The following is a 60,069-nucleotide window of genomic DNA, read 5'->3' as shown; positions in this document are numbered from 1 at the left end:
ATTGAAAATCCTCCTTTGATGATTGGTTTTGAGAGAGAGAGAGAGAGAGAGAGAGTGAGAGAAACATCACAACCTACAACCGTGGTGAGGTTATTTTTTGTAATAATATTCTGATTCATTATTTGTATAATATTGTTGCGACCCAGCTCCGTAGAACGAGTATATGTCTGTTTACTTAAATTATTGGTTTACTTTTACAAAGAATTTAATTTTATACTCGATCTTTATTTTAGCCGAAAGTAACTTCGAGGGACGTCTAGATCCTGGAAAAACGCCAAGAATGAATTGCTTCAAAAGTAAAACTGTGCATGTTTAGCAATTAACTTCGCGGTAAAGAACATATATACCTTTGATCAATATAACATCTTTTTCCTTGGTTTTCGCCAATATTTTATGTTGATAAGTATTCTCTCTTAATTTCTCCTCTCCAATTCTCCAAATGGAAATTGCAAATTCAATTTTTTACAATATATTCAAGTTTGTACGAATTTTTAAATTGTGCATCATTAACATACTACACTAGTACTATAGTACACCTAACATCCTATTTTTCTTTCTTGAACAACCTAGTCATTAATATTTAATTCATTTTACTTACCAAATATACACCCATAGAAAGTATAACGTAAATAGTGGATTAGTGTCAAACACGGGAGTTTTGATAGAACTCCTACTTGCATAATTCCCACACCAAAAGACTAACACAAAATAAAATAAAATAAATACAAGTAAACAAATTGTTCTTGTAATCATTCTCTAAATATTTGCATGTCAAATCAACAAAAAAAATCTCAATTGTTTCGAACTAATTCTTTTCGGAATGTAATTTTCAAGGAATCTCTATGAAATTAATCAAAACTTAATCCATAAGATTCGCCTTTCATTTGTTTTGAAAAATCTATCGATCGTTTACAAAGAAAAAGAAAGACCCGAAATTAGCTTTTCTATTGATTCTTTTATATTGAGAATAGGATAGGCTCTTCTAATGATTCTCTTTTCGGAATGGAATTTTAAGTAATCTCTATGAATAGGACCAAAACTTATTCCATAACAATTTTCATTTGTTTTGAAAAATCTATTGATTCATTCCGAAGAAAATAAATACTCAAAAATATCATTTTTTTATTGATGCTAGTATGTCCGAGATGTATGGATCCATGGGTCTATATAGATCTTGTTCATAGATTAACGAATATGTACATAAGCTCTATTTGCCTCTTCCAACAATGACGAGTGCGATGACGAGGGAGACGAGTTTCATGTCTTCACAGCGTTCAAGACCAGAAAGTCTTTCCTCGCGACTCATGGATTGGTCTTTCGAATGAAGAAGGGGACTAAGTACTTGTCACTAAAGAATATGCAGACGGCTCCTACAAGTTGCCGCAGAGGAATCGAAATTTGAGTCTTTTCTCGATTTGGCTTGCCTCTTTCAACGACAAACTTATGGTTTTCTCTCACGAGTAGCGACATAGTAAGAGGAACCCATGGCTTTTCTCGACCTAGGCTTGGCTCCTTCTGATGCGATGGCTTGCTCTTGTATGGATGGTGGTCGAGGAAAAGGAAATCAAGAGACTTTCCCAAGAAAATAGATAAGAAACGAGAATGAAAGATACCATAAAGTTAGAAGGTGTTAAGGTTAATATCAGGGACATTAAATGTATTTAACTACCACATTTTCATAATTTTGGTGAAAAAAGAAATATCTAATATAATAATTGATAATTCCCCAATATTAATGCCGCTCGTATGTGCAATTCATTAGGCCAGCATTGTTCGATAGTCTTTGGCAGCCCTATACGGTGTGCAAAGTGGGTAATGGTCCATTTTTCAAAAGGAGATAATTACTCCAAAGTCCTACTCCTAAAATGTATCAACTGTATTTGAAGATGTACACCAAGAATTAATTGTATCGCTTAAAAAACATTACTTGGTGTATGAACTTGGTTTAAAAAAAATGGCTTTCGTATATTTGCAACACTTACTTGAAACAATGGGAAAAATGGTAAAAAAAATCTTAGATGAATTCCAAGCATACTTGAAACCCTCAAAAAATTTAAAGTATCAAATTCCATAAAATTCAGGCAGCATTGCTCTTGATCATTTCCGGCTTAAAAGTCGTTGACGAACTCAACCGAATGCCGACATAAAATCGCAGAGGAAGCTATGAGGACAGATGAAACAAGAGCGTTGAAGATTACAGAAGAAAGTTAACGAATTAGTCGGCTCATAACAATGTTAAATGAGTATCTGTATACCGTAAAATAGATAAACTTGGAATAGAAGTGATTATAACAGTACTCCTAGGATTTAAGTTGAAACTTCGGTACTGGATAATTTCATCTCATCCTTTATCACCCTCAGACCTCAAACTCATAAAAAAATCCCATAAACGACTTAGAGGAATCGAATAAAACTACTTCTTTCTTTGCCTTCTATTCTTTCAATTGAGCCAGGTAATTATTTCTAAGCTGGCAGTTCAACAAGTCAAAAATACAGGTAAAGAGGAGAGGCAAGAGCTATCTCACGGCATCGATAGAGCCAAACATTACGAGTGAGTACACCACACAGACATACCAAAGCATAAGCTACAAACAAATACTCGTTAATCACATGATTACCTTTCGCCCAAGAAAAAGTTGGAGTTGGAGGCAAAAATACATCAACTCAATAACTCACTAATCGTCTCCATGAGACTTGGTAAAAAAAACAAGGGGAAGAAGATAAAAAAAAACCATAAGTTATTGGATAACAATGTTGCGTCCCTCTGAAGCTCATTTAAAAAGATGAAAGCACAGGAAAGACACAACCCAGCCTCCGCTCATGTAGAGAGGGAAAACTAAAAAACGAAAATCAAGAAGATAAAAAAATTTAGAACATAAAAAAAAAAAATAAAAAAAAAAAAAAAAAACAAGTTAAGCCATTGCAACAGAAATATAAGACTGTCATACCTCCCCAGACATATTAATAAGCGTCTAGCGAAAATGAGCAGAAACAACAGGAGTTTCAAAGGTTTTATAAAAATATTAATAAAAAAGAAAAGAAAGAAAAAAACTACCCTGTACATACACTCTCACTATCACCCTATGCTTCCAAAGTTTCGGGCAGAGTTTTAACTCAGAGCACCAAAATAAAGCTCCCCAGAAGAGCCCAAACTTCCAGTCTCAAACTCACCACATCAGCTGTTTTCAATCATATCATATTACATATTCTTTTCTTTTACGCATCGTCCTGATTATATCGAGAATTACAGTTCCTCTTTCTAGAGGTAGGAAAAAAAAAAAGACAAGGTTAACATTTAACGGGATAACTTTGAGCCCTTGAACGAAGAGACTCTCTTTTCGACATTTAGAGAGAGAGAGAGAGAGCGGGGGAGAGAGAGAGAGAGAGAGAGAGAGATGGATATAACCTTTGTCGGAGATGTTTATGGCGGAAAATGTCTTTCATCTGTTTAACCCCTCACTGACTCGGAGTTGAGTTGGCCACTGCTGCTACTGCGAGTGGTGAACCCAGAAGTGGGCATCGAACGCTGAGTAAAATCCGATAATAGCTTACGCTGGCGTTCGTCTGTGTGAGGAAGACTTGCTCGAAGAAGCTCGACGGGCATTTCACGGTGGATTGCTTTCGCTGCCTCTGGACCGATCCCTTCTGTGCTCGGCTGGGCGTTCTGTGCATATATCGACTGCACTATAGTCTCGTACTTGCTCAGGCAGTACTTGGTGAGAAGGCCAAAAAACTCGCTGAACGAAGCTTGCCAGAGATGCCGGTTGGGCATTGTACAGTTACCCGAAACATGTGGGTCGGTCAGAAGTTCGGTCGCTCTCTCGAGAACGGACTTCAGAATTACAGTGGCACCATCCCCCGCGGAGCTTCCCATGGGACGGAGCGGTGGTTGCTCCGTGGAGCATACGACCGCCACAAGACAAGCGCTCAAGGCACGGAGATCCATTCCGTTCACACACGCCGAGACTGTTTTCGCGAGATTGGTACTCGTCTCGGCCGCTCCGGAATCCGATGGGAGGCCGCCGAATAGAAACCTCAGGTGGCGGAATATGGCCATACACACGATCCGGGCGAGCTCGCTTCCAGGGAAAATGAGCTGGAGAAACCTCGAAAGGAACTTTCGGCCTTTCGGGAGAGAGACTAGACGGAGAAACACGAGATCGTCCTTCGGAGTCAGCCCGACCGAGTGGCTGGTTTTGCCGAGCGGGTCGACGAGCTGAATAGACGCCGCCATTCCTTCCAGAAGCATTTGTCTCCTTCGCCGGAGCTGGACGCCCCCGTCTTGGGACTGACCGAACTGAAGAAGCCGGTCGATGTCGTCGATGTCAAGAAGAAGACAGAGACCATCTTCAATCGTCACTCTAGCGGCGAGCATCGGTTCCTGCTCTAGAGGCTTCTCCGAAACCTGATCGGAGACGTCCCCGGAACCGGTCAACGGCGGGTCAACCTCGAGGAGAGGGCGGGGCCTACGGATGGACGAGAGTGGCAGTCTTCCGAGACCATCGCCGCCGGAGTGATGATGAGAGTGCTGATCGCCGCTGTTACGGGACGATGACGATCTAGATGGGAGCTCTCTCAGGTGAGACGGGCAAAAACTGTTCTTCGACCTCGACCCAGAGGCTTTCTTGGCAAGGCTTGCCTGGTGGTAATAGTCGTCGATGTAAGGATCGTTGCTGTGAGTGGCAGCGTGTTGCATCTTGAGAATGCTCTCGATCTCCTCGGAGGTCATGTGCTTCGACCTGAATTGCAATCTACCGCTCTCGCTCTTCTGGCTACTAGTGTCGGAGCCCTGAGAGAAACGCAAGTTTTTGCTGCCTCTGTGCTTGTGGTGCCTGTGCTCTCTAGGCTCAGGCAAACCGAGCATCGCTCTGTGGGAAGGAGACGGGTGAGTGTTGTACATCTGGGACTGCATAGCCGCGAAATGGGCCAAGGACGGTTGGACCGAGTGGTGTATCCTCTGCTGCTGAGGCGGCAAAAGCTGCGGGGACAACATCCCGTTTTGGTGGGACAGCAATATGTTGTTTAAGAGACTCGACTGATCGCCGTGGAGTATTCCGGCATGGCTCACCCACTGATTCTGAGACCTGGCGTTGTAAGGAAGACCGGGGTTGGTGAACTGAGATCCGTAGTGCAAGCCGTGAGGCAAACCGGCCAAGTGAAGGTTATGGCTTGATAGATGGGACATGTTCGGAGCAGAGAAGGGCGACGGAGATCCTCCGGCTGCGATCGCCTGATTCTTATGGTGCGGTGAAGGCTGATCCAACCTGTTTCCGGGAGGAGGGAAAGATGTGTATGCTGATTTCGGTACTGTGAGTGGTTCGCTTGAGAAGTGCTGTTGAACTGGCTGCTGCGGGGTCGATGATGTTCTGTACAAAGAAGAAGATTTCGGGTCTCCGAATTGAGCCGAAGAAGAAAGTGGCTGCGACGACCATCTCTTCAGCTCTTGGCTATCATCGCCCAACATATGTTGTTCCAACCAATTTCCGAGGTCCGCATCTTGCGCCCAATCAGTTGCTGATGAACCTGAAAAGCATGAAGATAAAATATCTTAATGGTGAATTTTTCTGGCCCAAAAAATTACACTGCAACTTCTGATATATTGGACAGTGATGAAATAAAGTAGACGATAAATATGAAATAAAAAAATAAGGAACGGCACATCAAGTAGAAAACGTGAAATATTTTAAAGCAGACAGAGAATATTATTGGAATCAGGAATTCTCTTAATTATAATCACGGTTTGACACCCAACATATGTACTCCGGTACTTGTAACCCAAAAAGCAACAAGACCTAATCCTACTACTAAATAAAGATTAGACAGCTCCTAGTAAAATGTGATCCTCAGAGTACCCAAACACTCCAGCATGTTCTACCTCAGATACTTACAAAAATTTTAAGCTATGAAATATTAATCTGAACTGAACATGGTGCTTACTAAAAACAATTACAATAACTTTGAACCAAGGTCTAATCTGTATTTTTCTTATGAAAAAAGTTAAAAATAAATATATAAAACACGTAATAGTCGAAATATTGATAATCATTAACGCACAGGAACTCTACATAAGCAATTGCATTGAAAATTAAAATTTTCTGTTAGATTCACATAAAAAAAAGCTACAAATTAGATTTAATTTTCTCTCAACTCGAATCTGGAACATACATACTGCAGCAAACAGCTTCTAAAACATTAAAATCTGTGGTTTACTTACCAATAAACTGAGCAAATGCCCATTGTAGATTTTAAAATTTCATGCACACATCGTGGGTCTAAAAGCTTTAAATGGACTATAAAATTGACCAGAAGAAGAAAACTACAGACAAAAAACAGGACAAAAGATAATAAGGGAACCATATATCTATATAAGTCAAACAAATCACTTACTTTCACGTGAGAAAGATCCAGAACCCCTATCACCAATAACGCCAGGATGTCTCGGTCCTGTTACAACTTTGTTCAACTGTACGACATACAAACAGTCGCAATATTAAGAAGGTGAAACACAGCTGAAGAAAGTACAACTATATATAATACAACGTTCGTTAATTTTTTCTTATCAAAGTCAAGGAAGCTGACCTTTGCAAAAGTACTGGCCAGATCATCCACATCAGACAAAGATCCCAAACCTGCACTCTGGAAACAGAGTCACCATAACAAAAACTTAGTACACAATTATACCACAAACATAAAACAAGAAAATAAGGCATGATCACCTACACCCAAAAAGAGAGAAACATCACAGTTCTCTTGTGTATGTTCTGTCAACAAAAGAACTACACTGACCTCTCTTCAATGATTCCGATATTTTGTATTGAATAATAACCTCTTTAAACTTGATTACAAAGAAATTTGATATGAGGTTGAAATGAAAATACCATGATATATTCAGTACAAGATTAAATACACAGTTACATTAGATAAAAGGTGCACACTTACCAGAAGTGATGGAATTATCACTAAATATATACTAAATTAAATGAAAAGCACTTCAGCAAAGAATAGTCTAAACATTAAACACGTAAACATTAAATCAAATAAAACAGTACAAGAAATGGATGAAGTGATATTTTAGTCAGAATACACTGATATAAGAGCATTCCTTGATGACAAATAGAAATATGTATTCATGATGGTTACTTTGAGTAAACTGGAATACCTGAATTCATGATAATGGTACTATTGAATATGTATTCATGCACCAATTGATCATAATTTTGTTAGGACTATTGAATATGATCAAATTCAAGTACAATTATAACTTAAAAATTGGATCACATTATAAACACGGGAGACAGGACTAGATAAAGTAGTGTAAACTATAACTTATCAGATACACATTGAATATATCGACACAGTGGTAAGATTAAAGACTAGCTATATACCCCCTCTCTCTCAAACAAATGGTACTCGCTATCAGCAGCAGATCCAAATATGTTCCTTTCATCCACTTCTTCTTCCAATCCTCCAATCTCAGCTTCATCCGCAACATTTTGACCAAAAAACTCATATTGGGACGCATCAAAGAGAGCGCTATCTGTACATTTACAAAGAAATTTAGAAAAAGATAACCAAACTTAATTGTATATACTTGGAACCAAATACAGGGACCAGAGGTAGCCAATTTTCTCAATGCAATGGAAATATAATAATCTAATAGCAAACAATACTCATTACCTCAACAGAAGTTTAATAGGAAATGTAAACGGAATCAAATTAATGAAATAGTCGACGTTAAATATTCAGAGAAATCTACAATCAGAATCAAGGTGAAGCACAAAAAAATTGAGCTAAACAAGGTTGAGCTAAAATAACTCAGAAATCCACACCCCGAAGAAATATGAATCTCAGACTTGCTAAGTCTCTAAATTCTTTTTTAAATACAAACACAGATTCACAAGCCCTGTGAATTTCTTCTCTACGATGTCCTAAACGCCCCAAAAAACAATACTCAAAATTGAAATAACAAATTCTTCAAAGCTAGCAATACAAACCAAGTCAAAAGTTAACAAAGAAAAGAGCGGCCGATCTAAAAAAAATGTCTGTGAGATAGAGATAAAAAAAATAAAAAATAAAAAAGCTTACTGGAGGAATTCGAGAGGAAGCCCGTAAAATCCTTGGCTTCAGATCTCTCCATATTTACAAGCTCAACCTTTCAAAAACCCTAGAAATCCCCTCGGCTGAACCACGCCAATCGAACAGCGATCAAACGAAACACAAACCCTACCCTAACTCTGCAGATAAATACGATACTAATCGAAATACGCAAGCTATATCGGGACTCTTATAAGAGCTTTTTTTGTCCTCGGAGGATTTTCCACCGATAACCGAACGGGAAAAGTTGATAGTAATTTTGGTGAATATTTTTTTAAAAAAAAACGACGAAGAAAGTCACAAACTCTCTCGCTCCTCTCTCTCTCTCTCTCTCCTCTCTGGAGAGGAGATTAAGGCTGTGTTTGATTTTGGGTTTAGGTCATATCACACAAACCGAAGAGCAAAGGAGAGAGAGAGACGATGACTTTGGCATTTGGGCACGTGCTGGGTCAGAGAGAGAACGACGGAAAGGAGAAGCTTTTTTCTTTCCTTTTGTTTTGTTATTTTGGTTGTAATTGCTGTGTAATAGAAGGTACCGTGACGTGTCGTGCTACTATTGGTGCGTTACCAACCGTAGCTGGGATATTCCACGGCAGGAGACGGACCCGAGTCTTGACCTGAACCAATAGCGTTCTGCCACGACTTAGTGCTTAGAGTTTGAGGGAAAAGGCAAACAGAAAAAGATTAATAAAAGGAATAATAATTTGTTTTTATCTCGGAATTAGGAAGTCACCGACCGCAATAATCGGATTCTATGAGAGTAAACAAGGACATCGCAATAAATAATTAAATTCTTTTATTACCGCTTTAGGGGTTGAAAAAACCCAAGCCCGGAGTCTTTTGGCTTCAAATGAGAATAAATTATTTTAAAAACAAATTGGGAAGTAATGGTGAGGAATCTCATTTAATTATAATAAATGGAGAAAATAGTGATAAAAAGATTCAATGTTGGCATCGTTTGACATAATTTTATTTTTAAAAAGAGTGTTTTTAGATATAATTTTTGAAAAAAAAAACTGTTTTTTTTAAACTGATATGTGTTTGATAAACTATTTATAAAACAGTTGTTGCTAGTAACAAAAGCTGATTTAGCGTTTGGTAAAATAAATATATTATAGTTGTTAGAATGTGAACATAATATTGGGTAGTTATTATAGAATATTGGATAGTTATTAGAATAGAATATTATGTAATTATTGTAATTCATTTCTTTCCTTTACGTTTCTTGTCTAACTTGTATAAATACCCATTACGTGAATGAGAAATACACAACCTCTTCTCTCCAAAACCTCTCTGATTACATGGTATCAGAGCCATCCGAAAATTCCCAAAAATTCGAAATCAAACATCCCATTACCTGGGTTCGAGATTAATCTGCCCTAAACCACCAGATTAGGGTTTCAGATTTTTTTTTCAGAAAATCTTCTAAGCCTCCGAAATCTTTTCATCATTATCATCTAAATCCATCGATCCCTTACACTCACCACTTACCCAGACCATTCAGAAACTCAATTCCGATCAATTCTGTGCCAAAACCTGTTCATTCCGCCAATCCACGCGCCTCCACGCGCCGCCGCCGCCGCCGCCGCAAAAAAAAAAAAAAAAAAAAAAAAAAAAAAAAAAAAAAAATTCTCAGGTTCATCTCTTCGACGTTCCGTCTAGCTGCTCACTCTTTCTAAAACGACATGGCTGAGATAAAGGCTGTTGGTGTACCGGAAATCATGCCGATCCTCTCGAAGATCACCGACCACAAGTTGAGTGGTTCTAATTACCTCGATTGGAGCAAAACCATCCGGTTATTCCTTCGAAGTATCGACAAAGATGATCATCTAACCGATACAGCTCCAAGTGACGAGTCAAAGCAAGCATGGCTTCGGGAAGATGCTCGCCTTTTCCTCCAAATCCGTAACTCCATTGGTAGTGAGGTAATTGGTCTTGTTAATCACTGCGAGTTCGTCAAAGAATTAATGGACTATTTGGATTTCCTTTATTCTGGAAAAGGGAATCTCTCTCGCATGTTCGATGTATGCAAAGCCTTCTACAAGCCTTAGCCGATGGATCCCCTTCCAATGTTATTGGTTCTGGCACTATCACACCCACTTCTTCTTTGACGCTATCGCAAGTCTTGCACTTACCCAACCTATCATTTAATCTCTTGTCTGTTAGCCAACTCACAAAAACGTTAAATTGCTCAATCTCATTTTTCCCAAACTCGTGTGTTTTTCAGGATCTCATGACGAAACGGACTATTGGTAAAGGACATGAATCTGGAGGCCTCTACATTCTCGACACACCCAAATCCATTGCTTGTTCCAGCACCACGTCTGCCCTTGAAGAACATTGTCGTTTAGGTCACCCTTCCCTTCCTCTTCTCAAGCTTCTTTGTCCTCAATTTCGCTCAATTTCGACTTTAGATTGTGAGTCGTGTCAGTTTGCTAAACATCATCGCCTTAGTTCTAGCCCTAGGATCAATAAACGATCTAGCGCTCCGTTTGAATTAGTTCATTCAGATGTTTGGGGTCCATGTCCTATTACGTCCAAACCAGGTTTTCGATACTTCGTCACTTTTGTGGATGATTTTTCTCGTGTAACTTGGTTATTTTTAATGAAAACGCGTTCTGAATTATTCTCAATATTTTGCTCTTTTTGTACTGAGATTCGTACTCAATTCAATATCTCTATTCGCACCTTCCGTAGTGATAATGCCAAAGAGTACATGTCTAGTCAATTTCAAAATTACATGACCCAACATGGCATGCTTCATGAAACTTCATGTGTTGATACTCCGTCCCAAAATGGAGTTGCTGAACGCAAAAATCGACATCTTCTTGAAACTACACGAGCTTTGCTATTTCAAACAGGTGTTCCAAAGTGTTTTTGGGCTGATGCCATCTCTACTGCGTGTTTTCTTATCAACCGTATGCCATCATCTGTTCTTCAAGGTGCGATTCCTTACAAAACATTATTCCCTCAAAAGCCTTTGTTTCCCGTTAAACCAAAAATCTTCGGTAGTACATGTTTTGTTCGGGATGTTCGTCCAGGTCTTACAAAGTTAGATCCAAAATCCTTAAAATGTGTGTTTTTGGGATACTCTCGTCTTCAAAAAGGGTATCGATGTTACTGTCCTAGTCTTCAAAGGTATCTTGTGTCTATCGATGTCACCTTTCTAGAACACTTACCATACTTCACATCTGAGAAATCAACCTTGCCACCTCCCGAGGACGATGATCTTTTAGTCTATTCCATTACTTCACCAGACGTTCCATCTCCCTCACAAGTATCACCTCCTTTAGCACCCGACTCCACAGACACCATAGCACCTGACTCCACAGACACCATAGCACTTGACTCCACAGACACCATTGAACCTGCTCCTAGCGTTGCACCTCCTCCTCCTCCGATCAAGATCTACACTCGTCGTATCCGTCCGGTACCACACACGCTCATTGATCCTCCAGAGACATGTCCTACACCGGGTCCTTCGTCATCAGATCCACCTCCAATCGAAGATCTTCCCATTGCATTACGCAAAGGTAAACGACAGTGTACTTACCCCATCTCTTCATCTATCTCATATAATCTTTTGTCATCCTCCTCATATGCCTTTGTTTCATCCCTCGACTCTATCACCATTCCTAAAACTGTTCGTGAGGCATTAGATCATCCAGGTTGGCAGAAAGCAATGACAGAGGAAATGAATGCCTTAGATGACAATGGTACTTGGGAGTTGGTTACTCTTCCTTCAGGGAAACGGGCAATTGGATGTAAATGGGTCTTTACGGTCAAAATGAATCCAGATGGCACGATTGCTCGTTTGAAGGCCCGCTTAGTCGCTAAAGGCTTTGCCCAGACATACGGCGTTGACTATTCCGATACTTTCTCTCCTGTTGCCAAGTTGACATCCATCCGACTCTTCATCTCCTTGGCAGCAACTCATGACTGGCACCTTCACCAACTTGACATAAAAAATGCTTTTCTACACGGCGACCTACATGAAGAAGTGTATATGGAGCAACCTCCTGGTTTTGTTGCTCAGGGGGAGTGTGGCCGTGTCTGCCGTCTTCGAAAAGCGTTGTATGGGCTGAAACAAAGCCCTCGTGCTTGGTTCGGAAGGTTTAGCCATGCCCTTGAAGAGTTTGGGCTTCGAAAGAGCAAATCTGACCACTCTGTATTTTTCAGGAGCACAAGAGATGGTGTCATTCTCCTAGTTGTTTACGTTGACGACATAGTAATTACAGGGAGTGATACTACCGGCATTTCGTCTCTCAAAGCATTCCTCCACACTCAGTTCCAAACAAAAGACTTGGGCACGCTAAAATACTTCTTGGGTGTTGAAGTATCGAGAAGCAAAAAAGGTATATACTTATCGCAAAGGAAGTATGTACTTGATTTGCTTTCCGAAACAGGAAAATTAGGTGCCAGAACATGCAGTGCCCCAATGACTCCCAACATACAGCTTACTAAGGAGGGAGAACCAATGGATGATCCTGAAAGATATAGAAGATTGGTCGGCAAGTTGAACTACCTCACCGTTACTCGTCCAGACATTGCATACTCCGTCAGCATAGTAAGTCAATTCTTGGCATCTCCGACAGTTGATCATTGGGCAGCATTGGAACAGATCTTGTGTTACTTGAAAGGAGCACCAGGACGTGGAATCCTATACTCAAATCATGGTCACAATCGGATTGAATGCTTCACAGATGCAGACTATGGAGGGTCCAAGATAGACAGAAGATCAACTACTGGATATTGCGTATTTTTTGGAGGAAACTTGGTCTCATGGAAGAGCAAGAAGCAACATGTCGTATCAAGATCAAGTGCGGAGTCGGAATACAGAGCGATGGCCCAAGGAACATGCGAGATAATGTGGATACAACAGCTATTGACTGAATTAAGCTTCAACGTCACTTTGCCAGCAACATTATGGTGCGACAACCAAGCTGCCATCCATATCGCATCCAACCCAGTTTTCCACGAGAGAACAAAACATATTGAGATCGACTGTCACTTTATTCGCGAGAAGATTCAACAAGGCTTGATTTCCACCTCATATGTAAAGACAGGCGATCAAATAGGAGACATTTTCACGAAGGCTCTTAATGGGGTTCGGGTCGAATATTTTTGTAACAAGCTGGGCATGATTAACATATATGCTCCAGCTTGAGGGGGAGTGTTAGAATGTGAACATAATATTGGGTAGTTATTATAGAATATTGGATAGTTATTAGAATAGAATATTATGTAATTATTGTAATTCATTTCTTTCCTTTACGTTTCTTGTCTAACTTGTATAAATACCCATTACGTGAATGAGAAATACACAACCTCTTCTCTCCAAAACCTCTCTGATTACAATAGTAAAAAGACTAAAATAAACATGTTCTTAAAAAAAAACTCGCTTCTATCTCTTATACGAGGATATTACAGTAATTTGTATACTAAACTTAAAAAACACTTTTTCTAAAAGTTAGGAATCCTAGTTTTTCCAACTCATGTACAAAATCTAAAATCACTTTTGAAGTTTTTTTGCAAAAACAGTTTTACCAAACACCAGATAAACAGTTTAGTTTATTCTAAAAACAAAAACAATGCTTTTTAATCTCAACCAAACGCAACCGTTAACGGATTGTAATACCTAAGTATCCATTCTTTAAAAGTTATAGAAAAAATACTCAAAGTCGAGCATTTGTTCCTCAGTTAGTACCCGAACCGTTAAATCGGATGGATTGACACGTATCACCATCTCAAAATTAAAAAAACTTAAAAAAAAATAAAAAATAATTTTAATTATGTTTAAATTAAAAAATATACAACCCGTAAATATATCAATCTAGCATCATGTAAAAACAAAAACAAAAACAAAAAAATCTTATTTTGTCATTACTCATGTTTCACTGTCATTAATTCTTCAAATTCTTAAATGTTTATTATATTAGACGTTAATAGTTGTTGCTGCAGCTTTATTATAATATCTATGATAAAGTCTCGCTATAAATAAAGAGAGAGCAATTTTTTTTAATTAAAACATAATTAAAATTATTATTATTATTATTTAAATTGTGAGATGGTGACACATGTCATTTCATCTAATTTAACGGCTCGAGTACTAACGGATGAACAAATTCTTGATTTTGCGTATTTTTCCTGTAACTTTTAAAAAATGAATACTTAAGTGTTACAACCCGTGAACATTGAGTTATCTTGCCGCTACTTCCTCTAATAAATATGATATGTGTCCTTTTTCAAAAATGTATATATATATATGACATATGTCGAAAGTGTACTGTATTTTTTGTGTAAGAATCTAATTGCTATAGTTGTATATTAAAAACTAGAGATTTGTAAGGAACTAGGCCACTTTAAACATGTGATTTTGGATCTGGCCTATGTTTGACAATTTTTAGGGATATAGCCAAATGGCTTATATGGCAATAATTAAGGTCTGATTTGCCCTTATTTATTAACAAATTCGTCACTTTCTCTCTCCTATTTTTTTTTCAAATAATTTTTATTGCATCAAAACTTCAAAAAATCGTATTTTTCTCATACGAACTCAAAAATTGAGTGATTTCAGATCCTACAAATTCGTGGCGTCGAGATCTTCAAAAATAGACCCATTGTGTTTGATGAAAAATTATGCATCATAGTTACGTTTCCATTTATTTTTTTGATAATTTCAAAAATTTACATTATTTCCATATTTAAGGTAGTAACATGATTTTTCTACATCTATGGTATTAAACATGATTTTTCATCAAACACAATAGATCTATTTTTGAAGATCTCGGCGTCACGAATCCGTAGGATTTGAAATCACTCAATTTCGAGTTCATATGAGATAGATATGGTTTTTTGAAGTTTTTATGTAAAAAAAATGTAGGAAAAAGTAGAAGAGAGAAAGTGACGAATTTGTTAATAAATAAGGGTAAATCAGACCTTAATTATTGCCACATAAGTCTGTTGGCTATTTCCCTAAAAGTTGTGAAACATATGCTAAAAAAATGAGATAGATATGGTAAAATATGAGATAGATATGGTTTTTTGAAGTTTTTATGTAAAAAAAAAATGTAGGAAAAAGTAGAAGAGAGAAAGTGACGAATTTGTTAATAAATAAGGGTAAATCATACCTTAATTATTGTCACCTAAGTCTGTTGGCTATTTCCCTAAAAGTTGTGAAACATATGCTAAAAACAAATTTCATAGTTTCATTTTGGCTATTTCGCTACATTGCCCTAAAAACTATTAGCTAATAGTTGTAAATAGTAATAAGTGAATTGATATATAGACGGACCCTAGTTTTTATATGGGGAAATGACGATAAAAATGCTCAAAGTTTGCTCTAATCGATAATTATATACTCATTCATTTTTAATTTGGGAAAAATATATCATGTTACAAATTTAGTTACGCATAAATACTTCCGCCGTTAAAATTTATGTTTGAACATAAATGTGTAAGTAGTTATAGCGCTACTAAATAGTAACATGTGATATTTTTGCCAAAGAAAAAAAATGAGAATATAAATAGTGTTTTATCTAAACATTGAGTATTTTTGTAACCATTTTCCCTTTTTATATTACAAATATATTTATATTAAGATGTTTGAATTAACAATTTAACCCATTAAGATGTTTGAATTAACAACATAACCCCTAAATAGTAGATTTATCCGATAGGAAAACCTCAATTGGTTTATTAACTTTTCTAGAATACTGAAATTATGACAGTGGAATCAACTTTAGTACTTTGAACATTTATAAATATCTATTTTAAATGCTTAAATGCATTGTATGGCATCATTAAGCTTACAGTGTACGTGTTTTTGGCTTAGGGATAGATTATGAGTGAAAACCAAGCACTAATTTAACTAGTTTATTATTACGTGTTTATATTACAGCTAGATCCCAACAAATTGAGGTTACCAAACTCTTTGCGTCCAAATATTGGAAAACCAAGTGTCTATTAGTTTATATTATTTCGTTTTTATATATAAAATTTTAATTTATTTTGATGAAAAAGGAAAGGATTGCAGCCCCACTATTTCAACCACATTGACTATTTCACATTAAAGAGATTGGAAATTTGTGTAACAGAAGAAAAAAAAATCATCTTAAGCCTAAAGTTAGTCTTTATACTAACACCAATATTAAAACAGGAGACTGGTATTTATGAAGGTTCAAAAAGCCGAGAAAACCAACTAAAAGCTGCCGGAATGCATTCTGCGGTCACCTTCCGGCTCCCAAAAGTATTATTTATTTTTTGTTATAATGTTTTATCAATTGTTTTTGTAATTTGGGAGAATTTTCAGTAAGAGATCTGAACATCTTGTCAGATTTAGCAAAATACTAGTATTTCTCCTTTTTTTTTTTTTACAATAGTATTTCTTCTTTTAACATCAAAATTTTACGAAAATAAAGAGAAGACTATTTAAATTTTCATAGGCTAATGTATTGTATAATAAATTGGAGACACTAATAGCTAGTATTTTTTTAACCTTTATAATTATATGAACTATGTAATAAATAACAATATACCAAAAGAGTAATAAATAACAAAAAATTAATAAAAGAGAAACTATTGTTTCCTAGTTTAGCAATTAGTCGTTATTATTTTTTAAATTAATTTTATTGACGCGTACAATTTATCATTTGATCATTAATTGAAAATCATACAATAGCAAATCTAAACATTACTTACAATATATCAAGTGCCAAAAAAAAAAAAGCTAAGAGATCACTACATGATATAATATTAATTAATGTATTACTTTGATGGCCATTCAACTTAATATGGATGTGCTTTATGAGGTGGGGTCCAGCGACCTAATTTTGCACTAAATGCTGCATTTGGTTCAATTGTTTAAATCACGACAAAGTGTCAAATTCTTCAGCTTCTGTGAGTTAATTTTTTGTATGACATAGACTAGCTTAAGTTTGTAAATCATGATATTTATAAATACGTTTAAGCGTATATTATATTATATTATATATATCATTAGAGGGTATATAAAATCATTAATACAGTTTCCTTTTAAGAAGCAGAATTAAAGAATTGTTAATGTCGATTCTCATATTAACACTTAAGGCACATCTGGTAAACCCAAAAGGTCACAATTTTTGGAAATAAGGTTTACAAAAAGAAAACGTTTGACATAGTATGGCAAAATAAAAAAAATAAAATCATATTTCTTAAACATTTAAGAAACATAAGCAATTGAGCATGATAATATGTAAAACAATAACATACAATCGTACCAATCTTCTTGTAGTGTACTTGAAATTTGTAAAAATCTTATGATTTTTATCTCCAACGTGTCACTTAGATCTTGACTTTGAGATGTACGAGTAACCATACAAGAAATCGTTAAATAAACTCAAAGAACATGTCTAGAATTTGGGTATAGGCACAAGTGAAGCAACTGACTATTAATTAATTTCTTAGTCAAAAGACTCATTGGAATCTCGTCCAATTTGAAAAATGTAAAGAGAGTATTTGGTCGAGTGTCTTTTCTAGAGAGAATTTGATTTTTTGAGCCCTGATTTTAGCTCGAAACCCGCATCGTCGGAGAACTGAATGCACATCGGTTGTTGGTCTAACAATGGGGTTGTTAGCTCCTTCAGTGTACGATTTGTTAATATGCATTGTTTCTTTCACTTCTTCTTCTTTGAAAAGTGGATTATATTGTGCACTAAATGCTTTGATCCTTGCAAGTTTTTTCGACATTCTCGTCATGAGACATACACCTGAGACAAATGAAATAAAACAAGAATGAGAAACAAAATAAATATAAGAAACTAAAAATAAAATTAGAAACTATTAAAAATTTGACGATGTCGCAAGTATGCCAAATTTAGAACCTCATTTCCTAACAATAGTATATGAAAAATAAGAGCCGATCCCACAAAGACACTAATAGTTACGGTTTCTCTATTTTATTAACTAAATCAAATGGGGGGTTTTCACTTGTAAAAGAAATAAAAGAATTACACGAGAACAAATTAACTAGAACAATCACCAAATAAAAATAGCGAGAGCTTAAATAACAAGATGAATATGGCCAAGGGATCTCTCGCCACCACTAGTCTAACATGAATATCCTATTGCGTCGTTCCTCCTAATTCATCTGCTCAATTACCAATTGTTGTTGACGAATATCAGACAATGTGGAAGACTTCAGGCGGTTCGACTCAAGGCCGGACCAAGTGGTCGCGTCCGAGCCGTGAAAGTCACGAGTTCCCTCTCATAGCTCAAGAACATTCTTCGTTCGCCGCGGAGACCTGAGGATAAGAAGAAGAAGAAGAAGAAGAAAATAAGCTTAGATGGGCACAGAGGCGGTTGGAGGGCTGGAAAGAGCCCTAAAAGTCGGATTGGGCGAAGGCAAGGTGCACAGAAGGCCGTGCACGCTCAACTGAAAATACAAGTGAATAAGCGCTGTGTTCATACATCGCGCAGTGCGCCACGGGCTTTTTGGCCTCTTTCGGTCTTTTTTCGTCGTGCGCTCATCTTTAGTGAACTTTTTAGCCTTCGTGGGCCCGGATCAGGCTTCTTTGCGGGCCTCACTAGGCCTTTGACGAGGAATTCCTTGTAAGTCACAAGAAATTTAATTATTTTCGAAAACGACCGACAACATTAGCCCTCAAGTTTGTTACTTGGAGGACTCCGAGCGGTGGACTTTTAGAATCTTCTTGTCTGTTTGTGGGAATTTCATACTCCGAGCACCCCCCCCCCTTCTGGCGCGCGCTCCGACGCTCAACATTAGTCTGATTGATATGTGTCTAAGGTGGGGGTGTCGTTACTCTTTGAGAATATTTGGGAGAATCAAGCTCCATCAGAGTGAAATTATGTGCGGAGGGTCCTCGACAGCGTTTCACGACTCTAAAATTGAGTGATTGTGTTGAGAGAGAATTGCGTACCCTTTTTCCTCTCAGGAGAAGGGTATTTATAGTGGTTGGAGGGCTGGAAAGAGCCCCAAAAGTCGGATTGGGCGAAGGCAAGGTGCACAGAAGGCCGTGCACGCTCAACTGAAAATACAAGTGAATAAGCGCTGTGTTCATACATCGCGCAGTGCGCCACGGGCTTTTTGGCCTCTTTCGGTCTTTTTCGTCGCTTTCGTCGTGCGCTCATCTTTAGTGAACTTTTTAGCCTTCGTGGGCCCGGATCAGGCTTCTTTGCGGGCCTCACTAGGCCTTTGACGTGGAATTCCTTGTAAGTCACAAGAAATTTAATTATTTTCAAAAACGACCGACAACATTAGCCCTCAAGTTTGTTACTTGGAGGACTCCGAGCGGTGGACTTTTAGAATCTTCTCGTCTGTTTGAGGGAATTTCATACTCCGAGCACCCCCCCCCCCCCCCCCCCCCCCCCCCCCCCCCCCACACACACACAAAGTAATGGCGAGTTCGTAAGAAAGACCATCGCATGGTGGATGGTGGTGGTAGTCTCCGTCTTAGCCTTCTCTTCGTTGGAAAGTTGATTTCGACCTCTGTCACCTAAATGAGACAAAATAAATGAGCTAAAAGGGCGGGGAAGAATTTTAGGACCTTTGGCTGGAGGATCCTCTGGTCTTGATATTTTGGCGGAATGGTCTTCTAGTTTTAGGACTTTTGGCAGGAGAATTCTTTGGTCTAGATATTTTGGCCGAAGGATCTTTTGATTTTAGGACATTTGGCTGGATGATCATTTGGTCTTGCTATTTTGGCAGAAGGACCTTTTGGTTCTTCGACTTTTGACGGGAAGATCCTTTGGCTTTGGCATTTTGGCTTAAAGTTTTTTTGATTTTAGGTCTTTTGGTAGGAGGATCCTTTGGTATTGACATTTTGGCAGAGAATAATCTTCCGATTCTAGATCTCTTAGCGGGATGATCCTTTGGTCTTGACATTTTAGTGGGGGATCTTCCGGTCAGGGTCCTTTGGCGGGAGGATCATTTGGTCTTGGCACTTTGACGGAAAGATGTTATGATTTTGCGTCGTTTTTACCTTTTGATAAATGATGTTATATATATATATATATATATATATATATATATATATATATATATATATATATATATATATATATATATAACAATTTAGGCCTTTAGGGTTGATGTTGACTCTGACAATAATATGATCCTCCCATTCTGGAATGATACTTTTGTTAGTAAATTATTCTTATATATTTGAATTGAACTTTAAACCTCTTTAAAAAAAAAAAAACGCCTCACAACATATGTACTAGATTTTATTCCTCGATGTGCAAACTGCAAAGTACACAACGCGTCTTTTAATGTTTTCTTCTTTTTCCTTGGCATGGATAACATAGATTATTATCACAGCTAAGCGACATAGGTATGTAATGAAAATGTTAAGGTGGCGAAGAAAAAGCTCAAAAAAGTCCCTTTGAATGTGTCAAGACGGTGGACATTAATTAATGATTATTATTTTTATTTTTTTAAGGACAAACTTTGCTGTTGACGAGAATTGAACCCACAATTAATGATTATTAAACAGTTCTTTTATCATCAGATTATCAACCATAATAATATTATAATCTCAGAACAATGTAATGCAATCAAATCAAACGTAGCTATCATGATACAAATATTAGATCTAACTAAACATTGAGAAGAAATTTCGACCGCCATGCGAGATGAGGCAAATAATTCCTTTTCTTTATGATCATGTTCTTACTCCGGCCCAGATATTTTTCTTGCTGTCCAAAATTCAGCAAAATATCGGTTCTGCAAAGAAGATAACATAAATTAACAAACCATGAAAAATGAGATGCGAATACGTGTATAAAAAAAGTAAAGGAAAAAAAAAAACACACGTCTCCATTTGCAATGGTGCCTGGCTAAAAACACGTCTCCTATGTTGTCTTTAAAATTTTTCTTTAATCCTTTCAAATTTAAATAGCAAACAAAGACTAATATAACTTTCTACAGCCTGAGACTAATCCACACCTAAATGACCAGCTTATTTTGGCAAGTGATCATCTATTGAGAATAATGTCAGATATTCAGGATAAATGAAGCTTACTTGCATCATTGACCTATGGTTTGTTGTGTAGGTTGTCTCTATGGTCTTTTCCTTCTGCAGCAAGAGACAATTTTAGAAAAATACATATATATATATATATATATATTTCATCATACGAAAAATCGATATATAAGAGTCTGTGAAAAAGTTTACCTCAAACTTGAACCCGTAATGCGAAGCAACTCTCTTCACATCTTCCAAGCTTAGCTCAATAGACATTTCCTACAAATATAAAAGTAAAAGATGGAAGCTTAGAATAATAATAATAATAATAATGAGCTGGTTTAGAAAGGAAAAGAATAAAAAGAAAAGAAAAAAAAGAAAGACATGGTACTTGTGTAATTCTTTACAAAAAAATAGAAGCTTACGTCTTCTTGCCCGTACATCTCGGCAAAGTGATATAGTAGGGGGCCCAAGTTTATCCAGACCTATCATTCAATCGGGTTGCTTTTAAGTCAAGAAATGTTGAAATTTTAAATTAAAAAAATTCAAATTATTTTGGGAGAATTATAAGATTCTTACTCCGCCCTCTTTCAAAATTTTCGATATGATTTCGATGTACTCGACGATGTTGTGTGCAGTGTCGATAAAGAAACAGGTCACAACTGCGTCCCAAACACCTAACATAAAAAAAAAATATTTAATATAAGGTTAGATGTGATTCAGAAAATGTCTCGTGATTGCACATTTTCTCATGGTAGTAAAGAAGTTGAGGCCAATAAAAAAAAGGGTTATTTGTGGGTAATATAAGGTTTATTACTATTCTATATTCTGTGTATACGTAGTACATGGGCATAAAGATCTGTCATACCAGTTTGGTTTGGGTCACCGTAAACTTCAACGAAGTCGCCACCGCACATGGAAAATCCTTCGGTGATCCCTGCACTGCATTGAATGCTTTGTTAAACATGGAAAGGCTTTTCCAAAACCATTAAAAAAAACATATTATGTTGGAAAAAATGTTGCAACAAATTCAACAATAATGACGAGGTACAAAATTAAACCACTCGGAAAAGCTGCATAAGGACAAAGAAAAACTCTCTATACAATCAAAACATGATGCCTTAAAAGTTAGAAATAAAATTATGATATCCACCAATTTCTTAGGGCTGTCAGATGGGGTGCGAGAAAATTCCAAATTACTAGAAAACTAAAAAAATAAAACAGCAGGTACGAAAAATTTATAAAAAAAGGTGAAAGAAAATCAACTTCGCTGTTATATAAAAGATAAACATCAAATATCTAAGGGGATATAAGAATACCTAGCCGGATGAATATCGGGTATTAAAACAGACCGAAGTTGGTCATTTTCTGAACGTGAGTTACAATTGCTGTGTATCCAAGGATACAGTTCCCATTCTTCTGCTTGTTGAGTACTAGATAAAACAAAAAAGGAAAACCCGAATAACATTGAAAATTGGATATCCAAAAAAAAAGAAAACATAACGTTCCAGCTACATTTTTATAATTAGACTTGGGCCTCGGTCTCAAAATCTTACTGATTGAGGATAAAACTCGAACATATCATCATGTAGTAAGAAAATTCATTTCCCTGGCTCACAAAACCTGTTCAAATAGAAGGTAATAGATTTGAGCACGGTAACACGAGATAGCACATATGTGACATAATAACATGTAGTACAAGCTCATATTAGCTTTAGGATATATTCACTTATATTTCGGTCATGTTAAGATAAGTTAATGTTTAAATTATCTTAACTATCTTTTTTGTCGAAAAAAATTTAAACTCCTAATCTTGTGCATCTTTTTTGTCAAAAAAATTTAAACTCCTAATCCTGTGGAGTCTGTTTAGTCATATCCTCACACGCTAAAGAGAATGTAAATTCTGATTTTATTAACTAATTAAGTGTCGTAAATTCTGATTTTGTTAACTAATGAAATGTCGCGTATTCTAACTTGTTCTCTTTGTATTAGCAACATAACATCATAGACATACCGAGACGTGAGATCTCTAAAGCCAACCGACCAAGTCCAGCGCCAGGAACCAAACACGCAGGAGGACTGTCAAAGAATAGAATTTACCGTACTTCAGAAATGAGAGATTAAATCCTAAGCAAGAATGTCAAGAGACTCTGTAAGGCAATGAAATCAATATCAGAAACAAGTGTACCTTTCCTTGCTTCGGTTAGGGAATAAGGCCTCAAGCTCTTCAAGGATAGGATTGTAACATTGATCACGTTCTTTCTGTCCCTGTATCGGATATAATTGTAGAAGAACGAAACATGTGCTCATTGAGCTTGTACATTGATAAATCAGAATCTAAAAACACGACGAAATAGTGAAATACCTCTGCTGCCCAGTCTCTCACTACATTCCTTATGATACAACGAACCTTAAGAAAACATATCACAATCAACTATTAGTTAAATTATAAATTGATCTAACCACAACCCAATAGGTTACACAGCCTAAATTTCCGTTTGCCTTGTTTGTCAAGAAATTTATAGAAATGTTACCTTGTCGACATCAACAAGAGGTACATTTAACTGAAGAGATTGATCCAGCCACTCACTGGATGAAGGTGCCTTTAAATCAAAGCAAAGACAGGTACGGCATGTTTAATTGATCATAGATAACATAAAATAAAATAATAAAAAAACTTAGTTAATTTTGTCATCTTAAAATCATAAAGAAAACAAACAATCATAAAGCCGAGGGAAGGGTGAATTACTACAAACTGTGAACATACGATAATTACTACCTAGCTGAAGCAAACAGCCAAAAAGATTAACAAACTCCATATTTTGTGGTGACTTACCTTTTTTTTCTTTATTTTTTTTTAACAATAAGTTTCGAATTAGAAAAAGCAAGAACATTTGACAATTTTTTGCAAAGACACAGGGAAAATTCTTCAGGCGTTTGATCTCAGAATTCTGAAGAGTCATACAATACCCTGACTGAGAACCAGGTATGGTGTTAAAGGTTTCTAGGATGACTCAACTTACATATATACACATACATAATCAATGAGAAATTGGTATCGTCATCGAACAAAGAAGAAACATAGATATAAAAAATAAACAGATTGTTCATGAAGCATCATAAGTGGTGAAATAACTCACATTTCCATTGGAATCCATGGGATCATTCCCACAACAAGTTTCGATATCTTTTTTTTCTTCTAAGTCTAGATTCTTGCATTCACCATCACACTCACCGTGACCTTCATTTTCCACCTCCTGTTGGTATCTACAAAGGTTAGACTTCTAGACAACGTAACAAAAAAAAACAATGAACTATGAATTTAACATCATGCCCAGAAAACTCTATTATGACCTTTTTGGGATCGATTCTCTTTGTGGATGTATTGCCTAAACTGTGATCTTTCTCACAACAGGCTTGATCTGATTCAGGGAAACACACTCTTCCACTCGTGGACGCAGAATGGCAAGAGCAAACATTGTGCGCTCCGACAAATCCATGTTCATTTGGGGAATCTCCACAATGTGGGTCTTCACACGTGTCCATGTCTTGGCTCATATCAATTGGGGGTTCAAACTCCTATTGTTCCATGATTGAAGTGGTTTAGGATCTTCCTCACAATTATAACCTTAGTACTCAGTCAACATAATAACTGAACTTTGGTAACAAAAATGTACACGTTTTGAAGAGAGCAATGAACAAGAGCTAACCTGAAGCATACTATATATGAATTGCGAGTTAGCAGAGATACACCTGTAGAATAGAGTCCCAAAAATTTGTTAGTGCAAATCATTTTCAGAATAGCTTAGAAGTATAAAATATTCCCTAAAATTATTTAAGCATCATATGAAAATCCAGTTTTTTTGGGTGGCCCCTAATCCAAGTTACATAATGTCAACTAAACACATGCCATGCAAAGTAATTTCAGTTCGATTATCTGCAAGAAATGAAAGTTAGATTAAAAAAAAATGGATAAATGAATAAATAAACCTGAAGTAAAGACTAATTCTAACACTTGGCCAATGGAGTATACGATATGAGGCGAATCCCTCAGAAGATAATTTTAAACAGCCTTAGGATTTATTTCTGAATAGTAAATACTAGATAAATAAAACAATGAAGGATTTGAGAGAACTAGAATGGAAACAAGTGCAAAATAGACTACTACCGTCTTAGTCTCTTAAACTTCAGAGGGTAATGGGATAACAAAGCCTGCAGAATCACCCAAGGAAAATTCGATTGGTCTCATAACACAAACCCAAAATATAAAATTGTAAGACTTGGTTAAGTGAAAAATAAGTCGCAATCATGTTGCATTAAAATGATTATGAAATATAAGTGTACCCATAACCAAGTAACACAGAGAAATTATATCCAATCTTAACATTCATAAAAATTGATTGCCAATATTACGATAGATTCACACTACGCCTGACAATTTTAACTTCAACATCATAGCCATGTTCTCTCTTCTTTTTTCAATCTTTTATTTTTGTGTGGGCGTGTGAAGATTACTTCATTCATATTCTCTTGAAGAAGGTAATGAATTTATTCTCCATTTTTCATCGAATCAACCAGACAGCCATTACCAACAGTCTAATAATAATGAAAATAGAGCCCAAATTGCAAATTGAATAATTTAAAATAAGTTAAATGACCTTGTGAGCAAGTGGAAGCTTCTTAAAAGATCGTTCGCTTCTTTTCACATCAGAATCTGCAGCATCTGGATAGCTACAACACCGAAACTATTGATAATTAGATTCTTACTGTAGCGTTAATTCTCAAATTGCTTTCCACAGACAAATATCGCCACAAAATGGCAAATAAGCGCGTTTTTCTTCATGCATATCAATTACATGCCTACGGCGATAGAGATACACAAACAGAGTCTGTAAAACAAATTCTATGCATAAATTTATATGTATGCAGATATATGTGTGTACTTGAGATAAGCGCTAACGATGCGCCTAAGGGATTTGACTTCTAGGGCTTCCTCAAGCTTCCTCTGACGAAGTCGCTCCTCATCCTCGTTTTCTGGTTCCCGCGACATTTCTCTCTCTCTCCTCTCTCTCTCTCTCTCTCTCAGTTCGAGTTTTGACTGTTATGTACTCTACTTGTCTTCGTCGACGACGGCGAAAGAAACTGTGCTTTTTTCTTTTTTATTTTTCTCTCAAGCTGGCTTGGGCCTGGAAGTTTTCATTTGTTATGATACTAGGCCTGTACACTTAATGGGCTGATGAAAATCCACGTCGATTTATTACCGGGTTCCTTTATTACCACACGGAGAAATTGCATCAAGTACTACTATCTCCTGTTATGAAAATCAAATGAATAATTTAAATCGAAAACTCTTTAAACACTGATAAGGTACGAATTTTGGAAGAGAGAAAAGAGAAGTATGGAGAGAGTAAATGATAAAGAGAAAATGAAAGAGTAAGTTGTAGAATTTTGAGGATGGATTTTCCCTTCATCATCCTCATGTATTTATAGTAAAATTTGTGTACATTAGTCAATAAGTTAGGTGTAAGGTGATTAATTATTTACCCATATATTTTACTTTAATTTATCCTATATTTTTTTATCTTTGAGCATACCAATTATTTACAACACTCCTCATTTGGGATGCTCATTGATACATTTACGTGTTCATGCTGCCTCGTTAAAAACCTTATTAGGAAAAACCCAGTGTGATAAAAACCTCAGTAAGGAAAAAAAAGAGTACAATTATGCAAAGCAATCGATATGGCACATATTGGAAGGAATGCCTTCCGAAGACTATCACGTGTCTCACGAAAGGAATATTTTTCGTATGCCTTGGAAACGGAATAAAATTTCAGACACACTTGCGGAGGTGGCAGCGGCAGAAGGTGGCAGTGGCAGGATATTTGCTTCCGTTAGGCTGTTACAAAATTTTGGATGTTGGCTGATAACTCTTTATTTACACTTTCAGCCCGTTTCCACACATTCGCTATAAATAGACTTCATTTTAATTCATTTTTCACAACTCATCTCACAACTCACATATTAATTGTACAACATTACTCTACAAATATATCTATATATATATATATATATCTGCAATATTGTCTACAAATTAGTATATAATTATTATCTAAAAAATATAGTTGATAGTTTTGATAAAACTTGCAAAACATAACTATTAATGAAATATAATCTTATTGTAATGTTTTACTCATAATCTTGTTGTAATGTTTTTAATTTTTTTTTTAAAAAAATTATTAATAAAGATGAAATTTATTTTACATATTAGTATTTTTTAAATTTTAACAGTCTACTCTATTTTATTTATCATTTAAATTTGATTTTTTTAATTATTTAATAAAATTTAACAAAAATATTAATTTCCATTAAACCTAACAAAATTACACTTCTATTAAGGAAGGAAAGACACTCAGTTAACTCATTGTAATAAATAAGAACATATCTTATTAGAAATGAAATTTCCATTTCCTTCTATTTTTCTAGGATGAGTTTTGACTTTTGATTACAGAGACTCATCCAGGCAACATTTTGGACTTTTATGCTCTCTCTCTCTCTCTCTCTCTCTCTCTCTCCAGGCAATGGCAATGGAGTCCTCAGGGTCGATCTTGAAGCCACACGCCGTGTGTTTCCCGTTCCCGGCACAGAGCCACGTGAAAGCGATGCTCAAACTCTCGAAACTCCTTCACAGCAAAGGGTTCCACATAACCTTCGTCAACACCGACTTCGTCCACCACCGTTTCCTCGCAAGCACGTCTCTCGACCCACGCTCTCTCGAGCCCCTCGGCTTCCGATTCGAGACCATCCCCGACGGCCTTCCGACGAATTCCGACCCGGACGTGGCGGCCCTGTGCCGCTCCACCCGGAAGAACTTCGCGGGACCGTTTCTCGAGCTTCTCGGCCGGATAAACGACAGCAAGGAAGGTGTCGTTTCTTCGCCTCCCGTGACCTGCCTCGTGGTGGACGGTTTCATGTCGTTTGCTGTGGGTTCGGCGGCGGAGGAGTTGGGAGTTCCTCTCGTGAAGTTCTTTCCTATTTCCGCGATTGGCTTGGTGGGATTACAGCAGTTACGTCCTCTTTTGGACAAGGGAATCGTACCCATAAAAGGTAATAAGTAAATTGTTTTCAATAAGAACCAAGTTTTCTTGCTCTTGAGTCCAATATGGTAAATACTATATCTAATATCAAAATCTCTGAATCAAACGAACTTATTTCTCGTCAAAAGAAATCTGAGTGGATCCTTTCTACGATCCATCAATATAGAACGAATCCCACTGCGAGCCTTTTTTCAATCTGATTAATGCTAACCGTAAGGATATTTTCTCAAGGAGAAACAGCACTTTTCAGTTAATATTAATTTTGATCAAATGGAGGACGAGGATATCAATTCTCTCACGGGTCTCATCTATTAGAGAATAAGGAAGGCTCTTTTATTGTCTGGATTGAATTCTCTTCATTGGCTGTTGCTTGAGGATGGTAGAGAAAGGTCCATGGATTTTCAACGGGGGATTTCTCTTGATGGAACCGCGGTCAAATTCAGAGGACTGGAAATACTGCAAAATTTCCAAGATTAAACCCTGGTTGAGAGTATATAGTTTTCCGCTTCAGGCTCGCAACGACAAGAATTTTCCAAACGGGATAGCAACTTTTGTTCTATTCTCAAAGAATACTTCAGATGCAGAGTTCGTACGATGTCCATGCTAGAAGCCGATATCAAGTAGAGCTTGATGTGGGGACAAAAACTTCTCGATCTAGGATGTAGGTGGACCCGATACTTTCGACATTCAAATTTCATTCCCGTGGGATAAATTCTTTTTTCGAAAATTAGTGAACTTAAGTAGCTGATCCGGGCCTCGTTTTTACCCTATGATGGAGAAAATCCTAGACCGAGCGGCTATCATATGGCAATTTGAAGCTATCCATAGAGCTACTGGTATAAGGTTTGGGGGCTGAAACTCCCTCCCAAATATAAGATTTTTTTTGTATGGATATCATTCCTACTCTCGGGAATCTTGATCAACAACATGTCTCTGTCTCGGTGAACTCGCCATTTGAAGGCTTAAGGGCCATTAATCAACATTGTCAAATGCTCGACATCAAGATTCGCGCTCATGCTTTGGGAAGCGTGGAATCACATAAACAAATATATTCACGTAAATCAGCGTCTCGGTCATTTCGGCATTCTTTTTCCACTCTTGAGGACTGTGAGCTTTTTTACTGATTCGCAGAGAGCTCATTCGCTGGTGCCCACCGAAATGTAAGTCCTGGAGGGTAGGTTCGTGATGGCTTTTTGCAAGACTCGTACCAGAATTAATTCTCTGCGAGAAGATGCGTGGATTTTAGTGAGTCTCATTAATAAAATGGAAGAATCGTGGGAATGAGAACGGCCACATTTTGGGGGAGAGACCCTCGACTTTGATCTGCTCTCAATTTGGAATTTATTTTCAGCTTTGTAAAACGCCGGGGAACAGAGTAGCTTATAATCTTACTCAGGATTCTCTTAACTGGTTTTTATCTCCACTTGATTGTATTTCGAATGCTTAAATGGAAGTTCTTAGCCTGATGGTCTGAATAAAAGTCCCTCTCCTTCCAACAAACAAACAAAAAAGCAATATGAATCATGAGTTTAATTTTTCTTAGAACAAAATTATGAATTTTATTAAGACTATTTATTAATGTTGTAGTCCATAAACCATTTTTAAAAGTCATTTAATTATAATTTTTTTAGGAGTTAAAGTATAATTATAAATAGCGAATTGTATTATGTTGTACTGCTTATTTACAATACATATCTTCAATAAATTCGATTGTTAAAATGCCATTTCCCAATAGTATTACATAAACTTAAGAGAGGAAATACTCTTACTGCTGCTAAGCCATTTCGTTATTGAAAATCAAAACAATCAGAATAGTCCATTTTATGCTCATCGATTTAGACTCTACAACATGTAGCATAGCATTGCATAAGCTGCATATTATACTTCATTAATCTGTTTTAAATTTTTTTGGGTGAAGTATAAAACTTAATGTGAAGCATTTCTATTAAATTGAATAAATTTTTTGTATAATTATATAAATATAATTAAAACTAAATATTGCCCCAAAGAAATTCAAAATTTTAACTTACAATATTAGAATCTAGAATTTTATAAATATTATGAGATAATCTAGTTTTAAAAAATGCCATAAGTTGCTTAGTTGATCGATTTTTATTAAAAAAAAGTTTAATACATATTTTTCAAGAAGGCAAAAATATTATAAAATTGATAACTTAAGAATCATTTTGCTCCTACAATTATTTCAGGCCCTAAAAGATCACCCATAGTTCAATAAGAATTTACTAAAAAAAATCTTTAATTATATCTTAGCGCAACTAACCCATTGATAATTTATGTTACAGGTGAGACTGATCGACTGAAGTTCATTTTAGAGAACACAGTGGTGGACTGGATTCCAGGAATCAAAGGTCTCAGATTGCGAGATTTACCTTCTTCTTGGCAGATTGCAACGGAAACCAACGATTCGAGGTTTAACTTCTTGATGGACATAGCCGAAACCGCTCACGAGGCTTCGGCTGTGATCATTCAAACTTTTGATGCGTTGGAACAACACGCCTTGGAATCTCTCAGGTCTAAAATCCCTCGACTCTACTCAATCGGCCCGCTTCAACTCCTCTTGGATCGCCTACCCGAAAACGAACCACTCAAGACCGTCCCGTACAGCCTTTGGAAGGAAGAGACCGGGTGCTTGAAATGGCTCGACGCTCAAAACCCCGGCTCGGTTATTTACGTAAATTTTGGAAGTCTCGTAACGTTGACGAGGCAACAGTTGGTCGAGTTTGGATGGGGTCTCGCGAATGGAAACCGCCCGTTCTTGTGGGTGATTAGGCCCGATTTGGTCTCCGGCGAAACGGGTTGTCTGTCGAAAGAATTCTTGGACGAAATCGAAGGAAGAAGTCTAATTATTGGCTGGTGCTCGCAAGAGGATGTGCTAAACCACCCTTCCGTGGGAGGGTTTTTGACGCATTGTGGTTGGAATTCCGTTGCCGAGAGCGTTTCTTCGGGAGTGCCTCTTTTGTGCTATCCTTGCGTAGCGGATCAACCTACTAATAGTTGGTTGGCTTGCAATGAATTGGGTGTGGGGTTGAAGATTGACAAGGATGTGAAGAGAGATCAAGTTGAGGAAGTTGTGAGAGATTTGATGGAGAATGAGAAAGGCAGGCAAATGAAGAGTAAGGCAATGGAGTTGAAGAAATTAGCTGAAGAGGCCACAAGTCCACGTGGAAGTTCATCCAAAAACTTGGACGACTTTATAACCCAAATTCTTACTCAAAACTTCTAGTTGATGGATTATTATTATTGTTATTATTATTATTACCATAATTGGTGCTAGTGTAACCACATTTTCTATTTGAAGGAATCGGTATGTTGCATGTAGTGCTCCTCAGTGGAGTTTCACGAAAGATAAATATCTACACACGGATTTTGGTTTACTTAGCTTGATCTTTTTTTGAGTTTTCAGTTAAGGTTAACGTGAACCGAAATACATTAAAAACAATTAACTTCGGTCAACTGGTTTTTTTTTTTTTTTTTTTTTTTTATAATAATTTATTTATTTATTTTCAATATCAGAGTCACCTTAAAATCATTTCTTTTATATGAAATAAAACAAAATTCACTTTTTTTAAAGATTTATAATGAACTAAGCAACAACAAATATACAAATTTTATTGTAGCCTTGAATTTTTTTTAAAAAACTATAGCCAAGACGTTGACGTGGACTTAATTCAAGCGTTGGATTTTTACATTTTAATCCCTTTGATACTTTTATGTATATATTATTCAAAATCGTTATTAATTGGATGAAATATTATAATCAAATCTGATTGTCAGATAAATTGTCAAGAAAAATAAAATAAAACTAAATTGAAAAAAAAAACATTAGATGGAGTATGTCCAACCTGATTGTCAAAAATTTTATTTTTATTGTCTGTGTACCTAATGTTTAAGTGTTATATATAATATGTATTTAACTAACCTATTTTTTTTTTATCAGTTTACACTTAAAATAAGTGTCTACAAACTTATTTTAAATTAATTTAAAAGTAATAATAAATAAAAATTATGATTGGATATAAAAGATGCAAGTTTATAAGTATATATGTGAAAAATTATAATGTAACTACTAATTTGTTTGAATAAACAGACAAATATAGGAAAAAAAAATTGGGTGTAAACAATAGAATTTTGGGTTGGGGATAAATACTATTTAATATATACAGTATACTATTGTATAATAAAATTTTGAGTTGGAAATGCATGAATATCAAATTTTATGTAAAAAAGAAGCATGGTTGAATAATAATTGTCTATGAATGATGTTGTACCAATATAATGATTAACTAATGATATTACGTGGTTATGTTTAATGCAATACCATTACAAATTAGGTTTCACGGACTAGGTCATTTGAAAGAAACATTGGATTTGTAACTTAGTCAATATTTTAAGCATGTTTAAAATCCAACCACATTTGATGACGTAATATCATTAATTAGATTGTATCTTATATGATTGTTCATAGCATTTTTATACGTCAATTTGATAAATTTGATATATGGTTGATGTTATGGCGTCATTTTTCGTATAGGAAAAACGACAATCCAAATGCAAAAACAACGCAAAATCGGAGGACCCTTCCTCCAGGACCATCAAAACCAGATGATCCCTCCGGTAAAACTCACAAAACCGGAGGATGCCTCCGGTAGAACCCACAAAACCGGAGGACACCTCTGGTAAAACTCACAAAATCGGAGGATCCCTCCGGTAAAGCTCACAAAACCAGAGGATCCATCCGGTATAGCTCACAAAACTGGAGGATCCCTCCGGTAGAACCCACAAAACCGGATGACACTTCTGGTAAAACTCACAAAACCGGAGGATCCATCCGGTAGAACCCACAAAACCGGTGGATACCTCCGGTAAAGCTCACAAAACCGAAGGATTCATCAAGTAGAACCCACAAAACCGGAAGATTCCTCCGGTAAAACTTACAAAACCGGAGGATCCCTCCGGTAAAATCCACAAAACCGGAGAATCCCTCCGACCAAGTTTCCATAACTTTGCACACTCAAAATTCTATAAATACCCCCCTCATTCTTTTACCAAAAGGAGAGAATTTTTCAAGAGAACAAAAGCTCTCAAAACTCACAAAAGCTCTCAAAGCACTCAAAAGATCGGAAAAGACCAAGAAAAATAAAAAGACAAAGGCGGAGAGAAGAGAAGAAGGAATCAAGACCAAGAGAAGAGAACGAAGAGAAGACAAAGAATCCGACGAGCATACGAAGAACACGAAGAACGCGAAGAAGACGAAGAACACGAAGAAGGCGAAGAACACGAAGAACGCGAAAAACACGAAGAACGCAAAGAACGCGAAGAACACGAAGAACGTGAAGAACACAAAGGCCGACTATTGGCGAAGTGACGATGAGCCATAAACCACTTTCCGGTGAGACAAAGACGACGAGAATAGGGTCCGGACCCTAGATCGAACCACGGACGGTTCTGAATGCTAATCCAAAAACGCGATTAACATTTTGGCGCTAGAAGGAGGGGATCTCGAGAACAACCACGACATTCCCGCCAGCAATTATTTTTCCAAAGAAAAACCAACATCCGGCTAGGAATCCTAAACTCAAGGGGCGACGCAAGAAAATCTCCCGCGAGATGTCAAACCATGCCACCGCTTCTGAAAGTAACGCCCCACAACGGGAAGAAAGTGTAGCACTTCATACACGGGCCCGAACTCAAGCTAGAAATGGCCAAACCCAAGAAATATTGCCGCCAAGTATCATCCCCGAAATAAGAACTATGCACCCGAATACTTTCGACGTGAGAAATTCTGCCCCCGGTACCGTCTTCATCGAACGGGATGACTTCGTGGAGCGCCTCGAAAACAGTCTTTTTTACTAGCAAGCGAATTCGCAAGAAATCGCGATGAGAGGGTCATGACTTTACACGCCCATGTAAGAGAAGGACGCCCGCAAAACGCTAACTCCGGGGGTCAAAGGGGTGAACAAGGGCAAACACTAAACGCCGAAGGCAGACAAGACGACGACCCTGACCCAAGTATCCGAGACATCGGCCGCCACCACCAGGAAGAACGAAGAACCGCTCAGGGGCTAGATCAACATGCACCGTAGAACTTAGGCATCGACCCACAACGCGTCAATATCCCTCAGGCCGCCCGCTCCGTCGCAGGAGCCGGAGCCGAATCACGAAGGTCTGCTCTCGATAGATTTGGCCAAGGAGAAGAGGTAGCAGATAGTGGAGACGTTAGAAGATCTTCTCCGCCACGGCGTACGAGGTCGCCAGGACGCTTAGGGCCCAACGTGGATCTACGACGTCATCTCAACGGTGGGAGATCCCGAGGCGCCAAGCCGTCCCCGAAACAGGCGGACCACAAGAAGTCGCCCCTCCAATTACGACAATGCCGCATGCAACACATATCACTCTAATCGATCAAGCATAGAATGAAAGAGAACGTATTACCAGATTTGCGCCTACCACCATACATGCCGAAAATGATGAAGTAACTAACATGTTCCACATGTTGAGAGAGGAAATCCGAGAGTTGCAGGCAGCACAGACTAGGACTCTAATGGTAAAGAGCATGATTGAAGGGGTGGCCTCACCATTTGCGGCAAACGTGCTCACTGACGGCACCACGGGAAACTTCCGTCCGCCCACCATGACACTTTACGATGGGAGCGCTGACCCACTCTACCATATTCACCAATATCAGACAAACATGAAAATGGCGGGGCAAACGCCCTCGACAATGTGTCAAGCGTTTTGCCTCACACTCACTGGAACTGCGTTCGAATGGTTTCAAATGCTAAAGCGAGGATCGGTCAAATCTTTCGAGGACCTTCAAGAAAAGTTTCTAACACGGTTCGCTGCGTCACGTGTTCGAAGGAAAGATAAGTCACATCTCCTGACAGTCAAGCAAGGAAGCCATGAGACCCTTCAGCATTACTTAAACAAATTCATCGAAGAATCAAACAAGGTAGACGATTATGATGACACCGATGCAATTCACGCCTTCATCGACGGGCTCAGAACCAACAACTTCCTAATATCGCTGATAAAACAACGACCGACGACCATGTTGGAACTCATCACTCGCACCACCCAACATATCTCCGTTGAGGAATACCTCGATAGTCAAAAGACCAGCGACAGTGGGAACCGTCGAAAAGAAGACGATGAATTCGAAAGCGATTTACGAAGAAAGAAGAACCGGACTACGACGACTACTGTCTCGAACGTTCGTCCACCATCAAACCCGTGACCTCTACTGCTCGAAAAGTTCCAAAGAAACGCAGACTTCACTTCGCTCAAAGCCACGCCAGACAGGATCTTTTCATTACACAAGAACATGTTCACCGGCCCGATGCTCATGTATGCAGATCCATCCATGCGAGACAAGAGAAAGTATTGTGAATTCCACAAAGATCACGTTTCACCGCCAACTGCATCCAACTCAGGAGACAGATAGAGGATCTGATCCAGAATGGAGAATTAAAAGATTTTGTCCTATTGATGGTTGCCAACCCAGACCCCGCTGAAAGGAGATGCTGAAGAAGAAGCTGGAAGAGAAGAAAGGTGCATGGGCCGATGAACTCCCTCTCGTCCTCTGGGCATATCGAACAACGACTCGCACCGCGACAGGAGAAACCCCATTCTCCCTCAGCTACGGAGTCGAAGCTGTCATCCCTGTCGAGATCGGAACTTCGTCCTTCCGAATGGAAATCTTTGACGAAGAAAACAACAACGAGGCACTCCGGATGGAGTTAGATGAAGAAATGAGAGCGGAAGCATTCACCCGCATGGCCGCCCAAAAAAGGGTCGTGGAGAAGCACTACAATTCAAAAGTCAAGGCTCGTCGCTTCACCGAAGGAAGCCTCGTCTTACGAAAAGTATTCCAGAACACCCAAGTACACAGAGCAGGAGTACTCGGACCAAACTGGGAGGGACCATACCGAGTCCGGCAAATAATACGTGACGTAACATATCGCCTCGAAGAAATGGGTGGAATAGAGATCAAACACCCATGGAACGTAGAGCACCTCCGCCAATATTTTCAGTAGGCCACAAAGCCGAACTATTTGACTTTTGCAAAATGGCAAGCACCACTACCAAAGTTTTAATTTTAATGTATTTTACTTTTCAAAAGCGGCCACAGAGCCCAAGAATGTAATTTAAAAAAAAAAAAAAATTGGAATCAAATTTAAGCATGAAAACTGGGGGTTAACAGAATTAAAAAATAAATAAAGAGAGCTCGCGCCGTCGAGACTCTTACAAAAAAAGAGCTCGTATCGTCGAGACTCTCACGAAAAAAGAGCTCGCGCCGTCGAGACTCTAACAAAAAAAATAAACAAAAGAGCTCGCGCCGTCGAGACTCTGATAAAAAAAATATATAAAGAGCTGGCGCCGTCAAGACTCTATAAAAAAAAAAGAGCTCGCGCCGTCGAGACTCTAATAAAAAAATATAAAGAGCTCGCGCCGTCGACTCTCACAATAAAAGAGCTCGCGCCGTCGAGACTCTAACAAAAAAAAAAAAGCTCGCGCCGTCGAGACTCTAACAAAAAAAAATATAAGAGCTCGCGCCGTCGAGACTCTCCAAAAAATATAAGAGCTCGCATCGTCGAGACTCTCTAAAAAATATAAGAGCTCACATCGTCGAGACTCTCGCAAAAAAAAAAAACAAAAACAACAAAAGAGATCGCGTCGTCGAGACTCTCACAAAAAAAAAAACTAGCGCCGTCAATACTCGTACAAAATATTATTTTGAAAAAGATTGCACAGATAATCCATAGACACTAAAAGATTATACAACTATTAATGCTATAAGGGAAATTGTTCATTTGAGACCCACAAAAGATACAACGGGCTAGAAGGACGCTCAACAAGCTGCGCCACCAAAAGGAAAAAACCAACAAATGATAGTTTTCCCAAAATCATACAAACATAGTAATTACGCAAAAAGACAAGCACGGAATGTCATAAGCGACCGTACGAACAAAGGACATGCAAGCTCCTAAATCGATGAGTCGCTATCACTACTCAAGTCTACTTGCTCCTCGCCCCAAGGGGGAACCTCCTCGTCCTCGCCATCGCCTGGCTCAGTCACCTCCGGAGGCAAGTCAGAAGGAACATAGGAGAAGGAAATTGGGAGACCCGGGTTCTCCACGATCGTCTTCTTCTTCTCCTGAAAGATCCCACACCAGTAAGAAACCAGACCGTCGTATGCTTGATCAGAGATGAGCTAGCGCCGCCTGATCAAAGATGAGCCACACTCCGCCCGAGACACGTCACGCCCCGTCCAAATAGTGTCACGATCTGCTCGAATAGCATGTAGGTCCGAACGCAGACATAGGAGCTCGGCCGCCTGACCACGGTCCTTTCTCGAGAAGGCAACAACCTCTTCTCGCAGCTTCTTAATCATTAAAGCGCCCTCATCCCGACCAGTCTTCAGACCCTCTTACCTCGCAAGGCGGAGGGTTTCAGATGATGTCTCGGTCTGCCTCGCCAAGTCACAGAAGTTGTGTTTAGCAGCAAAAAAAAAAAAAAAAAATTGGAACACCAGATTCGGAAAATACCACCAAGTAAAAAAAAAAAATAGTGAGCGAAAATTCGAAAAAAATCTGGGTAATTGAAGCTTACACATCCAAGTTCACTGGAATGTTCAAAAGGTACCGAAAAATTATAGTTTCACGCACGACGAGTCGCACGTAAAACTTGGGGGGTTAATGTTATGATGTCATTTTTCGTATGGGAAAAACGACAATCCAAATGCAAAAACGACGCAAAACCGGAGGACCCCTCCGCTAGGACCATCAAAACCAGAGGATCCCTCCGGTAAAACTCACAAAACCGGAGGATCGCTCCGGTAGAACCCACAAAACCTGAGGACACCTCTGGTAAAACTCACAAAATCGGAGGATCCCTCCGGTAAAGCTCACAAAACCAAAGGATCCCTCCGGTATAGCTCACAAAACTGGAGGATCCCTCCGGTAGAACCCACAAAACCGGAGGACACCTCTGGTAAAACTCACAAAACCGGAGGATCCCTCCGGTAAAGCTCACAAAACCGGAGGATTCATCCGGTAGAACCCACAAAACCGGAAGATTCCCCCGGTAAAATCTACAAAACCGGAGGATCCCTCCGGTAGAACCCACAATACCGGTGGATCCCTCCGGTAAAGCTCACAAAACCAGAGGATTCATCCGGTAGAACCCACAAAACCGGAAGATTCCTCCGGTAAAACCTACAAAACCGGAGGATCCCTCCGGTAAAATCCACAAAACCGGAGAATCCCTCCGACCATGTTTCCATAACTTTGCACACTCAAAATTCTATAAATACCCTTCTCATTTTTTTACCAAAAGGAGAGAATTTTTCAAGAGAACAAAAGCTCGCAAAAGCTCTCAAAACTCACAAAAGCTCTCAAAGCACTCAAAAGATTGGGAAAGACCAAGAAAAATAAAAATACAAAGGCGGAGAGAAGAGAAGAAGGAATCAAGACCAAGAGAAGAGAACGAAGAGAAGACAAAGAATCCGACGAGCATACGAAGAACACGAAGAACGCGAAAAAGACGAAGAACACTAAGAAGGCGAAAAACACGAAGAACGCGAAGAACACGAAAAACGCAAAGAACGCGAAGAACACGAATGCCGACTATTGACGAAGTGACGAGGAGCCGGAAACCACTTTCCGGTGAGACAAAGACGACGAGAATAGAATAACTTCACCACACCTAACCTACGTGCGGTCATAGGGTCCGGACCCTAGATCGAACCACGGACGGTTCTAAATGCTAATAAAAAAACGCGATTAACAGTTGATTTACCAAAATAAACGATATGTTAGATAGTTTTTTAAAATCAAATTTGAAAATTGCTAGATAGCTACGGCAGTAAGATTTTAGTCAAAATTTTATTTTAAAAAAAATAATCCACCTGTTCGCAGTAAATTAAATTAAATTTTTAGTTAATTTAATTTATTCTTTAGTTAATTTAATTTACAGTGAGTTCGGTAACAAATGTCGTGTAAATATAGGAATAAAAATAAAAATTTAATAAATAGTCTCAAGTTTTATGACTAGTTGGATATAATGTATATTTGCCGGTGACCGGCCAATATATTAATTGAGGGTACTTTATACTTTAATGCCTATTATTATTATTATTATTATTATTATTATTATTATTATTATAGAGAGAGATAGAGAGAAACCCAAATTTACTGTTAATCCAGGGTCAATTCATTGTTGATTCTTTCGGTGAATTGACAAAATTACTCTTTAAAAGTTTTGTTATACATAGTTTGCCACCCTGATTCTGATTGAAATTATACACTGACTTCTGAAAAAACAAAAATTTACAAATTTGCCACTGATTAGTTGCCTAGATTCCTCTGGAAACATAAAGGGTAACAAAAAAATTTCTGCAGATGTTTCTGGAATTCCTCTGGAAGCGGAAACAAAGATTTTTCCGCAGATATTTCTGGAAGATGAGTGTTGAAATTCTCTGATGATTTTTTCTAAGACAATACAATTATACATAGAGATCTTGGCCATTGTCATTTGCCACGTTCCAGTAAACAACAAGCAAACCAACATAGCTTCTTGCTTTGGGAAATTTGGCACCTTCACGTAAACAGCTCCTTTGCCACTTTCCCGTAAACAAGACAACAATTACACAAATTCAAAATATTCAACTGGTAGTGTTTCGACGATTTGTATAAATTTCTTATAAACCTATATGAACATACATAGAGAAATTTCAAATTACCTTTTAATTTTTTCCCCTTCAGCTTCTTTGCCAACTTCTAATAGGCACACAAACTCAAAGCAATCATCAAGTCTTCATCTGGGTAAGTCTACTGGTTATTAGAATAATTTTATATTAATATGAACATATATAGAGACAGAGACATTTTAATTTACCTATCTTTTTTTTTCGTTTTTCGTTTTCATCAAACCAAACAGGTACAAGACATATACTAAAAAAAAATAGCAATTTTTAGTTTCCCGTTACTTGGGAGAGTAAATTAGGACAACCAGAAGAAAATAATTTCATTACTGTCAAACAATAAACTTGACCTACCTTTTTTGTTCAGCATACCAAACAGACATTTTAATTTATCTATCTTTTTTCCCGTTTTTCTTTTTCATCAAACCAAACAGTACAAAACATTTATATAAAAAAAACATAGCAATTTTTAGTTTCCCGTTACTTGGGAGAGTAAATTAGGACAACCAGAAGAAAACAATAAACTGGACCTATCTTTTTTTTTTTTTTCAGGACACCAAACAGTACAAAACATACAAAATATATAGCAAGTTTTAAAGTTAATCTTAGAAATGTTGCTAAAAGCTTAATAAGACCAAACATGTATGTAAAGAGCATTTATACCTACTTGCAAACGGAACAAATACAGAACAAGGAAAAATATCATATGTTTCCTTGCAAATTGATGACATATTCTAATATAGCGAAACCCCTAATTTTTAAATGAAAAAATCGAACAGATTGATCAAGTAACCAAAGAAAAAATAGAAACCAACTCACATATTCAACAATCATCGCCTTAGCCAAAATTTCCTTCGTTACTAACACTTCACAAAATCCTTTAGGCTGATATCAGAAACAAAGAAAAAATAAAGGATAGCGAAACATTATAAAAGAAAAGAACGAGAAAAAAAAATAGAAATCGGAAAGAGAGAAGGAAATTCAACAATCAACGCCTTAGCCGAAATTTCCTTCGTTACCAACACTTCACAAAACCCTTTAGGCTGATATCAGAAACACGGAAAAATAAAGGATAGAGAAACATCATAAAGGAAAGAGCGAGAAAAAAAAAATCGGAAAGAGAGAAGGAAATTGAGTGAGAAAGAGAGCGCAATGGAAAGCTAGAGAGATAGAGAGAGACGAATTGTGAGTGTGAAGGATTGTGAAACGGAGCGAAGGAGTAGAGTTGATGAGGCCGTTGTCTCGCCGGAGTCACGCCCGAGGGAGATCGGAATTTCGTCGAAGTCGTCGCCGATAAAAAATCAAATTACAGACCTAAAAAAAAGCTGAAGATCTAAAATTTGAAAACCCACTAAACCATTCACAATAATCAAATTACAAAAATTAAAAAAAAAAACTCAGAATCTAAAAAATTGAAAACACACTAAACCATACAGACCTAAAAAAAAGGAAACAAGAAAAGACAGATAACGTACCTTTTAGGACGAACCTCCTCCATCGGAGAACAAAAAGGAAGGACAATAATAGGTAATCCAAAATCGATTTGACGATCGGTTGAAACTTGGAACAATGATAGATAGAGGCCCCGTTTGACATAGCTTTGTTTAAAAAAAAAGTGCTTTTAGATTCAGCTTTTAAAAAGAACTGTTTTTTTCAAAAACTGACAAGGTGTTTGGTAAACTGTTTATAAAACAGTTGTTGCTGGTAACAAAAACTTATTTAGCGTTTGGTAAAATAAATATATTATAGTAAAAATACTAAAATAGACATGTTCTTAATAATTAAATAATAATTATTAATATACTTATATATACATATATATATATATGAATAATATTTTGTACGAGGATATTACGGTAATTTATATATCAAACTTAAAAACACTTTTTCTAAAAGCTAAGAATGCTAGTTTTTCCATCTCATGTACAAAATCTAAAATCGTTTTTGAAGTTTTTTGTAAAAACAGTTTTGCCAAACACCAAATAAGCAGTTTAATTTTTTCTAAAAACAAAAACAGGCTTTTTTAATCTGAATCAAACGCAGCTAGAGAGAGAGAGAGAGAGAGAGGCGCAAGAAAGAGCGATGATAGAAAAGAAATAAAACAATTTAGGTCTGAATCTGATATACTCTTTTAATCTCAAACGTCCGTAGGATGCTACAAATCTAACGGCTCAAAATAGCTACTAAAATATGGTGAGGATTTGAGTCAGATTGTGTTTGTTTACTCTATTAAACTAAAAGAAAATTACTTCAACAAATTTAGACCGTAGGATACTATAATTCAATGGATGAAAATAAAGTAGAGATATCAATGAACTTAGAATTTCATCAATAAACAATGAAGTCCAAGTCATTGTAATTTGAACCCCAAGTTGAAATCCCTCAGTTTTTCAATAGTCCAAAACCCCAACTTTAATTTTGGTCCAAAAAATATGAAATAAAGTACAAAATTTCACTCAATCAATACCACAACAATCATGAAAACTATAAGCTAATTCAAGCCTCTCTCTCTCTCTCTCTCTCTCTCTCTCTGATGTCGGTTCTAATGAGGAACCTTAGGTTTTACCGTAGTTAGCCTAATGCTATATGCTGTAAAGTTTCTAAGTTTACTAATGGGTCCATAAATTTACTATTTATCATCTTTTTACCACTAAAGAATCAATCTATCTACAATATAACCCTTTTGAATTAAAACAATACTTTATTTTGGTTGGCTGATATTGAGAAAGTGTTGACATTGGTGTCATCCAACTTGAATCATTTAAAAAAATATATATCAATATGTAGAATACAACGTTTTAGTTATAAATCAAAATAAAACAATTATATAATGAATATTGCTTTTAAAACAGATTCAATTAATTATTTCTTATTTTTATCTCTATTAAATAAAGTGTACGTTTATTTGAATATATAATTTTATAAACTTTCTATATTTATAAACTTCTATGTTTTCTTCGACATAATTTTATATATTTTATTTTCTTCAATAGCATTGTTTGTCCATTGTTGTTCCAATAACGACCACCACAGGAAATAATGTAAGTAATATAAATAAAAATTTATGCAATAATAATCGCTGGAAAATATAATGACATTCTATATGAAATATTTGTTTCATAATCATTAATAAAAATGTTTATATTTGTAATATATCAATTTAATTGTAATAATATATATTTAGTTATATTAATGTAATTTAATCTTATGTATTTATTGTACAAGAAACAAAAAAATAATATATAAATTAGAAGAAGTAAGTGCCTTAAATCACTAAAAAAATAAAAACTAAACTTAAATAAACCTAGAACGGTCCGATCCAGTCTAAACCGCGATTTCAATTTTTGAAATTGGACCGGACCGTCTTAGACCGGTCTAAAAAACTGGACCGAACCATTTGAGGTAAAAATCGTGTTAAACTGGACCGGCGTTTTAAAAAACTAATGGTCCGATCCGATTTATGATTTTCCAATATTTTTGCACAATCCTATTATAAAAAACATATTATCTGCATAAAAAAGAGATTGATGCACAATTGCACATTCACGTCAGAATTTCCATACCGAAAGAAATAACATGAATAATGATGTCGTAGTTACTTTCGAGAAAATAAAACTGCTAAATTATTATACGTCAGTAATAATTTATACATCAATTATTACTGTCATTTATAAATGCTCTTGAGAAACACGTTGAAAACAAAGAAGGGAACACATTATTGGTTGGCGCAGGTGTATATATAAAGAGCGAGATATTAATTTAACAAAAAATTAGAAAAATAGCAAACTTAAACGTTTGATATTGCTAAATAGCCAAGGTTTGGTAAATATTAAGTAAATAGCCATAAATGGTGACGTGATTTAATATGGCAGTGGCTATTTACTTGATATTTACGTTTGTAAATATATAAAAATGACTATTTACCTACTATTTACCAAACCTTGGCTATTTAGCAATTCTCAACGTTTAAGTTGGCTATTTTGCTAAATTACCCTTAATTTAAATATATCACCAGATCAGGGCGAATATTAAAAATAAAAATACAGATTGTAATTTATTAAAAAAAAATACAGATTGTAATTAAGCCATGATTGTCTAACTTTACAGATTTTATTATATTTTTCATCCATTTATTGTATATGGCATCAGATGCGATAGTGTTAAGTCCACAAGATCAGCACTAATTAAGGCCATACATCTCTATCTCCAATGATTGGAATCTAATCAGCATTTAGTGGAATTAGCATATATATATATAATTATATGTTAGTTAAAAAATTCTATTTTCATATTTAACTTTTTAAAGAAAATATTTAATAAACATTTGGATATTGTCTTTTTGTATGTGTGTATTCGGGTCTAAACGTCAACAATGAATAATAATAATTAAAACACTAAGCAAAATTAAAGTGAAATCCGCGTTTTAAATCTCGTAATATTAAGGTGTATTTATTTTGTCACGTATCGCAAGTATGTTCCGTGATTATGAAATTGAGTCATTGCAGTGTTATTGATATATGTTCTCTCTCAACTAACGCAAAGGGAAAGAAAAAAAAAAACCCTTTTTAATGAAATAGTTCAAGGTTAAGCTATTGGCTTATATTTTGTTAGTGTAAGTTCAATTTATTGCAATTTATTTTATGGAATATTTTATATAACATATTGAAAAAAATGTAATAAAGATATATTACCAAGAGAAAAAAAAACATGAAAAAAATTGCATGTTTGCTATATCTTTCTATGGAAGAAAAGAAAAGTAAAAATAACACTCGCAAGCCTAATATGACCTCTATATATGCTTGATCTATTGATATTCATATTCTGCATCAAACCCATTCGTAATTGCACACAAAAACACAGAGAAATCACAGCATGGATAACAGCCCTAACCCTAATCCCAAGCCTCACGCTCTATGCTTTCCTTTCCCGGCACAGAGCCACATAAAAGCGATGCTCAAACTCTCGAAACTCCTTCACAACGAAGGGTTCGACATAACCTTCGTCAACACCGAGTTCAACCAGAGGCGATTACTGAGAACCACTTCTCTGGACCCACACTCTCTCGAACACCTCGGCTTCCGATTCGAGACCATCCCCGACGGTCTTCCCGGAGATTCCGACCCAAACGCCACACAAGACATCGTGACTCTCTGCTACTCCACCAGAACCAACTTCACCGGCCCGCTTCTCGACCTCGTCGCCCGAATAAACGACGCCGCGAGAGGTGTCGTTTCTGAGTCTTGTCGTCCTTGTCGTCCGGTGAGCTGCGTTGTCGTTGATGGATTTACGTCGTTGGCGGTGGGATCGGAAGCTCAAGAGCGGCTTGGGATTCCGGTAGTGAAGTTTTTTCCTGTCTCTGCAATTACTGTTGTGGGCCTTCAACAGTTACGTCATCTTCTGGACAAAGGAATCGTACCAATAAAAGGTATTTGTCAGTATATATATATATATATATATATATATATATATATATCTGCTGAATTTCATGCATTATTAGCCTGTCATTCATGGTGGGAGCGCCTCTTCAACTGTGCATTTAAATCTTATTATTAGCCTGTCATTCATGGTGGGAGCGCCTCTTCAACTGTGCATTTAAATCTTATTTTGACTGATTACTTGATCTACTGTATACTATAAATCACAACGATTGTTTACTGTTCATTTACTGTTTATAACAGAGCCAATTATAATCTTACACGTATAGCATCTCAACATGCCTGCTTTAACATGTCATGTCTATTAAACCGCCTCAATTGTGTTTGTCATGTGTCCTTAATTTTTTTTGTTTATTTCAATTAGGTAATGACATGTGGTCAAGTACCTGAATGAGGCGGCATATTATTGGTGCTGACCAACATTTTGATGCTTTAGCTAAATGTGTGCTTAGCAAAACAATTGAATATTCTAATAGATATACATTTTGCAATTGGTGGGTTTAATGCAAAAGAACAAAAATAAAATAGTCATAAAAATCTTCTGCCCCGTTGCTTATGAAAACCAAAGTTGCGTAAAATCTACTGCCACGCACACCGCATAAAAAATTGCAGAAGTGGGGTTGTTTGGTAGTTAACTCAAAAAGTTTTTGTTTTTTATTTTCTAATTTTTGAAATTGTACTGAAAAATTATTTTGCAGTTGTTTTAAAAAAACTGTTTGGTACAGTTTTCATTTTTGTTTTTGAGAAATTGAAAAGACTGAAAAAAGTGTTTGGTACAGTTTTCATTTTTGTTTTTGAAGAAATGAAAAGAGAAGATGAGGAGAATGAAGAGAGAAGAGAAGAAATTTTTTTTCCAAAAACACATTTTATTTGTTTTCAGTTTTCTTTACTCTTTTACAAAACAACTTCAAAATTTTTTAGAAAATTTTTCCGGAAAACAAAAACAAACACCACTTTCACTTTTTCTTTCCTATTTTTTTAACTCAAAAAGTTAAAAACACTTTTTGAAAGGAGTATCAAACAAGACCTAAGGTTAAAACTTTTACTTCTATTCCATTCTCTCTCAACCGCTTAAGTAACAAAGTAAAGTTTATCCTATTTATAGGATATATAAAAGAGGCAATGTATATTCAAAGAATCAAATCAAACTAATATATGTTGGCTGATAAAAAAGCCACGTGCTATATATATATATGCTGAATTTCATGCATTATTAGCCTGTCATTCATGGTGGGAGCGCCTCTTCAACTGTGCATTTAAATCTTATTTTGACTGACTACTTGATGTGATATGTGGGGTCGGGAGTTATATAATTATTTATCGGGTGACTAAGGAGCTCAATCGAAAAAAAATAACTGAGTTTCATTTAATTAATAAAATAATCAACTATACACTACTATTTTCAATCACAATACACCAAATTCTCCGCCAAAATATCCTTTTATACCTCATTAATTTTCTATTCATTACATTCCCCAATCAATATACACCAACTCTAAGTCGATCTTCATTTGTTGCTTTTCCTCCACCAATTCTCGCCGCAATCTATCCTCCTATACTGTCTCGCCGACCCCGATGCTCCTCCGCCACAGGTTATACTATGAAGATTTATCCCTTTCGTTACAATCTTGCTCTTCTCCATCGCCGACTATCCTCCGCCAAGATATTTCCTCCATGTTGCCTCGTCTACGCCTCGAGCCTTGAAGAAAGTCGGCCAATCTCTTTCTCGATTGCCTTTATCTCTGAGTCGATCTTTTTACTTCCTCCTCCAAATCCTCGTCTCCGAGCCTTTGAGGGCTCGACGGACGGTCCAAAATTGCGGTGTTGGAACGGAGCAGTTTCGCCGGCGGAGTTTCCGGAGCCTTGACAGAGACAGAGATGGGATATCAAAGTTGAGATTCTCTTTTCCGACATAGTTGGAGTCGGCTCATCGGTAAGGCGGTGCAGACGAAGTTAGATAAAGGTTTGCGAGATTTCGCGGTAAGACTGGAGCACCAGATCCACACCGATCTACCACCGTCTACAACATATTAATTAATTGAAAGAGTAAATTAAATTAACTTTAAGAGTAAATTAAATTAACAGGAAGAGTAAATTAAATTAACTCTTTCCCGACGCAAACTCTTCTCTTTGCACCTCTCGCGTAATTACAACTACCACCAAAAAAATTAAATTAACTAAATAGAAAATTGAATTAACTTTGCAGTAAATTAGATTGACTTCGAAGTAAATTAACTATATATTAAATCAAATTAACTTTGCAGTAAATTAAATTAAATGAAAGAGTAAGTTAAATTAACTCTTCTCCACATCCACATGGGTATATTTGTACTTGCAAAAATATGTGGACTATTTACCTAATAAAATGAAACTTAGGCTATATTCATAAAACGAGGTAGAAGATTGACAGATTACTGACAACTTCTACATTATTTATGGACATAATACTTATTACGAAATTAGTTAAATAATCTATATATAAATTCTCTAATATGTTATTATTAAATTACACAATATGTGATGTGTGTGATTAATTAGCCATTAGCTCAATTAAAATTTAGCCAAACTATTATTTATTTTAAAATGTTAGATAATAATAAAACTCAATTACCATATTCGTAAAATACCCTTAGGGCATCTTCTTTAACCAAACATTTTTCTTATAGGTATTACTCAGAATTTGCTCACTGTTCTTACTTCAAATTTACACAAAAAATCATAACGAGCTCGTATGAATTCGAAAGGATGGAGTAACTCTTATTAACTTTAATCGAGTGAAAAATAATTTTAGATACAAAATTTGTAGTTACAATTACTATTTCCTTAACGGGCTTATACTAATTAACACACATTAGTTTCAGAAGTTAAATTTATTTACTTTCAAATTTGTTAACTTCTGTGATTCTCAGTCACGTGAACAATTGAGCACGGACGGGAAGTTGTTGGAAATAGACATCAATGGGATGATGGGAGAGAAGCCATGTCGAGTGGGTGACAAACAATTATAAAATTAGGGTTAGAATAAGGTTGGGGGTAGTTTAGGAATATGAAAATATGTCATGTTTTGATTTTTTAATTTAGAATAGTTTGACTAAAATTTTGATGTAGATAAATTAAAATGGCTAATCGTCTAACTTAATTAAAATAATTATGCAAAAAAGATAATAATATTAGTTGAAGAAAATTCGAATGCTAATCTAAGTATAGTAAATTTTACGATATATAATAATTGCCACGAAATATAACGTAAAAAGATTTCCCATGGATAACACTAGTAATAATGTTTTTATTTTTATTTTTCACATCTCTAGCTATAGAAATAGAATCCCATATTAAAAAGTCATGCTGATTAATTTAATTTGTGTCCTGATATATCTACAGATGAAAGTAGTCTAACAAACGGCAATATTGATTTAGACAACATGGCAGTGGATTGGATTCCAGAAATGAAAGATCTTCGGATGCGTGATTTAATATCATTTTGGCGGATAACCGAAATCAACGATAAAATGTTCAATTATTGCATGGACATCGGCGAAACCACTCACGTAGCCTCAGCGGTTATTGTCCAAACTTTTGATGCTTTAGAGCAACAAGCTTTGGAGAATCTCAAGCCTAAAATCCCTAATCTTTACACTTTAGGTCCTCTTCAGCTACTTTTAGATACTCGAGTGCCCGAAGACCCTCTCAAGAGTATCCCGTACAACCTTTGGAAGGAAGACTCCGAGTGCTTAAAATGGCTCGACGCTCAGAAGGCAAACTCGGTTATTTACGTCAATTTTGGAAGTGTCATAATATTGACCCCACAACAAGTGATTGATATTGGATGGGGTCTCGCGAATAGCAATCACCCATTTCTGTGGGTGATTAGGGACGATTTGGTGGTCGGGGAATCGGCTTATTTGTCGAAAGAATTTTTGGATGGAATTAAAGGACGGAGTTTGATAATAAGTTGGTGCTCACAAGAGGATGTACTAAATCACCCTTCCGTCGCGGGATTTTTGACGCATTGTGGTTGGAACTCGGTGATGGAGAGTGTTTCTTCGGGTGTGCCTCTTCTATGCTTCCCGTTTTTCGCGGACCAACAAACTAATAGTTGGGTTGCTTGTAATGAATTAGGTGTTGGGTTGGAGATTGACAAGGATGTGAAGAGAGACCAAGTGGAAGAGATTGTGAGAGATTTGATGGAGAATGAGAAAGGTAGGCAAATGAAGAATAATGCCATGACGTTGAAGAAATTGGCTCTAGAGGCCACAAAAGATAGTCATGGTAGCTCATTCAAAAACTTGGACAATTTGGTCAACCAAGTGCTTTCGCAAAAGTAAGAACTTATATATTTTTAGCATATGTATGGTATGTGTGTTTTGGGTTTAAATCTAGAGAGGAACAAGTTAATTATTTCCCCCCAAAATTTAATTTAGTGATATATTGTTGTATTCTCAAATTGGCTGAATATTAATTAACAAGAATCGGTTTTATTAGTTTTTAAGTAAGGAGAATTAATCATACAGCTCATTTAATTCATTATGTTAAAATTTTAGTCAAACTATCTAAAAACTTAAAAATAGCTCAAATTAAAGCAAGACACGTCAGCCATATTATAGAGATATAGACATGAATTAGACTATTTTTTTTTTAAATATTTGAATAATTAAGTTATAATTTTAATTGATGGTATTTGATTAGTTACAACCGCTCTTCTATTTTTAAACATAACATTTCTCTCAAAACACAAATTTTGTCTTTTCTTAACGAACTCAAAAGGGTATTATATATATATATATATATATATATATATATATATATATATATATATATATATATAATTGGATGGGGGAGGAAATGAGGGAGTTGATGTTATTGATAAGCTTTGTGGTTCTTGTAATTAGCTTATCTATACGAGAGCATAACCAGTTGATTATGCAAAACATGACGAGTTGTGAAGCACTGCAAAGCCAAATTGGGTTATTCGGGTTAATTATTCACAACTGCTAAATCTAATTCCCACGATGAAATTATGCTCTGTATATAGGAAATTTTATGTAATCTAAATATAAATAATATATATATATATATATATATATATATATATATATATATATATGTTAATGCCTGAAAATGGATCAACACGAGAACCGGTTCGCGGTTCGGTCTAGGGCCGGACCCTATGACCGCGCGGTGGTCGAACGGAGAAGTTGTCCCAACACCCGTACCTCCGCCGTACCGGAAAAGGGTTTCCGACGACTCGTCACCTGAGAAAAGAGAGAAAAGAGAACTAAAGGACCGCGGAGGGGTTTCCTCCGGCGGCCACTCCGACGCTCAACATTAGTCTAGGTGTCGTGCTTTGAGATCTAGAGAGAAAAGCAGAGGTTTTTGTAAGTGTGAGCAAAAACTTACCTCCAAATGGGAAAAATGGAGGTATTTATAGGATTTTGAATGTGAAAAGTTATGGAAACTTGGCGGAGGGATCCTCTGGTTTTGTGAGCTTTACCGGAGGGATCCTCAGGTTTTGCGAGTTTTACCGGAGGGATCCTCCGGTTTTGTGATCTTTACCGGAGGGATCCTCTGGTTTGGTGAGCTTTACCGGAGGGATCCTCTGGTTTTTTGAGCTTTACCGGAATTATCCTCAGGTTTTGAGAGCTTTATCGGAGGGATCCTCTGGTTTTGTGAGCTTTATCGGAAGGATCCTCAGGTTTCGTGAGCTTTACCAGGGCTGGGATTGCCTTCACAATTTTTGGGTTGGACTCCCTCCTGGAGGTCGAGCCTGCCTGGAGGTCGAGCGTGTCTAGAGGTCGAGCTCGTCTGGAGGTCGACCCTGCCTGGAGGTCGAGCTCGCCTGGAGGTCGAGCTCGTCTGGAGGTCGATCCTGCTTGGAGGTCTAGCTCGCCTGGAGGTCGAGCTCGCCCGGAGGTCGAGCCTGGCTGGAGGTCGAGCCTGCTTGGAGGTCGAGCCCGGAGGTCGATCCTGCTCGGAGGTCGACCCTGCTCGGAGGTCGAGCTCGTCTGGGGGGTCGAGCTCGCCTGGAGGTCGACCCTGCTTGGAGGTCGAGCTCGCCTGGAGGTCGATCCTGCCTGGAGGTCGAGTTCGCCTGGAGGTCGAGCTCGCTTGGGGGTCGAGCTCGCCTGGAGATCGAGCCTGCCTTGGAGGTCAACCATTGGCTGGAGGTCGAGCTCGCCTGGGGGGTCGAGCTCGCCTGGAGGTCGACCATTGGCTGGAGTTCGAGCTCGCCTGGGGGGTCGAGCTCGCCTGGAGGTCGACCCTGGCCTGGAGGTCGAGCTCGCCTAAGGGGAAGATTTGTGTTTCAGAGGGAAATCCACTAGGCAGGAGGCCCACGCGGAAGCAAGGCCCATTAGGAGAGAGGGTGAGCTAGGCGGATGACATGGCGAAAGCAAAATAAATCCTTGCGTGTTAGCTGCCGAGATTCGATCCGGGGACCACCCACTTCAATCCTCCAGCCAGCGATTACCACTAGGCTATCTGTACATTTTGTTCTCTTTTGGGGGAATATAATATAACTACAATTTTCGTTGTGTGTGAAATAATGGCATAACATTAACCCCCAGTTTCTCGTGCGACTTGTCGTGCGAGAAATTTAATTGTCTGGAGGTAGTTTTTCCTTGTCTTTTTGGCAACGGCCTTGGTGGGTGGTCGTCTGGACTTTGAGCCCGTCGTTGATTTCGGAGCCATGGGATTTTGAGCGGCTCGATCACGGGGATCGAGCGACCCTAAACCACGGGGGTCGGGATTTTCGGAGCCACGGGGGCCTTAAGCGACTCGATCACAGGGATCGAATCGACCCTAAACCACGGGGGTCGGGATTTTCGGTGCCACGGGGGCCTTAAGCGACTTGATCACAGGGATCGAGCGACCCTAAACCACGGGGGTCGGGATTTTCGGAGCCACGGGGGCCTTTAGCGACTCGATCACGGGGATCGAATCAACCCTAAACCACGGGGGTTGGGATTTTCGGAGCCACGGGGGCCTTAAGCGACTCGATCACGGGGATCGAATTGACCCTAAACCACGGGGGTCGGGATTTTTGGAGCCACGGGGGCTAAGTTCATGTTAGAGGCAACAAAATGGATAATTTTATCATTGATATAAGTATTTCCACTGGGTGGATTACAGAAGGTTTCCCTTCGCGAGAATTACATGTGATGAGACACAAAAAGATGGTGATAGAAACGTAGATTAAGTGGAGTCCGATCGTTTATGCGGGTCTTGCTCTTGCCTGGGCGGCTTCTAACTTTTAGGTGACAACGTTGAGAGGAGCTCTTGCCCTTTGAGCTTCGTTCTCATTGTTCCCCTTGTCGACTGCTTTGCCGTATCGGCTCGTCGATGCTTCAGAGTTGTTGACCATTTTAAGAACGAACTCTTTTAGTTCTCCTCCTCGGATTAAGCGACGAGCCACGAGGTAGCGTCCCCGACGGACCACTCGGCGAGGCGACGAGCCCGGAGGTATCGTCCCCGACGGACCACTCGGCGAGGTGACGAGCCCCGAGGTAGCGTCTCGGCGGACCACTCGGCGAGGCGTCGAGCCACGAGATAGCATCCCCGGCGGACCACTCGGCGAGGCGACGAGCCCCGAGATAGCGTCCCCGACGGACTACTCGGCGAGGTGACGAGCCCCGAGATAGCATCCCCGACGGACATACTCGGCGAGGCGACACGCCATGAGACGGACAGGAAAGACGTACTCGACAAAGCGCTAAGCCACGAGATGAGCTTGGCGAAGCGACGCGTCCCCGACGGACCACTCGGCAAGGCGACGAGCCCCAAGATAGTGTCCCCGACGGACCACTCGGCGATGCGACGAGCCACGAGATAGCGTCCCCGACGGACCACTCGACGAGGCGACGAGCCACGAGATAGCGTCCCCGACGGGTGTGAAATAATGGCATAACAATATATATATATATATATATATATATATATATATATATATATATATTTTTTAAAAAAATATATATATATTGTTTTAAAAAATAAAAATCGATGCTTCTTGATAACTTCCACAGATTTATGAAAAATTCGATGGTTTATTGATTCAAAAGTTTGCTGTTTTTTCAAATCGATTTTATTTATTTATTTTAGTATTCAATAATTTAGGAGTATATTTATATATTCTAGTAAAGACGTGTATAGTTTTCTAATGTTTCATGAGTACGTATAAAAATTAATAAATAGGATATATAATTTTTTTTTTTTTTTTTTTTTGTATATATAGAAATTCAAACTATTCTTTAGAAATAGGTGGAACAATGAATAACAGATAACATAAATAATGGCAAGTATGCAAAATAGATTTTTGTATAGAAACTCCAACTATTCTTCAGAAATATGTGGAACAAAAAATAATAAATAACATGGTAATGGAAAGTATGAAAAAGCGAAATCTTTTTGTGGAAAGTTGTTGAGATATGGTCATATATTAATGATGTCCGATCAAAAAATATATTAATGGTGATTCCAAGGAGTGACTCTTATGGAGGGTTGTGTTTTTCTATCGTTAATATAATATGGTTGTATTTGTTAGAGCATCAATGCAAGCAAAAAAAGTTGTTTTGTAAAAAATAATATTATTTATTTATTTTTATTCACATCAATATTTTTGGTAACTTACATAAAAATACTCCATTGGTTGTAGTACTAAAAATTGTTAAAAGTGAGTCTCACTCTATTCAAGATATTGGTGTGTTTAGTATTTTATTATTTTTTTATATTAAAAAATAGTTGGCATTGGTGTTAAAATTGGCTACTTTGCCATAATCATTTCAACTCATAATATTAATATGCAAAAATGAAAATGACATGGTATTACCAAATAAACAATAAAGCAACTTTAGTTGCTTGCATTGGAGATGCTCTTAGCAATGTTGGTTAAGTAATATCCCGGCCCATATATTAGATATAATTTATTTATTGTGTAAGTTAAATGGCTGGTCAGCAAAGTCTTTTTTTGCTTTTCATTGAGGGTTCAATTTTTGAGCTACGCCGCAACTTTTGCTTCATCTACGATGTTCGACTTGAGGATGTGTAGTCCTCTCTTTAAAAGTTGAGAGAATTCTGTGTGTGGTCATTGGTTGACTGTTCTTGTTATCATATTTTACCGTGCAAGAGTTTATCTCCGTCCTCGAGGTCGAAAGATGTGCCTCAACAAATCATGAGTAGGTTCACCTAGCTATTTACAATTTTATTAGTATTTGATGTAACTCCCTAAAAATTTGTCAATGATTATAATAATATTTTATATATCTGCTTAAAAGCTTTTCATGTACATATTATTATAACAATTATTATAACATGGTTCCTTCTTTAATTTGCCCATTCATTTGAGTCACATCTAACAAATAATTCTACTTTTCCTCTCTCACGGGTAGGTCGTGAGATCGAATCTCACAAGCAACATTGTCCATAATTCTTTAATTGTAAAGTGTATTTGTGTGATAATATAATAAATTATTATATTTGTCTAACCTCATATGTATAGATATTGTTCTTGTATCATTGCACTAGTACAAAATATAGCATCAGGTGCGACTTTTTTCGCACCTGAAAGTGCAAAAGTCGCACCTGAAAGTACTTTCAGGTGCGTACTTTCAGGTGCGACTTTAGATGCGACAAAGTCGCACCCGAAAGTCCGCACCTGATAATTCTCTTGATTATCAGGTGCGAAAAGTCGCACCTGAAAGTCTTGATTATCAGGTGCGACTAGTCGCACCTGAAAGTCTTGATTATCAGGTGCGACTAGTCACACCTGAAAGTCTTGATTATCTGATGCTCTTTATCTTTAAAAAAAATTAATATGCTGATTTTATTAATTTTTATTCTAAATTTAATTATATAATAATTATTTCACAACTTTTTCGGTTACAAAGATAACTTTATAGTCGAACTCGATTTGTAATACATAACTAGGATAAGAATAATATATAATTACGTGAATAATCAACGAGTTTAATAATGATAACATACGTAATAATAATAATGTGTTAATTTGAAACACTCGTACATAATAATAATAATAATAATTTTAAACGACTCATATATACAACTTGATGAATCGAGGCCAGAACCTTCAAGGTTGGCGCCTAGTTCGAGTCGAAACCCGAAACAAAACCCGACTCGCTCTAACTTAATCGAAGACTCCTCAAGTCCCCGAATCGAGGCCAAAACCTTCAAGGTTCGTGCCGTCCCGCTGCCGAAACAACAGCGTCCTCGTAGCCCCCGTACAGCGTATACTAGCGCCTCCTTCTCGACGAACCAAAGCTTACCAACCCTTGTGGCGTGGACAGCCATTCAGCCATCCCATCGCAGCCTTAGCACCTCGGCCTCAACAAAACAACATGCACACCAAGAGACACTCACACACACACGTTAATTTCTCATAACCCACTTCATCCAAATAAATGTCCAGAAATTAGACAAGCGATTCTCATATTCACGTCCCAAAACCGATTCAAATCGAACAAGGCCACTCCTATAATTTCAACATCACAAACAGTCAAAATGAATCACATAGCCAAAACAAGTGTCACGGCCAAGGAAACACCCGACCAAAACAGGTCACACGGACATAAACAACCACACGGCCAAACATCAGCAAAATCACAAACTCATTTCAACCAAGACCAAACCAAAGCAATCAGCCAAAAATCATCATAAAACCAAACCATTACTTTTAACGACACACCACACAGATTTCAGCCAAATCCACACCAAGAAATCGGCCAAAACCACTACAAAACCATAAAAATTAATACTCGATTCTCAGATTTTTGGTTTAATCCTCACGGCCAAGACATCAAAACAGTCTTACACTATCCAGCCAAAACAGACCAAAATGAACCACACAATCTCATCAAGCCAAACAATACTCACGGCCAACAATTCACATGGCCGACTCGAACTCAAATAACCAGTGAACAAATTCAGAATCACGTCACAAAACCAAGCTCAAATCCATATCAACTTAAACACTCGGCCAGCACCACTATCACACGGCCAAGACCCAAATCAAAGGCAAACTCAGTTTAAATCAAGAACAAACATCATTGAATCGATTCCTAAACTATTAAATCCGGAACAAATACTAATCCACGTCCAAAATCACCCTAAGACAATCAGAGAGAAAAACCCCAATCCAAACCCTAGAATCGAATCTCAAAATTGGGGAAAAGAAATTCTCACTTGAATATCTCCGATTGACTCTCCTCTCCTCTGATTCCGGCGTCCTCAACGTGTTCGCGGCGGCGCTGGATCCTTCTCGGCCGCGCGCGGGTGGCGCTCGGGCTCGGTGGCTGGCTGGATGGCGCGCGCACAGGGCTGGGGTCTCGGGCTGGTGCTGGTGGTCGTGCGTCCTCTCCCTTGGTCTCTCGCCTTCTCAGTCTCGCTCTTTCGCTCTCTTATCATCTCTCTCTCTCTCGATCTCTCTTTCCCTCCCTCTTGGTTCTCTCTTCTTCTTCCATTTTTATACGAGAGAGAGGAGTTGTTGTTTTTAAAACTGAATGAAAAATGAGGGGGAGAATTGGCCCGGTTAAAATTTTAAACAATCAAGTGCGACTTTGTTGCACCGGATAGTAATTTTAAACTATCAGGTGCGACTTTGTCGCACCGGATAGTTTTTTTGACTATCAGATGCGACTAGTCGCACCTGATACTCAAAAGCAAAAAAAAATATATCGAAATTTTTTATACTTCGAGTTGACAATCTGGTGGGACTAGTCGCACCCGAAAGTCATTTAGATGCGACTTTTAGGTGCGACTAGTCGCACCTGATAGTCATGCGCATCAGAAAACCAAATTTGTAGTAGTGTTGGGTAATAATAATAATGTACTTAAAAAAAAACTAAAAACAATGTTTTATTATATCATGTGTTTCTCTCATGCTTATTCATCCACTTCTTCCACCAATTACGCCCGTTCACAAAATTAAGCAAAATATATATAATACATGAGTTGAATTAAGCAGTTAATGTGTGAAATCCCAAATTTTTAAGTTTAATTAAAAAGCTAAAATATTGGTGTTCGAGTGACGTTAGTATTTTTTTTAATAAAGTAGTAGTGAATGATTTATTTATACGGTAGTTTTTGAAGTTTTATTCTTTATGTGTGTTTTAGAGTGTTTTTGAATTTTAATATACTTTTTAGCATACAAATTATGGATATATATTGTATATAAATTATATATTATAACTAAGTTATGTATATATATATATGTTATATAAATATATTATATGATTATATATACTTAAGTAATTTGTTAAGGTATGTGTACGTACATAATATATGATTACGTAATACAATATATTACATAATATAATATAATATTATACTATGCATTTAGTAGTCAGTGTTTAGGTTAGGTTATACATATACATATATATATATATATATATATAATAGTAATAATATATATATATAAGTAGAAGTAGGATTAAGTTTGGCCTTGTACGGTTTGGGCTTTTAGGGTTTAATCAAACCGTATATATAACATCTAATCCTTTTTTTAGCGCTTTCTCTCAGTCATCTCTCTTCTGTTTCTCTTTTTCTTTGAAAATTCGTAGCCCTAGATAGACAACTCAATCATTGAAAAAAAGGGTATGTATTTCTTCTATCTGGTTCGGATTCAATAAAAATCGTTTCTTAAAACGCTTATCGTGGTTTCAAAAACGTTATTTTGCATCGATTCTTTTTGGAAAAGTTAGGTTTAAATGTCTTCTATCTAAATCATTAATAAAAAAATATTTTAATGATATATAAAATATTTTTCGATTATTTTCAAATTAGTGCGCATATCTGATTTACTAGTCTGGCCTATTTCCGATTTTCAGACTTTAAAACGTTTACTGTGGATTCAAAAATTATTGTTTTGCGTTGATTTTTTTTGGAAACGCTAGTTTTACATTCTTCTTTTTTAAAAAGTAATCGAAAAGTATTTTCATTGTATACATAACATTTTCTGATTATTTTACGATCGGTCCGCAGACCAGTTCTTTACAAGTTTTTAAAGTAAGATGTTATACTTGTCTTATCATTAATAAGTAGTTCCGATTTTCTTTTGGCCGTGGTACCTTTACAAAAAGTTCTCAAAATCACGTTTTATAGTTACTGGAATTTTTACAAAGTTTACCAGAGTTTTAGTTTTTCCCGGAAACCCTAATAGCCAAGTGTATTATCGTAATTTCACGTCGAATCTTGTTTGGAAAATTTTCAGAACCTAAAGTATGTCTTGAATCCTTTCCTTAGTTGATCCCTGGTAGTATTTTATCCCAATTAGGTTCCGAGTCGTTTTGAGCGTTCTATTCGTTCGATGATCTACGATCGTAACCTCCGATATCCATGTGAGAATAATCTCACTGCATCACAGATTAGTTCAAAATAAAATACGATAAGTATTTGATCTGAATGTGTTAATAATATTTTTTTTGAAAATGTTATTGTGTGATTGTTTGACATATGTGTGGTAAGCTATGATATGGTATAGTATGATAAATTATGAATGATATGTTATGATATGCTAAGTTTATGATATGATATGGTATGGTATGTTATGTAATGTAATGATATGATATGATATGTTATGTTATATTATGTTATGTTATATTATGATACGTGATAAATTAAAATATTTTGATCATGTTCTTTTTTCAAGTCATGTTATTATGTATATATTTTATGTCATACGTCATTCATGTATGTAACGAAAATAAAAAGTGAAAAGATAAATATAAGCAAGGGGGTCGTACCGCCTCGAGTTATGGAGTTCTTTTTGGAGAATTTCTCGGGCCGACTTACGGGCCCAAATGGGGAAATTTCTCGGGCCAAGGCCCTAATATGTTTAGTTTTAGTATATTTGCCGCTATGTTTAGTTTTAAATTCGTATTTTCAATTTTTGTAAAGTACTTCTCATGAAATGTTCGATATGCAATCTTCATATTTTTCTTAAATGCTTTTGTTTCTTTTTAAGATCTTTAAAATTTTGGTTCGTCTTGAGTCGATGTGTTTTAAAAATAAATTCCTCCAAGTTTTCTAAAGAATTTTCTAAAGTTTAAAAAGTAAGATAATTAAGTAAGACGGTCCGAAAATTCGGATCGTCACATAATGAGAATAAAATTTTAACAAAATTGTTGAAATTAATTGACGTGCACTTTAGCCTCTTCTATATATGACATCTAAGTTTTTTTAATATTGCAGATTTGATAGTTATTTTAATTGTTCATCCAAAAAAATTAAAGATTTACTACAATTAAAAAAAACTTTTTTTTTTTGCGATTTTCGCATGCTGAAGTGAGCATGATTATGATAAAAAAATACAAGTGTGATTTTGCTAAATAGTCAATTTAAAATAATAGATTTGTAAAATAGACAAAGTTTGATTGAAATTAGTGAAATAGCAAAAATGTGCAATAATCAGGTTTCAATTTTTTTAATCTTATTATTAATTTTTTTGAAAGTAATAAATTGCTTATAATAATTGTAAAAAAGAAATTGACTACGTAATGTTGGATACTTTGCTGAAAATTTCAAAATTTAGCTATTTTGCTAAATAACTAGTTTCAAAGGGACATTCGTATAATTATTCCAAAATTTAATTTTAATGACGTGAGACATTTTAATAACTTTCAAATTTATTAACTTCTGTGATTCTCAACCACGTGAACAATTGAGCACAGACGGGAAGTTGTTGGAAATACTGAAATAGACATCATTTTGGCGGATAACCGAAACTAACGATAAAATGTTCAATTATTGCATGG

General features: G+C 37.0%; 6 protein-coding genes and 1 long non-coding RNA gene across 10 annotated transcripts; 4 read left to right on the top strand and 3 right to left on the bottom strand.

Moving 5' to 3' along the window:
* Positions 1-2,901: 2,901 nt before the first annotated feature.
* On the bottom strand, positions 2,902-8,537 carry LOC149407340 (protein PAT1 homolog 2-like). Its single transcript, XM_089613005.1, has 5 exons — positions 8,086-8,537; positions 7,386-7,537; positions 6,580-6,636; positions 6,388-6,463; positions 2,902-5,523 (listed from the first exon to the last, which is right to left on the bottom strand). Exons 1-5 carry the CDS (start codon positions 8,135-8,137, stop codon positions 3,449-3,451), a joined length of 2,412 nt encoding a protein of 803 aa, XP_089469131.1. The 5' UTR covers positions 8,138-8,537; the 3' UTR covers positions 2,902-3,448.
* Positions 8,538-20,538: 12,001 nt separating this feature from the next.
* LOC149407339 (uncharacterized) lies at positions 20,539-26,262 on the bottom strand. 3 transcript variants are annotated; one of them, XM_089612981.1, is made up of 18 exons: positions 26,000-26,262; positions 25,715-25,787; positions 25,225-25,268; positions 24,767-24,809; positions 24,411-24,635; positions 24,197-24,313; positions 23,591-23,659; positions 23,422-23,466; positions 23,245-23,324; positions 23,071-23,135; positions 22,613-22,679; positions 22,376-22,489; positions 21,925-21,998; positions 21,636-21,733; positions 21,482-21,541; positions 21,267-21,335; positions 21,114-21,167; positions 20,539-20,815 (listed from the first exon to the last, which is right to left on the bottom strand). In XM_089612981.1, the coding sequence occupies exons 1-18, from the start codon at positions 26,104-26,106 to the stop codon at positions 20,762-20,764; spliced, it is 1,458 nt and encodes a 485-aa protein (XP_089469107.1). In that variant the 5' UTR covers positions 26,107-26,262; the 3' UTR covers positions 20,539-20,761. The 3 variants fall into 3 exon arrangements, with proteins under 3 accessions (XP_089469107.1, XP_089469112.1, XP_089469118.1); XM_089612986.1 differs by having other exon boundaries at positions 23,071-23,132; XM_089612992.1 differs by lacking the exons at positions 25,225-25,268; positions 26,000-26,262.
* Positions 26,263-27,544: 1,282 nt separating this feature from the next.
* On the top strand, positions 27,545-31,548 carry LOC149407338 (7-deoxyloganetin glucosyltransferase-like). The gene is made up of 2 exons (XM_089612973.1): positions 27,545-28,163; positions 30,457-31,548. Exons 1-2 carry the CDS (start codon positions 27,638-27,640, stop codon positions 31,395-31,397), a joined length of 1,467 nt encoding a protein of 488 aa, XP_089469099.1. The 5' UTR covers positions 27,545-27,637; the 3' UTR covers positions 31,398-31,548.
* Positions 31,549-34,715: 3,167 nt separating this feature from the next.
* Positions 34,716-35,408, top strand: LOC149407337 (uncharacterized). The gene has a single exon (XM_089619915.1). The coding sequence runs from the start codon at positions 34,716-34,718 to the stop codon at positions 35,406-35,408; it is 693 nt and encodes a 230-aa protein (XP_089476041.1).
* A 283-nt stretch (positions 35,409-35,691) lies between these two features.
* LOC149407336 (uncharacterized) lies at positions 35,692-36,207 on the top strand. The gene has a single exon (XM_089619914.1). The coding sequence runs from the start codon at positions 35,692-35,694 to the stop codon at positions 36,205-36,207; it is 516 nt and encodes a 171-aa protein (XP_089476040.1).
* Positions 36,208-39,378: 3,171 nt separating this feature from the next.
* Positions 39,379-41,565, bottom strand: LOC149407335 (uncharacterized). Of its 2 annotated transcripts, none has more exons than XR_016296629.1 (3): positions 41,351-41,565; positions 40,695-41,189; positions 39,379-40,002 (listed from the first exon to the last, which is right to left on the bottom strand). It is a non-coding gene; the product is annotated as an uncharacterized LOC149407335 (long non-coding RNA). The 2 variants fall into 2 exon arrangements; XR_016296626.1 differs by having other exon boundaries at positions 39,379-39,992; positions 41,351-41,562.
* Positions 41,566-44,555: 2,990 nt separating this feature from the next.
* On the top strand, positions 44,556-49,650 carry LOC149407334 (7-deoxyloganetin glucosyltransferase-like). The gene is made up of 2 exons (XM_089612952.1): positions 44,556-45,300; positions 48,692-49,650. The coding sequence occupies exons 1-2, from the start codon at positions 44,748-44,750 to the stop codon at positions 49,633-49,635; spliced, it is 1,497 nt and encodes a 498-aa protein (XP_089469078.1). The 5' UTR covers positions 44,556-44,747; the 3' UTR covers positions 49,636-49,650.
* Positions 49,651-60,069: the final 10,419 nt, after the last annotated feature.

Source organism: Urtica dioica, chromosome 1, assembly GCF_054948205.1.
Source record: "Urtica dioica subsp. dioica isolate 48M chromosome 1, U.dioica_male_clone48M_v1_H2, whole genome shotgun sequence".
Lineage (NCBI taxonomy): Eukaryota > Viridiplantae > Streptophyta > Magnoliopsida > Rosales > Urticaceae > Urtica > Urtica dioica.
This window is presented reverse-complemented; position numbering and strand designations above follow the sequence as displayed.

Bases quoted from the DNA above. Each gene is read 5' to 3' on its own strand.
- LOC149407337 (XM_089619915.1), top strand. From the start codon at position 34,716: ATGGTAAAGAGCATGATTGAAGGGGTGGCCTCACCATTTGCGGCAAAC.
- LOC149407336 (XM_089619914.1), top strand. From the start codon at position 35,692: ATGCTGAAGAAGAAGCTGGAAGAGAAGAAAGGTGCATGGGCCGATGAA.
- LOC149407340 (XM_089613005.1), bottom strand. From the start codon at position 8,137: ATGGAGAGATCTGAAGCCAAGGATTTTACGGGCTTCCTCTCGAATTCC. The intron at 7,538-8,085 runs GTAAGCTTTTTT...GTAAATGTACAG, and splicing joins CTTCCTCTCGAATTCCTCCA to ATAGCGCTCTCTTTGATGCG. The intron at 5,524-6,387 runs GTAAGTGATTTG...CATGCTTTTCAG, and splicing joins TGGATCTTTCTCACGTGAAA to GTTCATCAGCAACTGATTGG.
- LOC149407339 (XM_089612981.1), bottom strand. From the start codon at position 26,106: ATGTCGCGGGAACCAGAAAACGAGGATGAGGAGCGACTTCGTCAGAGG. The intron at 23,660-24,196 runs GTGAGTTATTTC...TTTGATTTAAAG, and splicing joins CCATGGATTCCAATGGAAAT to GCACCTTCATCCAGTGAGTG. The intron at 21,999-22,375 runs GTATTCTTATAT...CATTCAATGCAG, and splicing joins CCCGATATTCATCCGGCTAG to TGCAGGGATCACCGAAGGAT.
- LOC149407338 (XM_089612973.1), top strand. From the start codon at position 27,638: ATGGCAATGGAGTCCTCAGGGTCGATCTTGAAGCCACACGCCGTGTGT. The intron at 28,164-30,456 runs GTAATAAGTAAA...TTTATGTTACAG, and splicing joins GGGAATCGTACCCATAAAAG to GTGAGACTGATCGACTGAAG.
- LOC149407334 (XM_089612952.1), top strand. From the start codon at position 44,748: ATGGATAACAGCCCTAACCCTAATCCCAAGCCTCACGCTCTATGCTTT. The intron at 45,301-48,691 runs GTATTTGTCAGT...ATATATCTACAG, and splicing joins AGGAATCGTACCAATAAAAG to ATGAAAGTAGTCTAACAAAC.